Source organism: Humulus lupulus, chromosome X (genome assembly GCF_963169125.1).
Source record: "Humulus lupulus chromosome X, drHumLupu1.1, whole genome shotgun sequence".
Taxonomy (NCBI): domain Eukaryota; kingdom Viridiplantae; phylum Streptophyta; class Magnoliopsida; order Rosales; family Cannabaceae; genus Humulus; species Humulus lupulus.
The window spans coordinates 80,511,186-80,583,274 of NC_084802.1; the positions used below are offsets into that span (position 1 = coordinate 80,511,186).

Here is a 72,089-nt window from a genome sequence, read left to right on the forward strand (position 1 = left end):
AAAATATATATCAAGTATTGCCCTCTGGGCACGCTAATCAAGGCCCCAAGCCTTATTAGCAAACTTAGGGCGTTACACAGACTTTCATGCAAGATCCGTGGGGAGGTGAGAGACCTATCGATGACGATTTGCTGGCCTAACTGCTCGAGGACGAAGAACAACTGTCACAGGTAATTCTGGAGACCCCCTTTTCTCATATCGCCCCAAACAATCCATCGACCCCACCTCAAAACATGGGTCGAGTAAAGTCCAAAGCCCGGAAAAAGAAACCATCCAATCCTACTTCAAATCAGCCTGCTCCTCGGGCTTAAATTCCTTCAACTAGTGGTCGAGAAGAAAATACGCCCGAGCTAGAAATCCAAACTCAAGCCCAACTCTAAAACACCATTCGACCAGTCGTTGAATGGTATCTTGCTCCTCCTAGCACAATCACTTCTAGGATGATAAATAACTTCCTTAGAAAGTATGGACTTTCTGGGGTTACTTTATTCCATCCCACCAGAGACCTACGGGCAAACCTGCCTGGAGGCGTCTTCAGTGCCTGGTCACGGTTTCACATCGAGGCAAGAGCGATCCTGCCTCTCCATCCTTTTTCCCAAGGAGTGGCCAACTATTTCAGGGTCGCTCCTTTCCAAATAACCCATAACGAATATAGACTGCTCTCTGCACTCTATATCCTATATAGTCATAAAAAACGGCATGTTCCTACGCCACATGAGGTCAACTATCTTTTTGACCTCAAATCCAACCCCAACCAAGAAAATACGGGGTTTTGTCATCTATGCCACCAGGAAACGACCCACAATTTCCTGAGTGAAACTATAACGACCCGAATTTTCAAGACTCGATAATGCGGAAATATAAATGTTTTCATTTAACAAAATGTCTCAAAAACCCGTATAAAAAAAAACTTTTTAAAAAGTCGTATGGCCATACTTAACATTTAGTTACAAACATGTTTTATAAAGATTAGAGTGAGCCTAGTTAAGGAAAATTACACAACATTTCCAAAAATAAAAAGGCTTCCCAAAAGGTCGGTCCACATGTACATTTGCAAGGAAGACTCCAGCGCTCACTGCTCTGCCTTGCCCTTGTTCTTACCTACAACATGAAACAACTAGGTAAGCGAAAACGCTTAGTAAGATCAACTTTCAAACAAAGCATATAGATAATTAGGGTTCCGGACCCATCCGGACCCTACACAATCAATTTCAAGAATGCTAAAGCGTCCTGGCAAACTTATGGTCATGCCTGATAGCCAAGGATAAATTAATTCATAACTAGATAAAAATCCTGCACTCAGAAAATCCCAGAACAAGCAGATATATTATATCGCAACTAATTCTTATCAACAATTATATCCCTGCACTCAGAAAATCAAGCAGATATATTATATCACCATATAATTCAAGACCAACGCTCGAAAATTTCCAACAATTCAGGCGTAACGCGCCCTCCAACATAATTTCTAATCTGTCAAAGAGAACCGAGTCTCCACACTAAGATCTAGCCAATAAATATCCTCAACAATGGTAACTATCGTGTTACCTAGGGCATCGCGACTTATCCAAGAGTGTAATCCAATTTACACGATTTTACGGAGACTTCTATGTTAATCAGTGGTGCTGGTGAGCAGCTGCCTCTAGGGTGTTCAACCTCACTCAATCTTGGCAACCCCTAGTATCTCTAGGCACTCTCATGGAATGGCCAATATTCACGGCTGCTATCCGGGAATAACTTATCAGAGCACTTGCTCGGATTCTAACCGTCCAATGATTAAGTAAGCATGAGGGCCCCTAGGTCCCATTTATCTTGGCGCCCCTAGGTTTAACCAGCTTATCCTCATCTCATGGCCACTCGTCGCGGTAATGAACCGGACATAAATAAAATCAAGCAGTGTGACGGGGATCAACCGTCTAGGATATGACGGACTTCTACCGTTCATATTTTCTAAATCAGCACTCACTAGACTAACGTCTCTAAGCAACTTTCTATGACAGCCTATATATATGCATGTATCCCTATACTAACATACAAGACAATAATCATTTCATGTTGCAGCCATACAATATAAGTTGACTTACTTGGAGTCCTTAGCGCTCAGCAAGTTTTCACCCTCCAACGTTCAGTCCAGTTACGCTTAGCCAATACTGTAGTTATCCATACAGTATACTCGGATTAATTATGGCATTCATAATTCATTATTATTATTTTGGGCAGTTTGATCATTTTAATAAAAGTCATTTGTAAGGATTTACAATCCTTATTTGGTTTTAAAGCTATTAAGGAAAGTTATACAAAATATTCGAGACTAAACCCTAAGTCTCGGGGAGACCTATCCTAAGGTCTCGATACCTAGGCTCGGGTATCACAATGGTATTTCCCCACAACCCGCCAAAAATCTTACTCTTTCAAGGTATCGCTATTAACCCGCACTTTCGACTAGTCGGTTAAAATATGTAAGATTTTAGCCGGTATTATATCCAGAAAATACAAATAAATTCCTTAATTATTTTTAAAGAAAATAAACTCTTTAAATTTTCCTTTTATTTTGCTTAAGGTTTTAATATCTAAAAACCGTTTTAAGAAAATTGCCTAATTTGTCTTAATTAGGAAAACCGTTATAAATTTCTCATCTTGACTAATTAATTTTCCAAAAGTAATTAATCAATTTTTACTTACTAGAAAAATAATTCATTTAATTATTTTCTCAAAATATAGGGTTTAAACCCTCTTTTAATTTATTAACTATTAATAAATTAAATCTCTTATTTTTAAAAAGAATAAAAACTCTTTAATAAAAATAATTCATTTAAACTCAAAGGGTTAATTTTAGTGAAAATATAATTTCAAGACTTACCATTTTATATCTTGAAATAAACAAAATTTTACTTTTTACCTTATGTTCCAAAATCTCATTTTTACACTAAGTGTGAAAAACATATTTTTCACATTTTTAACTACTTACTTCGTTAGTTCATAACTTGAAATTTACTTACCCAATTGTTACCAAAATTTCCCAATTCCATTTTTGTTATGCCATTTAGGTCTTTGTAAAATCTTAGGTCAAAATGAGCATTTTTGATTGGTGAAATCATTTTCCAACAATGAGGTAAAAAATGACCTTATTTTCAAGTCCTTATTTTTTCCAAACTTTGACAGTTATTAACTTTCAAACCGTTCAATATTTTATTACCAAATTTTACAGTGGAATAATAGGTTATGCCAGAAATATGTCCACAAAATTTTAGAAAAAACTGGGTTCATTTTCCCTATACAGTGGCTGTCCAATCTTGGTTCCGAAAATAAGAATACGAAAAAACAGTTTTTTACCTAAACTTTGAAATAGCATAACTTACTCATTTCTAAACATTTTTTAGTGTTTCAAAAGCTCAATTTTATGTACTCAATCTCAACAACATCACAGTACAATTTAATTTTACAAAAACAATATACAGTGGCTGCTTGACCCCTTGGAAGTCACAGCTCAAAACATGTTTTGTTTTAGGGTATCCTACAAAACCCTTGGGGGTTTTGGTTCCCATTTTCAAAAATCAATACACATGCATCATAAAAATTATTAAACAACTACCATAACCTTATTACATCACCAACAAGAAACTTTAAGGATTAAATATACAAAATAATGCTTAAAACTAAAAACCCTACAACAAAATCATCAAAAGTAAACTTTTTACCTCTTTGGTGTTCTTGCTTAAGGTTTGGACCTTCCTATTAGCTTTGGCTCCTCCAAAACCTTTCAAAAACCCTAACCAACTTCCCCCAACAACATAGTTAATTAGCTATTTGAAACTCTAAGCTTAAAACTTTACAAAAGCCTAGATTAGTGAAGCTTTACCTTAGGGAAAATACTTCCTAGACCAAGACTTAGCCTCCAAGTTTTCCTTGGTGTTCTTGAGGTTGAATATTGAGAGAACACTTTGAGAGGTCTTCAAAAAAGATGATAGTGAATGAGAGAGGGAGAGTGGTCGGTTTCTTAGGGGGGTTAGAAGAGTTTATGGTATCTAATTTATCTCAAAAACACTCAAGTGTTTTCCTCCCACTTGCCCACTTGACTTGACTTAGTTAAAATGAGATTTTATCTTTATTAAGTTGGGTTCACACCACCTAAAACACCACATGGCCGGCCAACCCTTGCTATATATAATCATTTCATTTTTTTTTTTTTTTAATAAAGGTTTCATAAGAAGAAAAGTCCAAATTGGCTTTTGACACCTTTTTACTCTTATTAAGTTTTAATCACCAAACTTAACATTAATTAATTAAATTAAATGTCTCTCACATTTAATTTAATTAATCACATAATAAAATTTAACCTAAGGTCCATTCATGGAATAAAATTCCCCATTTCGGTAGAATTAGGCATTTAACACAAAATGCCCTAAAATTTCCATTTTCTTTTAGGTTTATTATTTTTTACCAAACTTTAACTTTTATGAATGTATTTTATGCCCAAAATATAATTGCCATGATTTTTCGTTTTATTTTCCGAGATTTTTACCCGATTAGGGTTTTTGTGTCGGTCCAGGACCGAAAGTCTTATCTTGACTTTTAAAATCACAAAATTCATATTTTGGCTAGCAATAACTCATGGAATACTTACAAACAAAATATAATATTATTTAAAATAATATTCTTAACCCGGGGGAAAAATCTCGACCCGAGTCGTTTAAAGGTACCCAAAAACGTAGGACGTTACAGAAACCACCTTCAAATCCACTGTGGGGAAGTACCATCTGGAGTACTTTTTGACTACCGACTTGGTCGCCAACAACTTAGCCTTCACCCAAGGAGGTAACACCTTCGCACTCATGGTCGTTTATTTTCCTTTATTTTATCTACGTTTTCCTTAGAAATTTAGCTTTCTTCAGGTCCATGGCGGCGACCAGCTCCTACTCCAGAGATAGAGCTTCGAGCAGTCCTACTGGCCAGCATGTCTGACGTAGAGAAGAGTGTCAAACAGCTAGTCACTGAGGCAAACCTGAGACTGGTCGGGCTTCTGGCACCTCGCCATGACGTGAGGGAGTCCACGGCGGGGAGTGCCACTACCGAGGAGATTCCCGAGCAGCACCCAGATGTGTCGCAATCTCAAAGGAGGAGAACAACTGGCGTGACAATCAGGGAACCCTCTAGCAGCCTGCGAGTGGCCGCTGCCCCTTCGGGAAAGTGAAAAAGAAAGCCTTTGAACCCCTCAAGCCTCTCGACGAGTCTTCGGATGAGAACGGTACTGATCTCTCGCTGTTTGATAGTTTCCCACTTCCCTGTCACTTATTTGACGGGGACGACAACTTTAAGTACACTCCCAATTTAGATTCAGACTTCTTCATGCCAGAGAGTGAGTGTAACACTAGCAATGTATATAATGTAGCGACCAGTAATGATAGCTCAGGTATTTTACTTGCGATTTTCTTTGTTTCTTTTTTTTTTGACATAGCACACTCAGTTATTTGTACTATCTCACTGTTCGTGTACTTTCTCTCTTGCAGACATGGCATCCGAAGACATGGTCGATGTGTATAGTGCACCCGAAGCTCCTGCAAGCAAGAAGAAGGCGAGCAAGCGGCATCACGGGGAATGCAGCAAAGCGCCTCCGGCCAAGAAAACCCGCACTATGGACCCTCCGGCAGAAGGACCTTCAACAAATGCAACACCGTCTCCTTCTCCCCTCGAGCAGCAGACTCCGCCTGCACCAGTCGGGTCGACCCCTTCCCCACCAGCTCCAGCTAACCAGACTCAGCCAGTTGCCCCTACTCCAACAGGGTGCGACATATCGAGTCGCACCCAAAGATCGGCCAAGGATAGGATGGCAACGATCTTGAGGCACGAGCGTTGCCGAGAAGCCATGGCTGGGACAGAGTCGATGTACGTCGACCAGATCTTAACCAGCGCACTAAACGAGCTCGCAAGTGTAAGTTGTCTTTTCCTGTTGAGACTCAATCCTTTTATCTATTAGTCATTTTAACTTTTGTTCTGATCGCAGGCGATGCTAACTGTTACTACCGGCCGGCTCCGCTCGAGAGTTATCACCGAGCAATCCAAGGCATCCGAGTAACGGCATGCTGAGGAGCTCAAGGCCGCTGAAGCAAAACATGTCGAGCAGCTTGAGGCGGCTCAGAAGACAAACATGGCATTGCTCGAGGAGAAAAATAAGCTGGCTAAGGAGCTGAGGGGGAAGCAGACTGCCCTGGACAAATCCGTCGAATCAAGGGACTAGTATAAGGAGTCTAACCTTATCAATTACCGCGAGGCCAAAAAGCTTGAGGCGGACTTGATCACGAGCAGGCAAGAGGCCGACAAGTTGGAGGCTCGGATCGACAAGCTTGAGATAGCAAACGCCAGCAATGTGGAGAGGTACAAGGGTGCCACAGCTAAGTGTTTCTATGACTTCAGGAAACGCAATCAAGGAGCCGACTTCAGCTATCTTCCCGAGCGCATGAGGCACACTGAGATAGCCCGATGCGTTGCTCGTTTGGAAGAAGAAGAAAAAGCGAAGATCCCCGCCTCGCCCGAAATCTCCTTGGCTACCGGCGTTGAAGGTGTGAACGATGAAGCCGCTACTGCAGTCAACCAAGAAAATCCACAAGACCCTCCTACCTTATAATTATATTGTTTTTTTTTCAATATACGACCTACGGGTCGAAATGTAAAGACAAGTTTCTTTTTTTATTTTTATTGCTGCATTGGCAACTTTTACTTTTAATCAGACATTTACATTCGAGCAGTGACTGCTCGCGGTGTAAAGGGAATCACTTTTGATATTATAATATTTGCATTTTATTATAATACCTGTTCGCATGACCGAACTTAGCATAGTACTTTGGTTTGATTTAACCAAATATTAAATTTTGAAAAACACTCTAAGTACCTGTAACGCCCTACTTCCTTAGAGTCGTTACTAAGTGAGTTTTAAGACAAAACAGTGTGCAATGAACTCGCTAACCGAGGTTTTGAAACAAAAGTGTGACTAATTAAAAGTTAAGGCTGTAATCTTAGAAAAATGCATTGTTTCAATAAAATTTCTAGTATTAAACATTTGGGATCCCAAAATGAGGTTTGAAAACTATTTACATCTTAAAATAAGTTTACAATTGATCAGTTATAAAAATCATAGATTATTACAGCCATTTTCAAATAAACCCCCAACCAAAGCAGTCAGGCAGGCCAAACATGTACGCGTCGCATCACGCTCTCCGTACTCATGGTTGGTTGACTCAGTCTTTGCCCTTACCTGCAACACGGAGCACCCGTGAGCCGAAGCCCAGCAAGAAAACTCATGCAGAACATAACATATGCAAATATACAGTTAATCATATCAGATAGTCCATAGATAAACAAGTCAACCATTAGACTAAGCAAACACGGCCATGCCGCCCCAGAAGCCTTACCGAAGCCTGGGGTATCGGTTCACACCGTAAGGATAAAACATGTATCCATCGGGCCCTGCCCTGACTATAGCATCCCATGTGCTAAGTGTTACTTCCGGCCCCGCTGTCGCACCCGGCCTACGCCGCTCTCGGCCCTTGCCGTTCATTTTATTATAATCACACATATAGTATAACACAACAACATTCAAACAAATATCAATTCATTTGAATCTGCACCCTAACATGTAATGCAATATAGGGTCGTGCCCTGCAATCATCTCATCATGCAACATGCAATATAGGGCCGTGCCCCGCAATCACACTATGGGCCCATGCCCTATCCTACGGGTGTTATAGTTTTCTTACCTTTCCAATCAATAGCTTAGATCACCTGACTCCTTGAGCACGATCCCACTCGAGCCTTAGCGCACACCTAGGCACAAACATAGGTCAAAGTCAACACCGAACCCCAAGTCCGAATACCTAGCCTCGGGACCAATCCCGAGCCCCCGGGAAGTCCTAAATCCCCAAAACAAAGTGGCGGAATCGAGCCTCGAACCCTAGGTCAAAATCCCTCACCAAAAACTCAAAAATTCCCTTCTGTGAATAGTGCAGCGCTACAGCGCTCTAAAGAGGGCGCTGTAGCACTACAAGCAGAACTCACCCCCCCAGAAACAGGGGCTAGCGCTACAGCGCCCACTGACTAGCGCTGTAGCGCTAGTTGCAGCCCAGAAAACCCAAAATCGCATTTCTGCGATTTCTTTCAACCAATCTCAACTCAAACTTCCCCAAATCTTTACCAAACCCAAAATCAAGCTTATGAACACTCTCCATTCATCCCAAGCAGCCCAAATCCTCAAATCCCAAGAACATTTATCCAAAATCTCAAAATATACCATGATCAACCCTAAACTCAAAAATTCAGTCAACAACAAGTTAAAGGCTTAGAATTCTTACCATTAATGCAAATTTCGACCTTGATTCAACCCTAGGCCTCCTTAGCTTGTTCATCATCAAAGCTTGCCTAGAAATTCCCTAAAATTCCCACCATCTCAGCTCAAAACACAACTCAAACCAGCCAAACCCTAAAAGCTGAAAACTCTAAAAACTTACCTCAAAATTTGATGTGTTCTTGCTAATCCTTGCCAAATCTTCAAGTGTAACCTTAAGATCCTTGATGCTCAGCCTATCTTAGCTCTCCACTAAGTTTTGCTCCAAGAAATTTGAAGAGAAATGGTGCTAGAACCCCCAAACCGATCCTTTGGAAACCATCTGTTTTTTCTCTCTTTTCTTTTCTTCCTTTTCTTTCTTTTCCAAAGCCATTTACTCTCTCTACCATTCCCACTAAACATATAAAGCCTCATAAATCAATCTCTAAAAGCCAATTGACCAAAATGCCCTCCCTATTAACTCTAAGCCCTTTTGTCCAAGTAGGGCCATTTTAGTCATTTTACCCAATTCCCGCTAATCCTCGAGTGTCTCTAGTATTTTCCCGTTGCTTTCCAACACCTGATAAATCACCAAATTAATATTCCCCATCATCAAAATTAATCTCAATCTATTCTCTAAATTCCTGCTTATACCCCCAGGCTCACCCCGAGCCGGGTATAAATTCCCGTCATGACTTTCCGCTAGCCTGCTCACTGGGATCGCCTCGAGTCACAAATCACAGATACACCCACATACCACTGTGGTCCCAACAATCATCACATATCAATACAGTTATGCCCAACATGGCCAAAATTACAGTTATGCCCAACATGGCCAAAATTACAATTATGCCCTTCTAACACGATCCGGGCCTACATGCATACTAATATACATAGTCATGCATCTCAGGTAAACAAATAGTCATATAACATGCTTTAAATCATAATCATGCATTTAACTCATCAAAGTCACACATAAATCCCATCATGCCCTCCAGGCACGCTAATCAAGGCCCTTAAGCCTCATTAGCAGATTTGGGTCGTTACAGTACCGTAGCATGCTTTCACTTATTTTGCTCATGTGTTTACACACCTTTCAATATGCTTTACTTACTAGATACCTTATACGCCCCCCCCCCCCCCCCAGTGATTGAGGAGCTTTAGGTCCTTGGTCACTTGCCTTGACCAAAACTTGTTCGAACATTTCCGCTCGCAGCAGAGAATTTAAAATGATAATACAGCAAAACAAAACACGTAATGAGCAAATATTTGTAATAAATACAATAATTGACAAGAATGACTGGTTGCGCACAGTCCCTTTTATTTCTCGTAATAAATGGAAAAATTGTGTCTGTACGAGTGATCATTGAAATAATCTTACATTTATAAGCGATCAGTCACATAAAATGACCAACCCTTTTTCATAACTTGTAAAAAATAAAATTAATACAAGCCAATTCTTTAAAAAGAATTGTTTATTGATAGTAGTTGCGCAGGTGTTCTCCATTCCAATAGTGAGGAATGAGATTTCCATTCAAGCGGACAAGTTTATAGGTGCCTGGTTGAAGGACTTCTTCAATTTGGTACGGTCCTTCCCAATTAGGTCCGAGTACTCTAGCAGCCTGGTCGCGGGTGCTAAGGAAAATGCTTCGAAGTACCAGATCTCCGACATTGAATTTCCTTTCTCGTACTTTAGAATTAAAATACAGAGCGACCTTTTGCTGGTAAGCTGCTACTCGGAGTTGGGCCTGCTCTCGCTTTTCATCGACCAAATCAAGAGATTCCATCAATAGCTGGCTATTGGTGCCTTGATCATACGTTATTCTTCGATGCAACGACGGATCTAACTCAACAGGCAACATAGCCTCATATCCATAAGCTAAGGAAAATGGAGTATGGCATGTTGCTATTCAATGGGAAGTTCTGTACGACCAAAAGACTACAGGAAATTGCTCTGGCCATGCCCCATTTGCCTCCTCAAGTCTGTTCTTTCGAGTATCCTTTAGCGTTTTATTGACTGCTTTGACTTGTCCGTTTGCTTGAGGATGAGTGACTGAAGAAAATCTCTTGATAATTCCATGTCGCTCGCAAAAATCTGTGAACAGATCACTATCAAACTGGGTGTCGTTGTCTGAGACAATCTTCCTTGGCAATTCATAGCGACATATGATGTTTTTAACCACAAAATCCAGCACTTTCTTGGTCGTTATGGTTGCAAGTGGCTCAGCTTCGGCCCATTTTGTGAAGTAATCAACGACCACCACAGCATACTTGAGGCCGCCCTTTCCTGTGGGCAGAGATCCGACTAAATCTATACCCCAGACTGCAAACGGCCACGGACTTTGCATCTGTTTTAGCTCATTAGGAGCTGCTCGTGGAATTTTTGAGAACCTCTGGCATTTGTCACATCTATGCACGAATTCCATTGAGTCTTCATTCATTGATGGCCAGAAGTATCCTTGCCTTAGGATCTTTTTTTATAAGCTCTGCCCCCCAGCATGGTCCCCACAAAAGCCTTCGTGGACCTCTGTCAACAATTCTTTGGCCTTCTCTTTCGAAATACATCTGAGGAGTGACATTGAATATCCCCTTCGGTACAAGATTCCATCGACCAGGATATACCTAGCAACCTGCCGCTAAAGGGTCCTAGCTTTGTTTCTGGCCGTTGGTAACACGCCTTGCCTCAAGTACTCTATGTAAGGTGCCATCCACGTATCTGCCGCCTGGATCACCAAAGATGTTTCTTCTACTTGGATGCTTTGTGCAGATAGTCGCTCAACTGGCACTTTGTTTAGAGTTCCAGCATCCTTCGCACTTGCTAATTTGACCAAGGCATCAACGTTTGAATTCTGGTCGCGAGGTACTTGCTGGAGGGTGTACTTGTCAAATTGCACCAATAAATCCTTTGCTTTATTTAAGTAAGCAACCATTTTTAAGCCTTAGGCCTGATATTCTCCAATCACTTGATTGACCACTAGTTGGGAGTCACTGTAGATATCTAGCAATTTTATGTGCATGTCTTTGGCTAGCCGTAATCCAGCAAGTTATGCTTCATACTCGGCTTCGTTGTTAGAAGCAGTGAAGTCAAACCTGATTACGCAGTGAAATCAATACCCCTTAGGCGTTATCAAAATCATTCCTGCTCCTGCGTGATGTTCATTAGAAGAGTCGTCTGTGTACAACTTCCATGGGGGAGTTTGATTTTGAGGCTCAAGCTCTTTAGGCGCTTCTGGCTGCTCGCTATCTAGAAGCCCAGTGAATTCTGCGATGAAGTCCGCCAAGGCTTGCCCTTTTATCGCTGCTCATGGCAAGTAAGAGATATCAAACTACCCAAGTTCGACAGCCCATTTCAATAATCGGCCCGCGGCCTATAGTTTCTGTAGAACATGTCATAGAGGTTGGTCGGTCAAAACTGTGATTGGGTGAGCTTGGAAGGAGGGTCGCAGCTTCCTGGAGGTTAAGATTAAGCAATAGGCTAATTTTTCAATAGGTGGATACCGCAGCTCCACTCCAATTATCCTCTTGCTTACATAATAGACAGCCTTCTACACGCCTTCTTCTTCTCTCACTAGGACAGCGCTAGCAGCGTCTTCTGTTACCGCCAAGTAGATGAATAGAGTCTCTTTATCAACCGGCTTTGATAGAATCGGAGGTTGCGACATGTGAGTCTTTAAGGCTTGAAAATTTTGTTTGCACTCCTCTGTCCATTCGAATTTCTTGTTGCTCCTGAGTAGATTAAAAATGGGACGCATTTGTCTGTCAATTTGGAAATAAATCTACTGAGAGCAGCAATTCTTCCGGTTAAGCTTTGAACATCCTTAATCTTTGCTGGCGATTTCATATCAACTAGGGCTTTGATCTTCTCGGGATTGGCCTCAATTCCTCGCGAGTTTACTATAAATCCCAAGAACTTCCTTGATCCTACTATGAAGGAGCACTTGAGGGGATTTAGCTTCATCTGATATTTGTTCAAGACGTTGAAGCATTCTTGCAAGTCCCCTATATGCCATTTTGCCTTCTTTGACTTAACCAGCATGTCATCGATATATACCTTCATGTTTGTGCCGATCAGCTCCTTAAACATGTGGTTGACCAGTCACTGGTAAGTCGCACCAGCATTTTTCAAACCGAAGGGCATTACTTTGTAACAGTAAAGCCCTGTATCAGTCTAAAAGCTAGTGTGATCCTCATCAGGAGGATGTATACTGATCTGATTATATCCGGAGTATGCATCCATGAATGAGAGAATCTCGTACCCTGCAGTGGCATCGACCAGTTGGTCAATTCTACGGAGTTGGAAACAATCTTTAGGGCAGGCTTTATTAAGGTCTGTGAAATCCACGCATGTTCGCAACTTGCCATTCGGCTTGGGAACAAGCACGGGATTAGAGACCCATGATGGAGAAAATGCTACCCTGATGAATCCATTCTCCTTCAGGTTCTTGCACTACAAGAAAAAATGCTTTTAATAACACTGAAAATGTGTTATCAAAATATGTCATAACACTTTTTGATGTGTTAAGACCGACTATGTTATCGGAGGTCAGGGTACTTTACATAACACTTTATCATTGTTATACAGATGTGTTATTATACTGTCAACGATAAGACAATTTTTGTGTTATTTTAATAAATAGATAAGTGTTTAATTATGTTATTTATAGTCGATTATATAACACATTTCAATACTTATAAATTTGTATTATACTACACTTTAGTATAACACATTATTTGTGTTATACTACACTTTAGTATAACACATGTGTTATATTAGCTTAGAGAAACATAATCTTTTTTTACTTACACAAAACTAGGAAAACAAATATGAAAGTTGAAGCCAAATAAGGTAACATAAATAGATTTTTATTAATTACTCAAATGTAATTACAATATTTAGTCTACTAGTCTAGGCTTAAGAAATCATATTACAACATGGTGGGTTGAATTAAACACTGAGCGCAAAACAGAGACAATATCAGTCTTCTTTGTGAAATTCTTTTTTATGCCAAGCAATCCTTTGAGCTGCTGAAGGGCAATTGTAATGGCAGCTCCTCCCATGAACCCAACAATGGCAGCATGGGATAGAAACTCAATCAAGAACCCCAATCTGAAAAAGGATCCAGCCATTTTAGAGAAATATATAAAACATATAGAGTGCAGTTTTTTTTTAATTGTCTTAAACCATAAGCATTATTGTATAAAACTTATTCTTAACTTCATAAAGCTTCAAACTAAAATGAGCAACTCAACTATGAATCCAATCTCATAATCAAGTAAGAAATTATTTTTTCAACATATTAGATTAAGTTTGGACATATGCATCAAGAAATTGATCATATAGATATGAAGACAGAATAAGATAACATGAAAATAAAACTGGCAAGGAACATCCAGTAACAAATTAATATTGAGTCCTGCATAATAATACACTGAACACCCAATAAGACAGCAATATTAAGGTTCATGAAATTGGTTATTGGACTAGAGAAATTATCAAATAAAAGATACTATGGGAACTGCAATCAAAAAGGAAACAAACAAATGTCCTCAACAGGGTGAAGAAAAAACCATGATGAAAAAAAGCATTCATGTGATCTTTAAAAAAGAAACAATCACAATAATAACACAAAAGAAGCAAAGCACCGAATACTACCCAAATCCAGTCAAAATAACTCTACAATCACAAATATCACAAGATTGAAGAGAAAGCATCCTTCCTGCATATTTACCAAAATGGTATCAATGTAAGCAATGCACAACTAAATTAACAAAATAAGTACAAATTTCAGATGGCATAAAGTGAAGAATAAAATAAATATCAATAAACAAAGGACAGTTGAAAAAGAAAGAAAAAAAAGCATAACGATAGAGGTCATTACACAATTATACAATTTTTTTATTTTATTTTTCAAGTCAGCATACAAATTGATACAGAGAAGAATACAAAATCTTCTCATAAGAAACGTGTTGGTGGAAAGAGCCATATATAAGTTTATACCCAAAAGTATAAAAAAAATGCAATATGGGTTAGCTTACCATTTCAATCTCTTTGCCAAGATGTTAACGCCCATGACCATTATAGCAGCACTATTAGGATTAGGAGATAATTTCCTGACCAAAGTGCAGATGGTCTCAACAACCCTGGGCAAATGATAAGAGACAAGAGCATTAACGTGGAAAGAAACAAACATAACACAGTACACAGGAAAAGAACATTATTAACCACACTCGACTCTCCAATTGCCCACTCACAGCAGTTTCTTGAGCATGAAATGAGCTGCTAATGCCCATTAAAGCAAAACACACAACCTAGCAGGTATTGCTGCAGAAGCTTTTAGTTAATTAGTATTGTCAAAACATTAGAAATCTAGATTAGTTTCAGTTAGATATCCCAGTTGCACAAGATTCTAAGTGTTCATAATAACAAGGTTACTATAAAAAATTAAATAGCATGTCATCTTCCTATAATATAGCATGAATAATTTAGCAGTAATCAATATCTCTGTAGTCTCTAGAAAGCTAGATTTTCAGTTAATATGATATATAGAAGACTTACAGTTAGACCAGGTTTAGTTTCTTTGGTGACTACACTGAGTCTCATATCCAAATTCTTTTCAAGACAAGATATTTCCAAATTCTACACAAGTTTTATGGAAAAGTATTAAAATAAGAACCTTAAGTGACAATTACTTCACTTTGTTGTAGTGGTTATCTACACTTCATTGTTAAATTATGTAGTTTCTTAAAAAAAAATGCATATCTAGTATCACACACAGAAACCAACATTTAATTCAAAACTTAACCTTAAATGTTACAGTATGTTACTAGAGTGCAACAGAGAGCTGTGATGAACCTGTACTGAAGCAATAATCCCTAGTTCACCAAACCAGTCTGCAGTCCCAGGTGTAAGATGATGGGCATGCTTAATCCGAAAATTAGCTCTAGTCATGCAAAAATAAGCATGGAAAGAAATATCAATATTAAAACTTTGCAATAAGAAACAGATTTTCTGTAGTACTGTATAGCGTAGTGTTCTTTAAGCTTCTAGGACTTGTTAAACAGTCATCTGTGGCACATAATAGGTGGCAAACTATAAATCTTGCACATAATAGATTTAATTGCTATTGCAAATGTAGAAAACATAGAAACAAATGACCAAAACTTCAGAAAAGAGAACTGCATGTACCATTAAACACCATTCTACATATAAAGAGCAGGTTAATTGCTAAGGCAATTGCTGATACGTAATTGCTGAACCAGCTGTAACATACACAACACAAAGTTCGTACACACAAAGAAGAGCAACAGCTAAAAGTAAAGAACAGCAACAGCTCTTGTAGATCAGTTTAAAGCAACTTGTTGATCACAAGTCACCCTGAGATTCAATTCTATTATCTATAAATTCAACATTTCAAATTGGAAAAAATAATAAAATGGTGTCTATAATTGTGCCAAAGAAGCAGAAAAATCATGTATTAACTTTAGTTTATCAAATGAGGTTCAGATCATCTTGTGTCTGATTTCAGCCTCTAATAAAGTTCTTCCATTATATTATAAATCAAAGTTCATTGAAGCATAACACAACCAGAAAATCTTACGACAATAAATTACAAATTATGAAATCTTTCAGCCTTTTGTTGTTGTTCCCATATGACAGTAAATTATGAAGCAATATAAAGGCCTTAATTACAAATTAGACTACTATTCCATTAGTAATGGGAATTCTCTTTGTATTTCAAACCCTTTTACCTTCAACTAAACAATAACATGCCCCAAAATATAACATAAAACATGTCACTTTTGCCAAAAGAAAAAAAAAAGTTCAGCTTTTAAAGATGAGAATCCTAAAATCTAGTGAACTAACCTTACCCAATCAGAGTACTTTGCAGATGCAGCTTCCCTCCCAGGACCCACCACAGCCAAATGAGCACCATTTTCTTGGATCCCAAACATAGGAGGCACCATTAGTGAACAAGAATTTTGAGCTCATCATAGCGAAGACTTCTTTTTTTCATACAAAAATTGAAAATGATAACTCAAAACGGGTCTATTTTATAAGAGGAGTATATTTTAATATTCAAAAAAAAAAAATTGGCAGTAAGAATAGCCAATTAAAAATATATAGCTTCCCTAGAGTATTTTAGTGGCAAACTTAAATGTAGTCAAAGCTCAAAGGCCTCCAAACATAAGGAATATCACCACAAATAGAATATAGATTAATATGAGGAAAGCATCAAAGGATTTAAACAAAAATTAGGTCACGGCTTGATTATCACAATTTCCAAGTCCGAGAGCTAAAACTAAGAAACAAGCAAAACAAAAGCCCAGAGCTGGAGGTCAGCAAAAGCCACATTCAAGATGCTAAGATATATTAGAGCTTTGTTTTGTTTGAAGAAAAACAAGCACTTTCAACTTACAAGCATCTTAAATCTAGGCTTCCTTGGCAATATTTTTATCATATAAAGTATATTTCAGCCACTAGTTAAACTTTTGTTTCGAAAACAAAAATATTGAGGATAATAATACATTTTGGATATTTTGATTAACAAACAATCACTTTTTCACAGAATAGTTGCAGCTGTGAAATTTGAAATTTTTTTGCATGAACTCAACACAAAAAACTTACACACAAAAAAGTCAAAGATCTAATGTAACCTTTACTCATAAACTGAAATTAGTCACAAGAAAATCAAATACAGAACCAAAACAACCTCAGCACACTGAAAGTTTAAATCCAAAAATAGGATAAAAAAACTGAAACTAAAATAATCTCAAACCCACAAAACATAATCACAAACAAGATCAAATGTCAAATCCAAAAATATACTCAGGAAACTATATAGTCAGATATTTGAAAACAACAAATATACCAAGATATTTATATTAAAAGGGCATGGCCTAACCAAGTCAAGTAATAATAATATCAAGGGGCTATTTTGAGAATGTAATACTTGCAGCCAAGGGGCTATTTACATGAAGTGTAAGGTATCTACTTCTCTCTGTTCAGCATGTGAGATGGCAACAATAAGATTCAAGTGGCCAGAAACATTTATTTCAACTTTAACTAACCAATTAGATGGTATACATCATGTTTCAGGCATCTCCAGTTCATTTTGAAGACTTCAGTAAAATTATAGCAAAAGCAAGGACACCGGCAACCTTAATTTTATAAACAAACTCTAAAGAAAGGTCTTAAAGTTCAAGTATGATAATATCATATACATGCCACACCTCCATCAAAAGGAAGCAATCCAATGGACTTTGGCAATAATTCTTGCAATCCAGTGATCATTGGTTCAAGCGTTGTTAGCTGAAGCAAGCAGGAAGAGATCATTATGCTAAATAAAATTTATTTTGTTTTGAAATACTGGATGTGAATAAGGACTTGTAATGGATAGGAGGAACACCTTATTTGATATATGATCGAGAAGTGCCCTAATAAGAAGCATAGAACTTTCAGCAACACAGAAGCATAGAACTTAGACAATACACTACTTGCTTTACATACATTAACTTTCAAAAAGCAAGAGAAAGCATAAAAGCAGATGAAGCCTATTTAAGCTAACCTACTATAAAGCACATGCTTGGGTCCAAACAAATGCAGAACAACATTAGAAAAACCTTATAAGCAGAGGAAACTAATCACATCTTAGTACCAGAAACAAAATAAGAAAGAAAAAAATAGAAAATAATTTAAACAACATATCTAGACAAACTCTGGAAAATACAAATAGAAAACTAAAAGACATCATCAAAATATCTGTATCTTCAAAGACAATCATTTCCAGGTACTAAAAATTAAATCCATTATAGCCTTTGATTAGAACAAGCTATATAATTTGAACTCTAAAAAGACTTCGAATTTTTATATTATTCTAATAATAATGAAGCTTGTGAATTGGAGCTTGTACATTTTATATAAGACTTATTGAGACTTTGAAATTATATTAAACCAATATGAAGCCAAAAAAATCTTAACACTATAAGAGACAAAATATATACTACACCACTTGAAGTAGCTAAAATGAGGCATAATAATATAACCATGAAATAAAATTGGAGAGTGAAGGTTGAAGTAGGTCTCACCATTGCTGTCAAAAAGATTCGATCCCCCTATGTCTCCTTGGTTTTACTAAGACCATCCTTAAAGACTTCTATAATACCACTTCACGATTGAGACCTCCACACATCCTCAACCTTAAGCCAAACACAAAACCAGAGAAGAGAGAGAAAGAAAAAAACCAAAAGCAGAATGAGAAGAGATACATACTGTCGTGCCTACCTTCATTGAGCACTTTGGCTATGCTGAGATCTGCCACGGTAGAACCCCATCGATGCACCTGCAAATTAGCAAAAAGAGAGTGAGGCCATATATAAATACATATTAGAAAATAGAGAGTGAGGACTTTAACATGGACAACTTTAGTATGGAAAAATAGAACACTAAGGTTAATTGCAAAGACAACCTAAATGACTAAGGCCAAATGACTCAAATGCCAAAATTAGGCCAAAATAACTCACCTTCACAGCAACTAGAACAAACTCAGATAGTTCAACTGGTAGCTTAAGCCAAACTCCTTTGTCTCATTGAAGACTTTTATCAAACATATGGCAGCCACATCCTGCCCAGCCCTTGCGCCGTCGAGCCCAGCCCTCGAGCCACCAGTCGTTGTTGTCGAGCCCAGCCCCGAGCCACCAGTCGTTGCTGTCGAGCCCAGCCCCGAGCCCCCTGCCGCCGAACAGCCCGACCCCGAGCCCCTGCCGTCGTCATTCGGGCCTAGCAGAAAAAATGCGATAGAGAGAGGAAGAAAGGAAAGCATAAGGATCGGGTGGGAGAAAGGGTTTCTTTCTTCTTTATTTTATTTTATTTTACATGTGAAAAAAGTAGGGAGAGACTATATTATAGTCAGACCAAAATGCTTGCTATTTCAATATAGCGGGAGTTCCTAAAGGTGCCGCCTTTTTTTCATTTGGTTTTGGACTTCCTTACTATAATACTTTTTAAATAGTCTTATCTTCTTGTGTTGTAGAAAGAGGCATTTGGTGTAGTGTTGACTTCTTCCTATAGAGCCTTTGATCTATCTTTGTCGAGAAGCCTCCTTTTCTGTTGCACTGGTGGAAAACTTTTGTCTATGTTCAAGACATGGCTAATGACTGCAGGGTCTATTCCCACCGTGTCTTTGTGAGACCAAGCAAAGACTTCCTGGTTTTTCCTCAAAAATTCCACCAGTGCTTGCTTCGTTGTTGTCTCTAAGCTTTTACCGACTTTCACAACCCTGGTCGGATTTTCTTCATCGAGCTGGACCTCTTCAAGGTCCTCGATGGGTCCTGTCTCTTCATCAAAATCCCCAAAGTGAGGATCTAAATCTCTGTCCTCACTTTGGGCAACGCCCTATTTGGTGACATCATCACCTAATTGGGCTTGTACTTCAGTCGCCATTTGTAACTCTTTTCCGACAACTTCCCTCAACACACCTTTCTTCGCCTTAGATATCGAGGTGTTGTAGCACTCCCTCGCTTCCTGTTGATTTCCCAACATGCATCCTATCCCTACATCGGTTGGGAATTTCATGGCCAGGTGCCATATCGAGGTAGCGGCTCACAGGTCGACCAAAATTGGCCTCCCAATTACAGCATTATATGTTGAAGGACAATCAACTACTATGAAAGCAGTGAGTAATGTCCTGTTTGCAGGTGCAGTACCTGCTGTAACTGTGAGCCTAATCGACCCAGTTAGGGAAAGCCCTTCGCCAGAAAAACAATAAATGGTTTAGTTGCATGGCTCTAGGTCCTTGACGGACAATTTCATTCTTTCCAGTGAAGACTTGTATAGGATGTTGACTGAGCTTCCTGTGTCAACCAACACCCTCTTAACCATCATGTTGGCAATTTGAACGTCAATGACCAGCGGATCGGAGTGTGGGAATCGTACGTGCTGGGCATCGTCCTCAGAGAAGGTTATTAATTCCTCCTCTGTTCGAGCCTTCTTTGGTGCTCGATCCTCCACACTCATCATCTCGATGTCCTAGTCGTGGTGTAGGGTTCGAGTGTATCGTTTCCTTGCCTTCCCACTGTCCCCTGCAAGGTGTGGGCCACCACAGATGGTGAGTAATGTGCCTGCCACAGGAGCTGGCTGTAAAGGTGGCCAGCGTTGGCTTATAGGCGCCTGCTCGTTGCCACCTTGAGCCTCTCACTGAGACCCTCCTGCGGCTCGCACATATCTCCTTAGATGTCCCTGCCTGATCAGGAACTCAATCTCATCCTTCAACTGGTTGCACTCATTAGTGTCATGTCCGTAGTCATTGTGAAAATGACAGAATTTTGTTGTATCTCTCTTGGAGATACCCTTCCTTATAGGTGTGGGTCGCTTATAAGGAACATTGAAGTTTTTCGCCTGGTAGACCTCTGCTCGACTTTTGACAAGGGTCATATAGTTGGTGAATCTCGGCTCATATTTATTGCCCTTGAGGCGTTTATTCTCAGATGCTGATGGCTCATTGCTCGCCCATTTTCCACCGTTTCTGCCATTTCCGTTCTCGTTCTCGTTGCCCTTGCTGTTGCCATTGGGTTTATCCGACCCTTTGGCAGCCTTGGCGGGTTCTTCCATTGGTCCCTTGTCCTTCGTGGGAGATTTCCCCTCGTTGGAAATCTCGTCCTCGAGCTTGATATATCGATCAGCTCAATCCAAAAACTCCTGGGTACTCTTTACCCCATTTTTCCTCAAGCTGCTCCAGAGAGGGGAATGGTGCCTAACCCCGGTAGTTAGGGCCATCATCTTGCCTTCGTCGCGCACTGTTTTGGCTCCAGCCACTGCTCGCATAAAGCGCTGGACATACTCCTTCAAGGGCTCTCCCTCCTTCTGGCGTATGTCGACCAGCTGGTTGGCCTCAGTGGGGTGTACGCGACCCGCATAGAGTTGTTTGTAAAATTCTTTCATGAAAATCTCCCAGGATACTATGCTAGTAGGAGGGAACTTAAAGAACCACTCCTGGGCAGTGTCAGATAGTGTTGCGGGGAAGATCCTGTAGCGGGCATCAAAGTTTGGCAGTACTGGCATTTTGAATTTACTGGGGGTTTCTGCCACAGCAATCCTTTGCACAAACGGAGTGCCTCTCCTCCGATCGTACTCTATGTGGGATGTTCGACTCCCAACTAACTGTTGTACAGCTTGGTTCAGGGCATCAATTTGTGCCTGAACCGCGTCTCGGATCGCTGGGGTGACCGACGCTGGGGGAGCGTACTCATTGTGCCTCTCGCGACGGTCGTTGAGCACGTCCCTCAAATCTTCATCCCTGCGCCTCTGCTCGCTAACTCCTAGCCGATCAAAGACGCTATTTTTTCGGGGTTGTCCCCCAGCGTTGTGGCTTGTTGGCCTATTTTCGCTAGGTGGGGGGTTTCTGTCTCCACCTCTTTCTTCATTCCTCCGACCAGAATTTTCCCTACCAGAATCGGCCTCATTATAGTCATGGCCGTCTCTAAATTGTGCCCGACTATGGCGCGATCGGTTGTTCATGCTATTTCCTTCTCGGGCCAGCATATCCCGAGCGTCAGGGGGAGGCCTGTGCTGGTCGTTGGGTCCCTATACATTATTATGCCATGGGGGGCCCCTGACCGCAGAGCCTGATTCGTTGTTCCTTCTGTTGGCTGAAGGATGCTGCCCCCTGCTCGGTGGATTTGGCTCTTCATCCCCTGGGCGTCTAGGGCTGCGGGGCGGCTGCCTGGCCCTATTCTACCTCTGGCACTGAGGATTTCCTCGACCAGCTTGAGATGGAGGCTGCTGCTCAAGATCCCGAATTGGGACATCATCCTGAGCCACAGGTGGCTACTCCGGCCTTTGAGGGCTTGCTGGCTGGAGCGGAGGACTTGGATTGGGAGCCCGTTGAGGTGGCGCACTCGGTGGCTGATCCAGTTGAGAGGCCGGCTTAGCCTGTCCTCGAGCCAATTGAATGGCTGCTTCAAGAGCGGCCATGGCAGCCCTCTGCCGACGGGCCATGTCCGCCTGCCGCTCATTCAGCTCCTGGCCCTGACGCTCAATCTCCCTCTGCTACAACGCCATGGTCTCCGCTGCATTCTCCTGAATGGCCCTCAGATTGGCCAACTCATCCTGCAACACCCCCAGTGTTGCCCTCAGCGTTTCCGTATCCAAATCCTCCTCTTCAAACTCTAAATGTGGTTCATTCTTCGCCACATTTGGAGGAGGAGGTTGAGATGATGCAGCACCGGCGGCCTGTGCAGCTCTCTTGGATGTCTTTGCCATTTGATTTTCTTAAAGCTTCTTTATCGAACTCTCAATGAAAGCACCAGAATGTTGACCCTTGATTTGGCCAACCACACGGAGTCCGAATTACGACAAGAAATGAGATGATAGTCAAGAATGGAATCAAATGGTAAAGAAATGACACAAATAATTTATAGTGGTTCGGCCCCAATGAATGGTAAAGACCTACATCCACTTAGTGTTCTTATTGATATTGAACCTCAAAACCGTGATCAAAGAACTAAGGTTCTTGAGTTTCACAAGATTTGAGAGGATTACAATCTCCGTAGATAATCACACTTGTGCTCTTTTTATGAGTATTTGGAAAAAGGGTTCAAAAGTCCCTTCCTTAAGCCCTCTCATTCATATTTATAGGCTCAAGGGGGTTACATGGGCCAATGGTCCTTAATTATCCCTAATCTCAGCGTATCAAGGCAATAAAGAGGAAATAATAAATGTAGTTATTACAAGATTACATTCTTTAAAGGAAAGAAACCGAAGCATGCGACCAAACTGGTCGCATCTATCTGCGAGATCTGATGAAGCAACAGGGAGTTGGTCGATAGGCGAACAGCACCTCTTCATTTTGACGTTGTCACGTGCCAACCACGTGTAATAAGTTCTTAACACGTCATCAAGAGCCATTTTTGGGTAAACATATAAGCAATCACCTTTCCTGTCTGCATAAGTACACAACCCAGACCCTGCCTCGGATCGTCACAGTAGACCACAGACTTACCTTGATTTGTAGGAAGGCTCAAAACTGGTGCGGTGATCAAACTCTCCTTGAGCATCTGGAAACTATCTTCACACATGTCTGACCAAACAAATTTTTGTTTCTTGCGTGTCAACTCTGTCAATGATGATGCAACCTTGGAGAACCCTTCCACAAAGCGCCTGTAATAACATGCGAAACCCACGAAACTCTTGATCTCTGAAGTGTTCTTCAGTCTTGGCCAATCTCTGACTGCTTCAACCTTCGTTGGATCCACCTTAATACCATCTTTACTGACTATGTAACCCAAGAAAGTCACATGTGGTAACCAAAACTCGCACTTCTTGAACTTCGCATACAGTCTGTGCTCTCTCAACCTTTGTAATACCAACCTGAGATGATGCTCGTGCTCTGTCTCCGTCCGAGAGTATATCAATATATTGTCGATGAAGACGATCACAAATTAATCCAGGTAATCCTTGAACACTTTGTTCATCAGATCCATAAATGCTGCCAGGGCATTAGTCAATCCAAGTGACATCACCAAAAACTCATAATGCCCGTACCTGGTGCGAAAAGCTATCTTCGGTATATCTTCCTCCTTGATCCTTAGCTGATGATAACCAGATCGAAGATCTATCTTAGAGAATACCGTTCTACCCTGCAACTGGTGAAACAAATCATCAATCCTTGGCGAAGGATATTTGTTATTGATAGTCAACTTATTCAATTCCCTGTAATCGATGCACATCCTCAGAGAACTATCCTTCTTCTTTACAAAAAGAACTGGGGCACCCCATGGCGAGAAACTGGACCTGATAAAACCCAAGTCCAGTAACTCCTATAATTGAACCTTCAGTTCCTTCAGCTCTGCGGGAGCCATCCTGTACGATTCCCTAGACATTGGCTTTGTCCCTGGCGCCAACTCAATCTCCCTGTGTGGAGGTAACCCTGGCAAATCCTCTGGAAACACATCCAGAAACTCACAGACTAACCGAGTCTATTCTGGTCCCACTGGCACGACTTGAGTGGTATCCACCACACTAGCTAAGAACCCTATGCATCCTCCTTGCAACAAATCTCTAGCTCTAAGTACTGATATCATAGGTATACGGGGTCCATGCACAGTGCCAACAAAAACAAAGTGGTCCTCACCCTCTGGCTCAAAAGTTACCATCTTTGTCTTACAGTCTATTGATGCCCTATACTTCTCTAGCCAATCCATACCAAGAATTATGTCAAAATTAGTCATCTCTAACTCCACCAAGTCAACTCACAACTCCCTGCCATCCACTGTAACTGGTAGTGACCTAATCCATCTCCTGGATACCACTAACTCTCTAGTAGGCAACACCGTACCAAACCCCACAGAAAATAAATCACAAGGTCTACACAACCCATCTACAATCCTACTAGCAACAAAGGAGTGTGTAGCACCCGAATCAATAAGAATAGTGTAAAAGGTTCCAGCACTAGAAAGCTGACCTGTAACCATCAAGGGACTAGCCTCGGCCTCTGTCTGGGTCAAAGTGAACACCCGAGCTGGCGTTAGGCTGTCCACTTTCTTCGACTCTTCCTTTCTGGCTCTCGAGCAGTCTTTCTTCAAGTGCCCCATACTACCACAAAAAAATAGGCCTTCGCCTGGCATTCCCCAACATGGCGCCTCCTGCTCCTAGGACACTCTAGGAATGCCCTCCATGTCTCACCGCCACCCTAGCAGCCCATCTGCATACCCCGTGACCTCCTATCTGGCCCTAGAACTGAAACTGTGTCTGGGGTCTTCCTTTTTTGATCATTAGGGCCTCCGCCCCTACCAAAACCTAGAAATGGAGGTCCTAGCCACCTAGAATCCCTTCTGGCTGCATTATCACGCTAGATCTTGTTCTCAATAGTCTCAGCTATAAGTGCCTTCTCCACAGCCTGTGCATAAGTAGCCACTCTTGGCACAATAGTAATACGAACTTCTCGGGATATCATAGGTTGTAATCCCTACAGAAATATCTCTCTTCTGGTCCCATTAGTGGGCACCAGATCCCCGGAAAACTTTGCCAATCCATCAAACTTCAAGGCATAATCGGTCACTGACATGTTACCCTGAAGTAAACTACTGAACTCCTCAGCCTTCGCAACCTTAACTATGTCATTGTAGTATTTCTCGATGAATAAAGTTTTGAATTCTTCCCACTCCATGGTGGCAACTACTCTGGTCTGGGATACCACCTCCCACCATATTCGGGCATCCTCCCGAAGCATATAAGTGGCGCAAACCACTCTCTCACTATTACCTACACTCGTAAAGTCCAGGATAGTGGTTATCATGGTCATCCACTGCTCAGCCTTTAGTGGATCAGAACCACCCTAAAAAAATGGAGGGTATTGCTTCCTGAATCTCTCATATAGGAGTTCCCACATATCTCCCCGTGTCTGAGGTTGTACAACTACCGATACGTCAGGTTGTACCACCGCTAGTACAGCGGCCTGTTGGTTCCCTACTGGAACCTGTTGCTGTCTCAAGAGGTGTATCGCTTCTTCCTGCCTCTCTAACCTAGCTTGCATGTCAGCAAGTACTTGTTGCCAGTTCTCTGGGGCTAGCGGTGGGCCTGGCCCTGAATATTCCCTTCACTGGCCTGTAACTCTTGGCCAACCAGTCTCTCTAACCTTCGAGGGTTCATTCTGACATTCTGTCCACCCTACAGAGATCAAATCGGCCATTAGGTAAGTCATAACTATACCACTTGCCGCCTAACGGTCTAAGATCATAAGATAATGTACATATGCAATGTTAATAAGCATGCCATCACACAATAAATATACTCATTCATAGTGATAATAAGCACCTCCTGATATCCATCAGCAAATAACAATACACATAAGCATATCCAAGTACTTTTCATAAGTCCAACATAGCTAATAAGAATGTTCTTTAATTCCTGCCAGTAATAACAATGCTAATAAAGATTTTCCTCTGGCCTATATACAAATAATAGCGCTAATAAGCGGGTCCCTTGCATCGACAAGCAATAATGATGCTAATAAGCACGTTATTTAACATTCATGCAACAATCAAGGACCAGGCCCTATCAGATAATCTCATGCTTCCTAAACAGGCATACAGATAAGGCATTCACATCATGTTTAAGCATTTAAACATATAAACATGTAACACTTACTGAACCCTAAGTCGAGCTTGTCTTTAGTGGTGAGTGTACATGCCTGGCCAGTCTTCAAGAACCCTTAAACCTTGGCATCTCTGATACCAGTTGTAACGCCCTCCTAATCCAGAACTATTACACTATGTACTTAAAATTATGTCAGACCTTCTAATTAAGTCATTTGGCTTAAAACATGTAACAAAGGTTAGTGACAAAGGTTAGGGTTAAAAATTTTGGTCAAAGAACCATTGAATTTTATTCCAAATGTTTTGAACAACATGGGATCCCAAAATATTACAACTCAACTGAAGAACGACCCTCGAGCACGATCCCGGTTCTAAGCCCTTAGCGATACCCTCTACTGAAGAATGAATCCACCAAGTTGCTACTAAGTTCTTTCCCAAATCCTTAGCTTCAATTCAAGTGGTCTTAGCCCAAAATCCCCTTAGTTCCCAATGGTTAGCTTGAGAGAGTTTTTTGGGGAGAAAATAGAGTGAAAAAAAAAAGGAGAGGGTCAGTTTTAGGCAGAGCTTCTAAGTGTTTCTTTTTGTTTTGTCTTATCTAACTTAAGTTACTTAAGTTAATCCCAAAAACATCCCCGAGGGAAAAATGGTAATTTCCCCAATATTCCCTCCTAAACACTCTAACTCCAAATATATCTCTAATTATTTATTTTCATAACCTGATAGCTAATTGAATATCTAATACCCAAAATACCCCTTGACTCGCCCCGAGTCGGGTATTGGGTCCCGTTGTGACTTTCCCGCTGTCTTGCTCCCTAGGATCGCCTCATGCCGAATAACCCAAATAATCCCACATAATAATGTGGTCACTCACATAAAACACATATAAGCACACAAATACACAATTATGCCCGCAACGGGCCAAATTACCAAAGTCTCCCTTCTAATAAGAAGCGAGCCCACATGCATATTTAATAACCCTAAATATGCGTATCTAATCATATTATCACAAAATCAAAATAATTACAATTACTATAACAATTACACACGTAATTCCATATATTGCCATCCCGACCCCCTAATCAAGGCCCTAAGCCTTATTAGGTAATTTTGGGACGTTATAGGTCATATCCTGGAATTTTCTCGCCTAATAGCGTTATACCTGTTAGGAAGCAGACCTCGGTTTACTCGCCTAATATCATTATACCTGTTAGAATCAGGTCTCGGACTTGGTTATATCCATGAGTTTTCCTAGTCGAACTCTAGTTTTTTTTCTTTGAATTTTCTTAGTTCATATTCGGAGTTTCTTTGAAAATTCAAGCTTTAAAAAGTTGTAGAATAATCAATTTTCTAAATTCTAAGTTGAAAAATTTTATCAAATTTTTTCGAATATCTCAAGGACTGTGGAGGGTTATATGCCCCCAAGCGATTAGAATTTATAAGTATTCTGGGTCGCTTTTACAAAATAAACTAGAGATGAATTATAAAAAAAATGGTAACTCTGGTACCTGGTTTAAATTACGTGGTAACCTTATATTATTCAAATTTTTGAAAAATAACAATGACTTTTATAAGTAATCCTTACAAGAAAGAAGTACTGCTAAAAAAACGTAACAAAGTCGTCCTATTATTAGTAGTATTTTTTGAGATATGGAGCATTCCAGGTTTGTGGGACCAGCTCTCCATTTAACCGAGATAGTTTGAAAGTTCCTTCATGCAAGATTTCCACGATCTGGTAAGGTCCTTCCCAGTTCGTTCCCAATACACCATCCTTAGGATCTTTGTTTGCCAAAAATACCCTTCGGAGTACTAAATCACCTAGTTTGAGATTTCGTCCTTTGACTTTCGAGTTAAAATAGCGAGTTATCCTCTGTTAATAATGGGCAAGCTGTAACTGTGACTCCTTCCATTTTTCCTCGATCAGATCCAGAGATGCGTGAAGAAAATCATGGTTTCGATCCTAATCGAAGGTTTTCTATCTATGTGACGTTACTAGTGCCTCAATTGGGAGCATAGCCTCACTTCCAAAGGTTAAAGAGAAGAGTGTGTGCCCTATGGAGGTGCAATGTGAGGTCGTGTAGGCCCAAAGTACTTGTGGGAACTACTCGAGCCATAATCCCTTAGCTTCGTCTACTCGTTTCTTTAAGCTTGCCTTTAGGGTTTTGTTTACAGCCTTGACTTGCCCATTAGCTAGCGGATACGCCAATGAAGAAAAACTCTTGGTTATGTCGTACCTCTCACAAACATTTGTGAAAAGATCACTATCAAGTTAGATTCTGTTGTCACACACGATCTTCTTTGGGGGTCCAAAACCGCATATGATGTTCTTCACAATGAAATCCACGACTCTCTTCGAGGTTATGGTCACCAGAGGCTTGGCCTCAACCCACTTTGTAAAGTAGCCGATGGTGACAACTGCATAGAGAACTCCTCCTTTTCCAGTTGGCAATGAACCAATCAAGTCGATCCCCCATACTGAAAAATGGCCAAGGTGATGAAATCACTGTTAGCTCCATGGGTGCTGCTCAAGCAATTGTGGCAAAGCGTTGGCATTTATGATACTTTTGGACGTACGAGACCAAGTCTTTTTTTAGCATAGGACAAAAATAGCCATGCCTTAATGTAACGTCCCAAATTTCCTAATAAGGCTTAGGGCCTTGATCAGGGAGCCAGGATGGAAAATTATGGAATAGTGTGATATTATATGCAATTATTTGATTACATGCATGATTATGTGAGTTATATTATTATATGATGATAATTGCATGCATGTGGGCCCACTTCTTATTAGAAGGGCATTTTCGTAATTTTGGTCATTGAGAGCGTAATTGTATATTTATGTGCATGTATGTGATATATGGATGAGACCACATTATTATGTGGATATGGTAGAACTATTCGGCATGAGACGATCTTAGGATGTAAGTTAGCGGTATGGTCATAACGGGATTAATTACTGGGCTCGGGGTGAGCCTAGGGGTAAATTTATGTTTAGTACAATACCGGGAATGAGCGGGTAATGGGATATGATTTACTAATTATTTGAGGATATTGGGAATAATGGTAATTGGAGGACATTAATTATGATTGATGGGATTGGTGGGAAATGACAATTTTTCCCTTGTTGACTTTGAGGAATTAAAATGGCCCTAGGGGCATTTTGGTCATTTTCACCATTGGATATGCTTGAGGTTAGAAGGTTGTAGAGGGTTTAAGGCTGAAAAACAGAGGGTTCTCTTTCTCTTCTCTCTCTCGATTTCTTCTCTTCTCTCTCTCGGTTGGGATTTTGAAGCAAGCAAGGGGATTTGAGGCTTAAGGATTAAAGCTTAAGAGTTTAGGGTTATGTTCAGCAACTGAAGGGGTTCAATTCTGGGATTGAGGTAAGGATTTTTAGGTTAATTTCCGAGTTTTTACTCTATTTTTTAGATAGTTTGTAAGCTTGAGATTATGATCTTAGAGGTGGATATTGGTTGGTTTTTTAAGTGGTATTAAGCTTGGGTTTTCTTGTTTGAATGGTGACAATGTTGTGGTGATGATTGGTTGTGATTTTGAGATTGTTTGGTTGAGTTTTGGTTGAGGTTTAGATTGAGAAATATGCAGGGGAGTTGGGTTCACGAGGTCAAGTCGCGACCGAGTTCATGCAAGTCACGACTTGAAGGTGTTACAGAGCCTCCCCTGGGCTCTGTCAAGCAGGTGTGCCACGACCCACAAGGTCAAGTCGCGGCCCGCCCCTGGCACCCAAGTAGGGGACCTCTCTGACTTGGGGGCGCGCCGCGGCCCTTGGGGGCAGGTCATGGCCTACCTGTCCTTTTTGTGCCAGGCTGGGTTTTAATTGGTTTTAAGCGCGGGTTTCCAATTCTCAAGGCTCGGGATCGAATCTACTAACCATTTTGGTAGGATTCAAAGTCTTGGGAGTGGGGTTTTAGACCATGAACCTTTTATTATTCATTTTATTGATGGGATTTCATATTTGGTTATGATTAGGTGATCGCTAAGGGACCTAAGGACAAAAGCATTCTCAAGGGTCGTTCTTCATTTATTTTACGCTCAAGCCAAAGGCAAGAAAACTGCACCCAGTATGTGATGCATGTGATGCATGCGATACATATGATTATGGCATGGCATGAATGTGAAATATGGAATTTGCCAAAGCTTGAGTCTCTGTAATTGTGCATGATTATAATTATTCTTGTGATTATTGATTAAGCATGTTGAATGCCTTATATCTACATATTTGACATATGATATATGTTTGTTTGCATTACCTCATTGAGGAAGCACTGACTTATATGTCAGGGAATGACATTGGTGTTAGTATTGATTGTGAAGCTATGACTTATCATTCAAGATCGGCAATAGTACTGAGCATTGGTCGTATGGTATTGGCTTATGAGTCAAGAACGATATTAGCGTGTTTAACGCAAGCCGAAATGATTAGATTTAGTCAACATGAGCATTAAATGCTTGACCTACCCCAAGGCTAGTTACGTAGAGTCAGGGCTAAAAGGCTCAGGTGACTGAAATGTCACATGGCTTAGGGAGTGGATCCCCAAAGATAGACTTATTAGTCATCAATTTAGAGAGTGACTTATTAGTCATCTATCCAGAGATAGACTTATTAGTCATCTATTCAGAGAGTGACTTATTAGTCATCTATTCAGAGAGTGACTTATTAGTCATCTATTCAGAGAGTGACTTATTAGTCATCTATTCAGAGAGTGACTTATTAGTCATCTACCTCAGAAAGCAGAACTCCACAATCATTTATCTATACCTGCCTGCATGCATGAATACGGTTATTACTGCTAGGCATGCTTGTTATGATTTGGTGACACATTATTAACTGCTTATAAGCATGTGTTAAGTTTTCTTGCTGAGTTTCGGCTCACGGGTGCTATGTGGTGTAGGTAAAGGTAAAAGAAAGTTGGACCATCCTTGAGTTGGAGAGCTTAGGTGACGATGTGTACATATGCGCGGCTGCTCGACCACCACGGCCAAGGATTTAAAGAGGAACTAGGCTTAAACCCTATTTTGTCGCTTAGGTTGGCTAGTTGTAAATATTTTATTGTAATTAACCTTTAAAATATATTTTGGGATCCCAATGTATACAGTAAACATTTTAGTGAAACGTTGTATCTTTGACCAAAATTTTTAACCCTAAACCATTAATCACATTTAGTTACACGATTATGGCCAAATGACTCGTTTAGCGAGTTTAGCACTGTTTAAAATGCACAGTGTAACGGTCCCTAGATAGTAGGGCATTACACTCAATATCTTTAGAGCCAGGTTTTTCCCCCCACCGTGGTCTCCACAGAATTCTTCATGTATCTCACGTAGGATAGTTTGTGCTTTCTCGGGCAGAACACATCGCAGGAGGGGCATCGAATTCCCTCATTGATAGAGAATCCTCTCAACCATAACATACTGTGGAACTTGATATAACAATTTTCTTGCGTCCTTTCAATCATTCAGTAGCTTACTGGTTGTAAGGTATTCCACTATGGGGATTATCTATGTCGGTTTTGTGTCAATCATTCCGGCCTCAACTGGCTCTTCCGTTATGCTTGGTTGTTCTAAGAAATCCTTTGGAACCACATTTAACATCTCCGCCTCTTGGTGGTGGCAAGTTGAGCTAAAGCATCAGCATTCGAATTATGCTCTCGGGGTACCTACTCAATGGAGCAGAAATCAAACTCAGACAACTCATCTTTAATCTTAGCTAGATAAGCCACCATTTTGATGCCTCGAGCTTGATACTCACCCAATATTTGATTAACCACAATCTGTGAATCACTGTAACATTGAATCGCCTTTGCTTTTAGTTCTTTTGCCACATGTATCCCCGCCAATAGAGTCTCGTACTCTGCTTCATTGTTTGATGCTTAAAAATCGAACCTCGGGGCATTATGGAATAGATGTCTCTCGGGTGAGATCAGAATTACCTCAGCTATGGATCTGTTCTCATTAGATGATCCATCAGCGAAGAGTTTCCACAATTCTTGCACTGGTTCTCTCATTGGCTCGTCCTGGAAACATGTGCATTCTGCCACAAAATCAGTGAGCGCTTGACTCTGGATTCCTGTTCGTGGCTTATATACTATATCGAACTGATTGAGTTCGATGGCCCATTTAAGCAAACGTCCCGATGCTTCAGGATTTTGCAAGGTCTGCCTTAAAGGATGATCGGTTAAGACGTGGATGGTGTATGACTGGAAATACGACCTAAGTTTTCTCGAGGCCAAGATAACGCATAACACGAGTTTTTCTATTAAAGGATATCTGGATTCAGCTCCCAGAAGCCTTTTACTCACGTAATGCACTGTTTCTAGGCTCGATTTTCTTCTCGAACTAATGCGGCGATGACCGCATTTTCTGTCATAGCTAGGTATAAGAACAAACATTCTCCAGCTGCTGGTTTTGATAATATGGGGGGTTCAGCCAGGTGGGTTTTTGAATGCTGAAACGCTTGCTCGCATTCTTCGGTCCACTCAAACTTTTTGATTCCCCTGAGGAATTTGTAGAACAGGAGACACTTGTCAGTGGATTTTGAAACAAAGAGGTTTATGGTCGCTACCTTTCCAGTTAAGCTCTGTACTTCTTTATGCGACCTAGGTGAAGGCATTTCTAGTAACGACATGATCTTCTCTAGGTTCGCCTCAATACCCCTTGTATTGACTATGAAGCCCAAAATATTTCCTGAGGAGACCCCAAAGGTGCCCTTCTGGGGATTTAGCTTGATGTCAAACTTCCTTAGCACGCCAAAACATTCTTCCAAGTCAGATACATGGTTGCTGGTAATCTTTAATTTAATGAGCATATAATCAAGGTACACTTCAATGTTTTTCGCATTCTTGGTTAACGAACATTTTGTTGACTAGCCATTGGTACGTTGCACTAGCATTCTTCAACCCAAATGGCATAACCTTGTAAAGGTACACGTTATACTCAGTCATGAAGCTATTGTGCTCTTGGTCTGCAGGGTTCATCATGATCTGGTTATATCCAAAATATGCGTCCATGAAAGACATGATCTCATAACCACCTATTGCATCCACAAATTGATCAATTTGAGGTAGTGGAAAATAATCCTTAGGACAAGCCTTATTGAAGTCAGAGAAATTAATCCAAGTTCTCCACTCTCCATTGGACTCTGGGACCAAAACAGGGTTAGCAATTCAGGTCTGATATTTTTCTTCCCTTATGAACCCACACTTAAGTAATCGAGCTACTTCTTCTCCTAAACTTCTGATCGTTCCTTCCCCAAAAGCCTTCGTTTTTGTACCTTTTCAGGCACATTCATGTCTAGATTCAAAGTATGCATCATAACATTTGAATTTATTCCCACCATGTCTTCATGTGACTAAGTGAATACATCCATGTTATTTAGCAAAAGCTCGACCAGCTGGTTTTTCCTTTCAGCTCCTAGATTCTTTCCAACCTTTACAACCCTTGAAGGTACCTCTGGGTTGATACTAATTTCCTTAAGCTATTCTAATGCTTAGAGCTCGAACCCATCCTCGCCTATTCTTAGATCAATCTCATCCTATTGGGTGACCTCGTTATCTCCTTCCTGAGGTTCTTGTGCCCCATGGGCAATTTCCATTACCCAAGGCTCCTCATTCCCCTCAATGATGGCATCATTTACTGCCCGGGTTATGATTTTCCCTTCATAGCAATGTTGTAGTATTCTCTGGCAGCGAGCTGATCTCCTCTTACTTTACATATATCTGAGGTCGAGGGGAACTTCATTGCTAAATGTCAGATTGAGGTGATAGCTTCAAAATTCATCAACGCGAGTCATCCCAAAATTGCGTTGTAGGTAGTCGAGCAGTCAATTACAATGAACTCAAGAATTTTAGCAATAGCTCGCATATCATCTCCTAGTGTCACTACAAGCCCAATCATCCCAATGGTTGTTGTTCCTTCTCTCAAGTATCTGTATAGGGTCATCAAAGTGGTCTTAAGATCAGCTACAGATAGCCACATAATTTATAGAGTGTACCTGAATATCACGTTTACAAGCCATTATCAATTAGTATTCTCCGTACTCTTCGATTGGCGACCTGGACAGTTATCACCAGCAGATCATTATGTGGGAATTGGATGTGGCTAGTGTCATCTTCTGTGAAAATGATTGGTTGTTTCTCCAACTGTTGTTGTATTGACAACCTTTGCTCCAGAATGAACTTAGTACTTGTAACACCCAGCTAAGTACAGTCTGTTACCACGTGTGTTTAAGTTAGTGTTGGACTCGCTAAACAAGCCATTTGGACTAAATCATGTGATTAAGCCACTAGTGGTTTAGGTATTAAAAATCTTGGTTAAGGAATAAACATTTCCATTAAAAGAAAACTTTAGTCTTTACATGGGATCCCAAAATACAAGTTTAAAAATTGTTTACAACTCAGGGATTACAAAATAGGCCAGCTTAAGCGGCAAAATGGGTCCCAACTGTAGTTCCCCTATGATATCTTGGTCATGGTGGTCGAGCGAACTGCATATGTACACATCGCCTCTAACGTTCTTCAACTCATGGCTGGCCAAGCTTCTACTTGCCCTTACCTACACCACATAGCACCCGTGAGCCAAAAGTCTCATCAAGAAATAATAAACTTGGATAATAAAAAGAACATATCATCATGCTTAACAGTAATAACTAAGACCAAGCAAGCACATTGTACAGGTAAGTGACCACAGGGTCACACAAGTGCATGTTGCACGTCTATTTATTCAAGTGGCATTTGAGCCACTCAAGTGCATGATACACTCCCAAGGTGGCCTAGCCATAACGGCCTGCGCTCAACGCGCATAGTGTTGACCACGACTTGAGCTTAATTAGGCGGGATGTTCCCATTATCACGTACAATAGAGAGATCTCCCCTGGCCAGAATGTAACTCAAATCATCGTGGTGAGCTAGACGTCCTCTTTGTGAGTTCAGATGATCATGCAGGTTGGAATGTGGGTTGGAGCGGAGGCTTTGTTCTGAGCTTAAGTGATTCCTCATGTCACTCTAATGCTTCCCCCTGCACTGGCTCTCTGACCAGTATCTCCCATTCGCAAATCTTATAGCTCGTGGCTGGGATCGAGGACCAGGATTATTAGCACGAGACCTTGGGATATGAATGTCTTTTTAGGGGGGAGGATTCCTCCTACTATCCCTTTGGTCTGGAACATTCCTCTATGGGCGAGGTGGTGTTGGAAGTCAAATCGATGATGGAGGATGCTTTATTGGTTAAGCTATCCTTATTCCACCGAGATGGACTAGATTAGGTCGCCTTGGTATACTCCAATTTCCCGGGTTTGGGGTTCTAGCCGTGGGACGGATGGATTTGGTGGGATGTCATGTCTCCTCAAATCGATCTCAGCCCGCCCTGTTTGGCCAGGCTGGTTCCTGGGAGTGTGAGTTGAATGATCGTTCACTACTACAAAAAAAGTCATTTGCATCAGTTTCTAACTTCCACAATTGAGTTTTTGCATTAGTTTTAAATGTGACGTTGAATCATATGATGCAAACCAGGCTAGCATTTGCGTTAGTGGGAAACTGTCACAAATATAGCCATTTGTGGTAGTTCCCCACTGACACAAATGCCTAGCATTTTCGTCAGTGCCTAACTGTCACAAATGTCACATTTGTGACAGTTCTCCACTGACACAAATGCTAGCCTGGTTTACGTCAATGGGGAACTGCCACAAATGTTAAAAAAACGAGTTTTTTTGCATCAATTAGGAACTGTCACATAAAGTATTAACCAGGGAAGTTGCAAATGTTTATGCCAATTTCCCTGGCTTATTTTGATTAAAAAAAAAACATCATCAAAAATAGGAAAAACAGCAGCAGAAATAGAAAAACAGCAGCATAAACAGAAAAACAACAGTATAAATTTTTTAAACATTTATGTAAAGTTAACATTTGTGATCAAATCTACAAAAGTAATTCAGATTTCAAAGTTAATCTATGTATATAGGTATAACTCTTATGTTCTAAATTTCAAAGTATTAAACACTTAAACTAAAATTTCCTCACCAACTTGCTCATTTTCTAACTGAGATACGCCATAATTGATTCAGTCCACTCATCCTGTATCTCATTGATTTCATGAGCCGAATATAGTTCCGTCTTCGTAAACTAATTAGAAAATATTTAAAATAATAAGTTTGAAATCATCCAAATAAAATCATGAGTGATAGTTTAAATTAAAATTAAAAGGTAAAACAATACCTTATTTTTCAAGTAGATTTTTGGTCTAGACTGTGAAATCAACTCTCTAGCGAACTTCATAATGTAAAAGCCACACTCAGTTGGCCCAATTTTGTTTCGACAACAAAGTTATCCAAATGTAAGTATTATATTTATCAAGTTATTATAATAAAAATATGTTAAAAACTTTAATACTATAAGGAATATAATTTACTTACCTTGGGAACACAAACTTTTAGTTTAATTGACTCTTTTTGTCTTCAGTGTATATCATATTGATCCAATGCCCTGCACAAAATATTAATATTTACCTAGATATGAGTTTCAAATGAAATCATAAATTAATTAAGTAATATGTATAATTACATTATAATTATCTCCTTGATTTTCGGATGAAAATGTGAGTTTACAGGATCCAAAAAAGCTATTGAATGATTGTGTGGCTGAATTAATACTAACATCCAATGATAGCTACAACCAAAAAATATTGTGTAAGATATTTATCAATAAACAAAATATATGAATATAAAATTAAGTTGACTTACTTGTTGTTCCAAGGACAAATTAGAAACTGTGTCTCTAGCTCCATCTGTAAAAACCGGTCGAAGAGATTTTTAGCACGTGCGTCATTGGTTCCTGCATTAGTGGACACTAAAGTGAGATGCATGAAAGTGTACATGTGGTTCAACCCCTTCGTTTGCACTAAATCATTGAGCAAGCTACATATAATTAAAAAGGTCAGTAAACTATTAAATTTCAAGTTACACTAAATAAACTAAAAGATTATAAACACCATTGTTCCTCAAATATAATGCTAGTTCAGTCTGTCCTATCATCTCATAGTTGCAAAAGTGGAGGATATCATCTTTCCTTAACTGAGCGATAAATTGGAATCCAAATACCCTTTCTACAATTGGAATTTCTACCATGCGATCAGCTTTCCATTTATCAATAAACTTTACCAAACACTTCAACATTCTTGTCATAGGCACTTCTGTAGGCTCCTATGTCAATGCCTCTATTCTTTGCTTTGATTGTCTTGGTTTTTGAGTAGAGGGTGCAAGTGCCTCTTTCATTTGTCGATTAGTAAGGACCCAATGTTGTGGCCATCGAACATCGTACATGACTATTTGTCCAACCAATGTATAACCTTCCATTGTAAGCGGATGCGGTATACTAGCGTTCTCTTGAATGGCTACCTCAACTCTCACACGATAATTTCCAGGAGATAGTTGAACGCTATGTATTTCTATGTAATACGTACTTAAAAGTTTCACCTTTGCAGCAATATTTTGTGTTGAACCAAGTCACAACTTACAATTAATCTATTACATTATAATTAATTTGTTAGATTTTTTGATAAACTAGTTTATTTTTACTTTATCCAATATATGCAATAATGAATTAATAAGAAACTATTACCTCATCAAAAAAATTTGACTGTTGTGGTGGGGGAGCACATGGTGCCTGTGTCGGTGGTGAAGAAGCATATGGTACTTGTGTGGGTGGTCGGTGAGCATATGGTGTCCATGTCGGTGGTGGAGGAGCATATGGTGCCTATGTCGGTGGTGGAGGGGCATATTGTGTGTGTGGTGTGTTTGAGGCTCCTCCTACACCCGAAGCAAATGCATTTAATGATCCAAATGCACTGCTCTGTTGAGATGCAATATGCGCCATCAACTGATATAACTTTCCTCCTGTTGACGTGCCCTTTCTTCAGATTGATGCCATTTCTCTTCAAGGTCTTTATAACGAGCATCTTCCTCACCTTTTTGTTTGTGATTGAATCTTCTTGGCGGTGGGACATTAAAAAAATGTACGGGGAGCGACATGTGCACCGACCCCCCTAACATGTCCCTCATGCTCTAGAGTGCCTAATGCCATAGCTAGTATATCGTTTGAACCTTCCTCCACCAACTCACCATCTGCTACTTTTTGCATGTATTCCACCTATATACATAGTTAGTAAATCAATTAGAATTTAACACATACATTAATCATTAAAATTATTAAAATAAATCGAAGAACACTTACAATCCTCTTCACCTCCTCTCGATAGCTTCTCCTTTCTTGTTTATCCATGCCCGTGTCAACATCTCAGATCTGTCATATTCAGTCAACTCATGACCCAGTTCATTTTCCATTTGTTGCTCCACCAGTGCATAACCACCACACCCTGGGTGATGGGGATACTTGTTCTGAGCCCTATAACCTTGTTTTTGTTTCCTCGTCTCTTCCCAGTCTAGGATTAGTCTTTTCACAACAATTTTTTTCCAATCTTTAGGTTTGTAATACTCACAATAATTTGATGGTGTCTTGGCAAGAAGCTCAGGAGCTACATTCTTATATACATAAACAAGATCTTTTGTTAGTCTTGTTTTCCATTTTCTCCATGTTTTTCCTGCTTCTTTGACGATATTTGTTTTAGCAGAATTTGGAAGTTTCAACGTAGTTTGCACAAACGAACGCAAAAATATTAAAAAAATTTCAATAGATTAATTTGTTATGATAAATTTAATAGTTAATATTATAGCTTGCCTGGATTTGACCCCATATACTCTCCTTTTTATCCTTTGGCATTTGTTTCCAATTGTTGACATCTAAAGGAAGGGTTGTGCATGATAGAAGATCAATGGTGTTATTCATCTTAGTCCCCCCTTTTCCCATCACTCAACCAATACGATTGTACTCGACCTCATAATTGCGACCCTCACTTCTTGCTTTGAATACATCACTACAAATCAATTCGCCCATATACTTCTTATCTTGTGTATTTATTGATGCAGTAGGATTAACCCTCTCCAGACCATTACCATCATCACCAACAAACGGATCACCCTCATCATCATATTGTGGATCCATAATCAATGAATCTGCAATTAAGTGAACAAAAATTGTATATATTAGTGTACTTAAATCTTCACAATTCTCAACTATATAGTATCTAGTATAAACCTCACAAAATACATAAAAATAAAATCACAAAATTAATATATATATACACCTTTAATTATCTACCCACAACCCTTCACCATTCTTGCATATATAGTCATCATCATTATCAATGGTGACATCAATAGGCAGTGAAGCAATTGTAAATGTTTCTTATTCAAGTATAATATCTCCCAGACTCTTTGAGCATATAATTTTTCGGTGGACTTGTTAGGAAAACTGATCATCGAGCATCTACTAGATCACTCACATAAAATACTCTCTTGACTTAGGACGCCATTATAAAGCGGTCAGATTTATGTCCTATTCAGTTTAAGTCCACTAGTGTGAATCCTAAGTCATCTATTTTGAGCCCGTTGTCACTTTTCACCCAATCACACAAGAATAGAGGAATTCGAATAGTCACATAATCTAGTTCTTGAATTTCTTTGAACACCCCATAAAATGTCATATCACATTGTATGGGATATTTATCTTTGGAACTAGATATTTGAAAAGTCTGGGCGATAATAGTAACACCACTATTTTGTGTCTTTCTAATAATATCACGGTCCATGGTGTTGAATTGAGTACCATGAATCTAATAAAATTGATACTTAATTACACTCATTGAAGGACCTAGTGTTATCCATTTTAGTGTTTTAGACACTTTGTTTGTGGTGTTATTCAAAACCTATAATACAATAAAATAAAACGAAGTGTATCAAATTCTAACAATCTAAAATACAATAACACTCAAACAAGAACAACACAAGTATTTTACCTCATTCTTGAACCAAGTACTGAAATTTCAATAATGTTCATCTTGTACCCTTTTTTTAATCCAAAACTTATTAGGATAAGTGGTCTTGATCCAATTGAAATGTTCTCTTCAAGAAAAATCATTTATATAAAAAAAATGCATTCATTACCAATATAATGAAAGAGCAAAATAAGATTGACCATGCATATGTATAGGAACTTACTTGATGTATGATTGAACGTCATCAATATTTTGTAAGACTAGGCGATGTGCTTTCAACTCTATCAGATTTATTTACTTCAGAAACAACACCACCTCTACCACATTTACTTATTTCAAACTCAATTTTAGAGAAACGTAGTCCAATCCTTGCAGCACATATTAAGTATTCTGAGCAAAACTCCATTACTTCTTCAACAATGTAGGATTCAACTATGGAACCCTGAGGTCTACTTCTATTTCTAACATAACCTTTTAAAACCTTCATATACCGTTCAAATTCGTACATCCATCTCAAGTATACTGGTCAACACAATTTTACCTCTCTCACCAAATGAACTATTAAATGAACCATTATGTCAAAAAAAATGAAGGTGGGAAATACTGGTCCAACTCACACATAGTTATCACGAGATTTGTTTGAAGATTGTCCAACTTTGATACATCTACTACTTTACAACAAATATATTTAAAGAAGAAGCATAGTTTGGTAATTGCATATCAAACTTTTTTGGGTAACACAGAACGAATAGCTACCAGTAGAAGATGTTCAAGTAGTGTATGATGGTCATGAGACTTCATTTCAACTAAATTCAAAATGTTCATATCTACCAGAGAAGAAATATTTGAAGAATAACCTTCCAATACTTTCACACTTGAAAAAGAATGATATACAATTTGTTTTTCTTCTTTAGACAGAGTATAACACGCAGGTGGTAAATAGATTCGTCTCTCACCAACCTCTGGTTGTAACTTACTGCGTATACCCATTAATTTTAAATCCAACCGAGCTTTAATTCCATCCTTACTCCGACCAGGAATATTAAGTAATGTACTAATTAAGCTATCTGGCACGTTTTTCTCAATGTGCATCACATCCAAGTTATGCCGTAAAACCAAATGCTCCCAGTATTCAAGCTCAAAAAAATATATTTCTTCTTCCAATAACCTGTCGCACTATCTACAACCTCCTTTGTTTTTTCACGCCTAACATGTTTTCTCTTATTTGTATAATTTCTAGGCTTACCGAACTTGCATTGGACTTTGTTCAACTTTGTTAACAATTTTCCTCCAAGTAAAAGTGGTGGAGCCTTTCAAAATTCAGGTTTACCATTGAAGTCATTTGTCCAACTTCAAAATTTATGTTCTTTGGATAAGAACTTTCGGTGTCCCATATAACAAATCTTTCTAGAGTGTTTTAAATATTAAGAATGAGTCCCCTCTTCACAAATGGGACATGCCTTGTACCCTTTCACACTAAATCAAGAAAGATTACGTAAGGGTGGAAAATCATTAATGGTCCACAACAACACTTCTTTAAGATTAAATTTTATTTCCTGTAAGTATTGTAAGCATTAACCCCCTCATACCACAATGTGCTCAAATCATCAATTAAAAGAGCTAGGTATACATCAATATCATTTCCAGGTTGTTTAGGACCAGATATCAACAAAGTCAACATGGTAAACTTCTTCTTCATACACAACCATGGCGGTAGATTATAGATTACTAGCATTACAGGCCAACAACTATATTTACTACTAAGGGAAGTGTGTGGATTAATTTTATCAGCAGAAATACCCAAATGAATATTCATCAATTCATTGCCAAATTCAAGCCATTTAACATCTACTTTTTTCAAAGCTAGTGACTCAGCTAGATGTCTCAGCTTACCATCCTTTACTCTATCTTTGGCATGCCAAATTAAATTTTTAGCATGATTATCATTTCGGTACAACCGAACCAAACGATGTATTGGTGGTAGATACCATAAAACCTTTGCAGGGACACCTTTTCTAACCACATCTGATTTTTTTTTCTTTTTCCATCTAGACTCGCCACATGTCGGACATGCAATTGCATCAACAAATCTCTTTCAATATAAGATGCAATCGTTTGGAAAAACATGTATTTTTTTCATATTGCATGCCTAACAAACGCAATGTCTTCTTTGCTTCATAAAATAAAGACGACATTTCATTACTAGTGATAATTCTCCTAAAAATGCTAACAACTTTATCATTCCCTTATCACTCCACCCATGTTTGGCTTTTAAGTTATACAACCTAAGCAGTGCTGATAATTTAGTGAACCTTGTACGATTTGGGAAAATGAGTTTCTTAGCATCTTCTAAAATTGACTGAAATTTAATTGGATCCACATATGATTCATATTGCGCATCATCAATCATTTCTGCAATATCATCAACTTCATAATCCACATCAAAATACTTATTATTCTTAAATGGTCCCTCATCAGTGACTTTCATTCTTTCTCCATACAAAAACAACACTTTATAACTTTTGTCTATTCCATTCCTAAATAGGTGATGTTTTATTTTAACAATTGTCATCCTGACAATGTTACCACACTTAACACATGGACAAGGAATACTATTAGGAGATTGAGTATTCCTTGCACAAAATTGCAAGAAAAACTAAACTCCATTCATATATTTCACTTATAACCTATCCGCTAACATCCAATCTCTATCAATTGTCAAACTTCACACACACAAAAAACAAACAAACAAAGCAACAAACATTAACAATTAGGTTCATGAATTACCTAATTGAGAAGTAAATAAAGGAAACAATATGTCCAAAAAAATTGGGTCGCATTTCCCCTATTTCTATCACATTTCCCAAATTTAAACGTACATGTATACAACACATGATATACACAAAAGTATTCAACAAATCAACCAAACATGCAAAATTCTCATATTACTAAATCTAAAAAAAATTGGGCAACATTTCCCCTATTTCTATCACATTTCCCAAATTTAAATGAACATATATTCATCACATAAACACAACAAACCAATTAATCAATCAACATGCATAATTCCAGCCTTATATCACCGCAGCACACAGTCTCAAAACCTATCTCCATTATTTTATAATTCCTACATTCCACTAAGTTCAATATCTTAATTATATATTAAGATTAAAAATATAACCTCGAATATAAAATCCTCAAAAGCTTGATCTCACCAACAAAGTCGTCAACAAAAAACTTATTCAAATATACCAATACACAACAAAAAAGAAAAAGAAAAAGTTAACAAAATATAAAGAAAAATATACTAAAGTTATATTCTAAATTTAGTATATAACTTTCCTTTCCATAACTCATATGGAGAGATATTGTTTTTCTTCATAGGAATACGATTAAAAATATGACAAGTGGAAAGCAAGGCTTCACCCCACAAACTAAAATTCAATTTAGAATGTAATAGCATAGCACTAATCATCTTAATAAATGTTCTATTTTTCATTTCTACTATATCATTTTGTTTTTTAGTATAAGGGGATGTACAATCATGAATTATTCCATGCTCTTCACAAAACAAGTTAAATTCATTTGAAAAATATTCACCACCCTTATCACTTCTAAGCACTTTAATTTTCCTTTCAAGTTGATTTTCAACTTTCACTTTATAAACTTTAAACACATAAAATGCTTCTTCATCATTATGTTTAAGCAAATATACATATGTGAACCTAGAGCAATCATCAATGAAAGTAATAAAATATCTACTTCATTCTCTAGTCAACATTCCATTGTGTTCACATAAGTCACTATGCATAAAATTTAACAACTTACAGTTTCTTTTAACACTTGGAAAAAGTTTCTTTACCATTTTATATTTAACACATAATTCACATTTATCATGCTTAAAATTATCACAATCATTAAACCAAATTTGATAGCCCTTTTAATAGTGCAAAATCCTATATGTGCAAGTCTAACATGCCACAAATTTATAGAATTTGAGTCAATTATATAGCAACAAGAAGAAGAAACTTTATTGTTCACATTGTCAATTGAAGTAAAAAGTTTGAACATGCCATAAAAAGCATATCCCATTTCCACAAAGACAATATCCTTAGACAAAATAAGCTTAATGTAATCTAACACAACCTTGATTCTCAGTTTTCCAAGTAAATTTCCACTCACAAGGTTTCTACTCATTTCTGGTACATCCAAAACATTGGCGAGTAAAACCTTTTTTCCGGATGTGAAGAACCAATTAATGGTTCCCTTGCCTTCAACCTTGGACATTTTTCTCATTGCCCATTTGTATCTCATGTCCTTCCTTTGAAGATTCAAAGGTCTTGAAAAGACTTCTATCATAGGTAACATGAATGGCGACACAAGTATCATACCACCACTCACTCACATTTCCATGAATGACATTAACTTCACTTAGAGTTGCCACTAGCTCATCTTGGGTTGAAATGACTTTTGCCTCATTATTGTGGTTCCTCTTAAAGCTACAATCTCTAGCAAAGTGGTCAGTCTTGCCACACACAAAGCAAGGTCCCTTGGAACTTTTGAATTTTCCATCATTCTTCTTGGGCCCTAAGGGTTTTGTACCCTTGTCCTTGTTCTTACAGATTCCTTAGCCCTAGTTGGGAGGGTTAGCCACCACATTGACTTTTGAAGTCTCTCCATTAGACTCCTCCTTTTTCTTATCTCTAGAACAAGATTCCTCCTCAATTCTCAAGTGTTTGAGGATTTCCTACAATGAAATCTCCTCATTCCTATGGAGAATTTTCTTCCTATAGCCTCTCCAAGAAGGAGGTAACTTGGCTATAATGGCACCAACAAGGAATTGTTCTGGCAATAAAATATTGAGTTTAGACAACTTATTCACAATAATTTTCAACTCATGAATTTGTGGGAGAAGGGGTTTATTATCATGATACTTAAATTCCATATATTTAGTTATAAGGAATTTCTTTGTACCTTCTTCTTCTGCTTTGTACTTCTTTTCCAAGGCCTCCCAAATCTCCTTGGCAGTATTGGTGTTGGTGTAGAGATCATAGAGCCTATCTGAAAGATCATTGAGGATGTGACCCCTACATATCAATTCATCTTCTTCACGCTTGTTCCTTTCTATGACAACTACTTGAGTATCATCTTCTTTGGGCACACCCAAGGCTTTTAGGTCTTTATCCAAGATGTAGAAAACCTTCAAAGTAGTGAGAAGAATCTAATCTTGTCTTGCCAATGAACAAAGTTAATCCCATCAAACCTATGCAATCTTACAAAGTCTTGAGTCATGAATTTCAATGCCTAAAAAGAGTTAGATTCTTCCACGATATCCTATCTCAGATAATAGACTATTAGAATGTTGGGGGAAAGTGAGATAACACCACCTCAAAATTTAGAATCTACAAAAAAATGAATTGACTGAGACTAAATAAAGATTGAGAAATATTATGCAAACCCAAGTTGGTGAATGATATTCTTCAACTTTGATGAACCTTCAAAACTCTTGTAGAACCACCACTTTTAGCAAATCCTTAGAACAAAGCAAAACTACAAATCTAAGGCTTGTACATGTTTTTTAACGCTGTCTTAATACTCTATTTCCTAGCCACCATAGATGCTTAAGGCCTTTTCTACGAGGAAATGAGGATTGAGACTGAATAAGCCTTAATCTCACAAAGTCAAGAACTTTCTTTATGAGTTCTTGGAGAAAACTTGAGATTATTGGATCTAGAGAGAGAGATGTTAGAGAGAGATTGGAGAGAGTGATCAAGTCTTCCAAAACTCTATTTTGACCATTATATGTAGTAGGCAGCGCCATTAGGTCTACCCAATAGGAATAATGTAACGTCCTAAATTTGCTAATATGGCTTAGTGCCTTGATTATTGTGCCGGGAGGGCATGATTGGATTTATATATGAAATTAATTGAATATATGCGTGCTTAAGTGGCATATATGAATTATATTGTGATATGAATATGTGTGCATGTTTATGTGTATTAAATATGTATGTGGGCCCATTTTTATTAATAAGAGCATATTTGTAATTTTGACCCGTTGAGGGTATAAATGTAATTATATGTGTTATGTGATTGAGACCACATTATTATGTGGATATATTAGTGATATTCGGCATGAGGCGACCCTAGTGAGCAAGTTAGTGAAAAATTCACAACGAGGTCAAATACTCGGCTTGAGGTGAGCCTAGGGGTATTTTAGTAATTTAGTGCGTTGTCAGGATTTATCGGGTGATGGGTAGTTATTAGGTGATTATTTGGGTATGTTGGGACTAATTGGGAATTTATAGTGCTATTTGAGGAATAGCGGGAAATGTGGCAAATGACTGTTTTACCCTTGGGTCATTAAAGGGCAAGGTTTCAATCAAGGGGCATCTTAGTCTTTTTGTGTCAAAGGGATAGACTTAGCCTTGCACTGTCTTAGCCATCTGGAGACCTTAGGAACCTTAGAACAGTCAGAGCATCTAACATTTCTCTCTCTTGGGGCACTTGGGAGGCTTGTCAAATTTTTGAGGAATTGGCCAGGGAATCTAAGAAGCTGAAGCTAGGATTTGGATTAAGAGATAGTTTGGGGTCGAAATCACTGTTCAGGTAAGATCTATATCTTGATTATGCTGCCAATTATTTAATTTGTTCAACTTTTGACTGAGTTTTAACTCTAGCTTTGGTTTTTGAGTTTTTGTAAGATTTTGGTTTAGTGTTTGAGGGTAATTATGTTTCTAATGTTGTGTTTTTGAGAGTTTTGGACTCAATTGGGACTTAGGTTCGACTTTGGGTTAGGTTTGGAGAGGTTTTGGCTGGAGGAAAACGTAGGAAAAACCCAGAATTTCTCTTTGTAATTACTCTTTGAAGTTGTAAATGCCTTGTAAACACTTATTTTCGGATCCCATGTACAGACTCAAACTTTTAAATGAAAATCACTATTCCTATGATCAAAAAATTTAAACCCTAATTCGCCAATTACCCTTAGTTACACATTTATATCTAAATGACTTGATTAGCAAGTCTAGCACTATTTAAAATAAATAGTGTAATGGTCTTGGCTATCCAGGGAGTTACAACTTTGTATCAGAGTGGTCTAGGTTTAAGGGTTCCTGAAGACTGGCTGGGCATGTACACTCTCTGCTAAAGACAAGCTCGACTCAGAGTTTGGTATCTATATATGTGGTTATGTGTGTTTAACGGCTTAAATAAGATATAAATGCCTTATCTGACTATTTATTAGGGAGCATGAGATATACTGATAGCTCCTGGCCCTTGACTTCTATGTGTACATGAAAGGGCATGCTTATTAGCATTGCTATTGTATGTTAGTATTATTGGAAGGCCTGTTAGCATCGTGGTTGCATGTAATTGCTTAATTGTTGATGTTGGACTGTGGGGTGACTTCTAAAAAACCTGCTATCATTGCTTGATCAGCCAAGTAATTGATTACAAATATACTTGGAGAGTTCTGCGTCCAAGGTGATCAATTCGACTAGCCGGTACTAAGATCAAGGCTAGAGATGATAACCAGGGTCAGAACCCTTTCCCAGGCCCTGAGAACTGGTAGTAGATGCTTGGTGATATGCAAGCCAGACTTCAGAGTCAAGAGGAAGAGATTCGCTTACTGAGATAGTAGGTTCTGCCAGGGAACGCTGCACCAGACATGCCACATGTTGTGGCACCAGTTGTACATCAGCTTGAGATTGAAAATAGGTGGGAGTTGTTGTACGAGAGATTCAGGAAGCAACACCCTCCAACCTTTGAGTGTTGACCAGATCTGCTCAAGGCTGAGCAGTGGATGAGTCTAACTACCTCCATCTTAGATTTTATGAGGGTGGTAGGTAATGACGGAATGTCTTGTGCCACCTTTATGTTTCGAGACGATGCCCATATATGGTGGGATGTGGCATCCCAGACTCGAGATGTCTCTACCATGAGTTGGGATGAGTTCAGAGATTTGTTCAACCAGATTTATTATAGTAATGCGGTTAGAGAAACGAAGGTGAATGAGTTTACCAGTTTGGTCCAGGGCAGTATGACAGTCACTGAGTATGCTCTAAAATTTGACAGATTGGCTAAGTTTGCACCTCACCTAGTGTCTTCAGATGCAGCCAGGCAAGACAGATTTGTACAGGGGTTGTATGGAATGATAGCCTGGGATGTTCGGATTACATCTGTACCTGGGGAAACTACTTATGCCCAGGTGGTTAAGAAAGCCCTCACAACTGAGGAGGCAGAGAACAAGATATATATATAGAGAGAGAGAGAGAGAGAGTGTGTGTGTGTGTGTGTGTTTTGCACGACGTGATGTTCGAAGGGTAGTGCCTCCATTTGTAGGTTCTGGTAGGGGCGGAGGCCCTAATGACCAGAAGAGGAGGACCCCTGACACCTTGACCACTGCGAGACTTGATGGGAAGGGGGGGTGTTCAGGGCGGTCGCCAGAGTGGCAATGACACTTGGAGGAGTTACCCAGAATGTGCCAGGTGTAGGAAGCACCATCTAGGTGAATGTCGGGCGAATCCATGCTATTTGTTCAGGGTGGTTGGACATCTCAAGAAAGACTACTTGAGTTCGAAGAAAGAGGAAGCCAAGACAGCGGACAGCTTGACTCCAGCTCGAGTTTTCACCCTAACTCAAGCAGAGGCTGAGGCTAGTCCCTCAGTAGTGACATGTCAACTTTCTAGTGTTGGCACTCTAAATACTTTATTGATTGATTCTTGTGCTACACGTTCATTTGTTTCTAGCAAACTGATTGATAGATTGTGTAGGTCCTGTGATTATTGTACTGCGGGGTTTGGGACTTTACTGCCTACTGGGGAGCTAGTAGTCTCTATGAGATGGGTAAGTTCATTACCAGTGGTGGTGGACAACATAGAACTATCAGTGGACCTGATTGATTTGAGTATGGATGATTTCAACATGATTTTGGGAATGGATTGGTTAGCCAAGTATGGAGCGACTATTGACTGCAAGAAGAAGATGGTGGCTTTTGAGCCTGAGGGTGAGGATCCCTTTGTTTTTTTTGGCACTGTGCATGGACCTCGTATGCCCATGATATCAGCATTGAGGGCAAGAGACCTATTACAAGGAGGTTGTATAGGATTCCTAGGTAGTGTGGTAGATGCCACTAAGGACATGGCGGTGGGACCAGAGGAGACCAGATTGGTGTGTGAGTTCTTAGATGAGTTTCCTGAGGATTTACCGGGACTACCACCACACCGAGAGATTGAGTCCGTCATTGAGTTGGTACTAGGTACAAAGCCAGTGTCGAGGGCACCACACAGAATGGATCCGACAGAGCTGAAGGAGTTGAAGGTACAATTATAGGAATTATGGGATCGGGGATTTATCAGACCTAGCTTCTCATCGTGGGGTGCTCCTGTTTTGTTTGTGAAGAAGAAGGATGGGACCCTGAGGATGTGTATAGATTACAAGGAGTTGAACAAATTGATTATCAAGAACTAGTACCCACTACCGAGGATAGATGACCTGTTTAATCAGTTGTAGGGTAAACCAGTGTTTTGAAGATTGATCTTTGATCGGTTTATCACCAGCTGAGGATCAAGGATGAGGATATTCTGAAGATGTCATTTTGCACAAGGTATGGACATTACGAGTTTCTAGTCATGTCATTTGGGTGATCAATGCCCCAGTGGCATTTATGGATCTAATGAACTAGGTGCTCAAGGATTATATGGATCAGTTCATGATTGACTTCATCGATGACATCCTGGTTTACTTTCGTTCTGAAGCAGAGCATGAGCAGCATCTCCGGTTAGTATTACAGAGGTTGAGAGAGCACCAGTTGTATGACAAGTTTAAGAAGTGCAAGTTTTGGTTACCGCGTATGACATTCCTTTGTCACATTGTCTGTGGAGACAAGATTACGATAGATCTGACCAAGGTTGAGGAAGTTAGTGTTAGGAGTGTGTCCTAAAAGCATGTAAAGACATTTGTTTTTTCTGTGAATAAATAAATACAATGGTTTATTATTATTGTCATATTTAGATTGTTAAATTATTGTTTGAATAATTTTGTAAATGTCAGAAAAATTCCATATTCATTATTGAGGATGTGATCTTGTATTAGTACGAGAGAATTAAGATCACATGAATGAATAAAAATAGTCAACAATGACAAATTAAAGTTATGGAATTCTTTAATTGGAGTTGTAAGTACGGTTTACTGAGTATCATAATGATACAAATAATCTAGATTCGGATTATTGATGTGGTAAGACATCTCGGTAAAGGTGCTTTATAGAATATGATTATATATGACATGGACCGATATGAATTAAAGTCTTTATCCAAAAACCATTTTCAATAAAGACTTGTAATTCATATCATAACTGATGATCATTTATAGATCAACCTAAATCCTGAGTGTTCATGAACTCCTGTTCATGTTTATTAAATCTTTTGATTCATTCGTTAAGGTCTCTTCAAAGAATGAGGCTAATGGCTTTTGTTTTGGAGATTTAATATCATGGATGGCTGGGAACATGTATCAACAATATGGAATCTAATCTTTCCTAACGGATCGTATATTAGTTCCCTTAAGGGTTAATTCTGGAACTGAATGATTTTGAGCTCAACTCTATAATTAGATTATAGATTAATTATTCACTAGTGAATTAATGGTACTTAAGGAATAAGAAGTAAATTAGAAAGGTTAAATGGTAATTCTCCCATTCTAATTTATGAACTAATTAATTAGAGGGTTGAACTATTGTAAGATGGTTATATCAATGGACGACTTAAGAAAAATATTTTTGTAAAAGTATATCTATAACATAAAGAGTGCAATTCTGAATTTATAGTGGAGTAATATCAGAATTAATAAATTAACTATTATAATTAAAGAGTTTAATTATTTAGTTTCAATTTATTGGAGCTTAATGTTATAGGTTCATGGTCCCCGAAATGGCTCAAACAATCACTGTCAAAGGTAAACACAAAAATGGGAAAAAATGACTTATGTGATAAGTAAAATATTTTTCTATGTATCAAATATAATTATTGTTTAATTATGTGTAATTAATTAATTAAGAATTAATTAATTATTTGATTTAACAAAAATATAATTAATTTTGAATTAATTTATTTTTGGGATTTTTGGTATTTAAATAATAATAAAAATTGGGAAAAATCACATGCCTGCACAGGCATGTGGTACACGTGTGGCACAGTGCATAGGCACTGTGCTACACGCATAAGAGATGGACATAGTCTCTTGATTCCACAATTTTAGTTATTTAAATATTAAATAAATAATGAGATATTTTAATATGATTAAAATATTATTATTTAAACAAAAATCTGATAACTGATCAATTATTTTGAATTTGTTTAAAATAACAAATATTTTAATATATTGGATATCAGTTTTTCACAGAACGTAACATTTTAGGGATAGAAAAATATCTAGGATTCTCTCAGAGAAAAGAGAACAGTGACAAAAACTAAAGTCATTGTTCTTCACAAAAACCTAGGTCCAAACTTTGTCAGATCTCATGTGTTGAGAACATCTGATAAATAGTTATTGCCTATTATTTGTATAGCGAGCCCACACTCGTTCTTTGTGTGCCTGAGAAAATTTTGGAAGATCTTGGTGTGAGATCTCGAGGATTTAGCCATACGAAAAGATAGCAGCAATGAAGGACCTGAGGTCATTTTTCTATTCTTGTCCTTGATTCAATATATATATGAGTGTGAAGAAGTAGATCTAGAAATCTTATGGGATTAATCTGAAAATTTGATTGTTGTTCCGTTGCGCATAATCTCTGATTTGATCAATAAAAACCAACAGTTAGGGATTGGCCAAGGCCAAGGAATGTCTTGGAGGTCAGGAGTTTCCTTGGGTTGGTAGGGTATTATCGACGATTTGTGGAAAGATTCTCAAAGATCAATACACCATTGACAGAATTGACACGGAAGAACTTGAAGTTTGTGTGGTCAGACAGATGTGAGAATAGCTTCAAGGAGTTGAAGCGACAATTGATTACTGCTCTGGTGCTGAATCTTCTTTCAGATGGGGATAAGTTTGTGGTGTACTATGATGCATCGAGATTGGGGTTAGGATGTGTGCTGATGCAGACTTGGAAGGTCATTGCCTACGTATTGCGACAGCTGAAGGAATATGAGCAGCGGTACCGTACTCACGATTTGGAATTAGCAGTGGTGGTATTTGCACTGAAAGTGTGGCAACACTATTTATATGGAGAAAAGTACGAGATATACACCGATCATAAGAGCTTGAAGTATTTCTTCACCCAAAAGGACTTAAACATAAGACAGAGAAGTTGGCTAGAGTTGGTAAAGGATTATGACTATGAGATTCTTTATCATCTGGGGAAATCCAATGTAGTGGCATATACTTTGAGTCGAAGGGGCCCAAGACAGTTGTTTAGTTCGAAGAAGATGTCGAAGGAATTAGCAGAAGACATGACTAAAGCAAGGATAGAGTTTTTGGTGGGCCAGTTGGCCAATATTACCTCGCAGTCCACACTCTTGGAGAGAATAGAGGAGGGCTAGATGAGTGATTCTCGGTTGATGAAACTTAGAGAAGATGTCCTAGCTGGAGTAGCTAAGGATTATTCAATTACAGAAACGGGTTTTTTAAGATACAAGGGTCGAATTTGTGAACGTGGGTATCAGACGAGAGATCCTTGATGAATCTCATACCACACCATATTCACTACATCCAGGCACCATGAAGATGTATTAGGATCTAAGGTCATTGTATTGGTGACCTAGGATGAAGAAGGATGGCGAAGTGTCTAACCTGTCAACAGGTGAAGGCTGAACACCAGCGGCCAGCGGGGTCGTTACAGCCTCTAGGTATTCCCGAGTGGAAATGGGAAGATATTACTATGGACTTTGTAGGAGGCTTGCCCAAGATAGTGGGGCAACATGACTCGGTATGGGTGATAGTAGACAAATATGCTCATTTTCTGCCAGTGAGGACAAACTATACTATGGACAAATATGCAGAGCTGTATGTGAGAAATATTGTACGTCTCCATGGGGTTCCAAAATCTATAGTGTCGAACCAGGATCCCATTTTTAACTCCAAGTTTTGGGAAGCTTGCAAAAGGCTATAGGGACTCGGTTGAAGTTCAGTACAACCTATCATCCTTAGACAGACGGGCAGTCTGAGAAGATGATTTAGATTTTGGAGGACATGCTTAGAGCATGGGTACTAGATTTCGAGGGATCTAGGAGTAAGTACCTTCCATTGATTAAGTTTTCATACAATAACAATTATCAATCAACGATTGGAGTAGCTCCATATGAGATGTTGTATGGAAGGAAGTGTAGGTCATACATTCATTGGGATGAAATGGGAGAAAGAATTATTTGGGTCCTGAGATGGTTCAAAGGACTAATGAGGCTATTGAGAAGATCTCAGCTCGAATGCTTGCATCACAGAGTAGACAGAAAAGCTACGTTGACCCTAAGTGTAGGGATGTGAAGTTCTAGGTAGGGGACCACGTATTTCTGCGAGTTTCACCACTACGAGGAGTAAAAAGGTTTGGAAAGAAGGGCAAGCTGAGCCCTACGTTTGTAGGACCTTTCGAGATCCTAGAAAGGATTGGGCAGGTAGCCTATAGGTTGGCTCTACCCCCGTCATTAGCAGGAGTTCATGATGTGTTTCACATCTCAATGCTTTGGAAGTATGTGTCAGATATGACCCATGTATTTGGATATGAGGATCTATAGCTACAGACAAACCTGTCTTATGAGGAGCGACCAGTTCAGATCCTGGATAGAAATGACAAGGTTCTGAGGAACAAAACAATTCCACTAGTTAAAGTTTTATGGAGGAATAGCAAGGTCGAGGAAGTGACCTGGGAGCTAGAGTCAGTTATGCAGGATCAATACCCCGAGTTGTTCAGGTAAATTTCTAGGACAAAATTTTCAGTAGGAAGGGATAGTTGTAACGTCCCAAATTTGCTAATAAGGCTTAGTGCCTTGATTATTGTGCTGGGAGGGCATGATTGTATTTATATATGAAATTAATTGAATATATGTGTGCTTAAGTGCCATATATGAATTATATTGTGATATGAATATGTATGCATGTTTATGTGTATTAAATATGCATGCGGGCCCGTTTTTATTAATAAGGGCATATTTGTAATTTTGACCCATTGATGGTATAAATGTAATTATATGCTTTATGTGATTGAGACCACATTATTATGTGGAAATATTAGCAATATCCGGCTCGAGGCGACCTTAGTGAGCGAGTTAGCAGAAAAGTCACAACAGGGTCAAATACCCGGCTTGAGGTGAGCCTAGGGGTATTTTAGTAATTTAGTGTGTAGTCGGGATTTATCGGGTGATGGGTAGTTATTAGGTAATTATTTGGGTATATCGAGATTAATTGGGATTTTATAGTGCTATTTAAGGAATAGCGGGGAATGTGGCAAATGACCGTTTTTCCCTTGGGGGCATTAATGGGTAAGGTTTTGATCAAGGGACATTTTAGTCTTTTTGTGTCAAAGGGATAGACTTAGCCTTGGACTGCCTAAGCCATCTAGAGACCTTAGGAACCTTAGAACAGGCAGAGCAACTCACATCTCTCTCTCTCTCTCTCTCTCTCTCTCTCTCTCTCTCTCTCTCTCTCTCTCTCTCTCTCTCTCTCTCTCTCTCTCTCTCTCTCTCTCTCTCTCTCTCTCTTGGGGCACATGGGAGGCTTGTGAAATTTTTGAGGAATTGGTCAAGGAATCTAAGAAGCTAAAGCTAGGATTGGGATTAAGAGATAGTTTGGGGTCAAAATCACTGTTGAGGTAAGATCTGTAACCTGATTCTGCTATGAATTCTTTATATAGTTCCAGTTTCGACTGGGTTTTAACTCTAGCTTTGGTTTTTGAGTTTTGGTAAGATTGTGGTTTAGTGTTTGGGGTAATTGTGTTGTTGATGTTGTGTTATTGAGACTCTTGGTCTCAATTGGGACTTAGGTTCGACTTTGGGATGGGTTTCGAGAGGTTTTGTCTCGAGGAAAATGCAGGAAAAACCCATAATTTATGGGTTCGCGGGGTTGCGCTGCGGCATCTGGGACTTAATGACTATGACTATGACTGTACTCGTTATTATCTGGTTAGGCATGCTTGTATATGTTGCATCTGATTGTGTTATGAAATCTATATGTTTTATTATATCTAATCTGAAAGCTCGACCTAAGGGCGTCGAGGATGGCAATAAGCATGCAAAACGCAAGTGTAACGCCCTGGATAGCCAAGACCGTTACACTATGTGTTTATAAAGGTGCAAGACTTGCTAATCAAGTCATTTAGTTAGAAACGTGTTACTGAAACTATAATTGAACTAGGGTTAAAAGATTTCGGTCACAAAAGTTACATTTCATATAATCAAACATTTTGAACATGGGATCCCAAAAGTAATAACGTTTAAAAGACAGTTTACAAAATTTCAGGATAAAAGTACAGCTACTAGTCACTCTAAGGACAAAATAGACATTTAGGATTTTCTCGTCCTGTACCACTCCTTGATCGTGGCAGCCGATCAGCTGACTATGTACATTCAGCCCCAAAGCTCTCCAACTCAAGACTGGTCCACTTTGCCCTTGCCTTTACCTAGACCACGTAACACCCGTGAGCCAAGGCCCAGCAAGAAACCAGATAACAGAGTATAGTTATTAAACAATCAATTTACAAATCAACAATCAGACAACTCATAAAGCTTAGCCATATACTCAACAATCCATAATAGTTACATAATTAGGCATTCAGCATACCAAGTTAATTAAACATCATTAATAGCCAATTCATATATATTAATCAGGGTCAACGCCCTTAGATCACACCCTCTGTTTATCCCACTGACTCCGGCCCGCTTAAACCGAGCTCAGTGAATATTAAGTTGTCCTCAGCTACCAGTAGCTAAGTCGTGCCCTGTGCGCAAATATTGATTCCATCACTCTTAGGTCGCTTATCGTATGTCCATGGCATAATACCATCTATGACATCATACATATATAGGGAGCTCTTAGTCCCGTCATTAACACATAATCGGGTGCAGTTTCTTACGTTTTGGTTCCGATAGCTTGATTAATGAAACAGACCCTCAAGCACGATCCCGTCTGAGGCTTGGTGTACACCTAGTCACAGCCATAAGTTAGAACCATCACTAAACTTCAATTCCAAAACCTAGCCTCGGGACCAATCCTGAGCCCTCGGGAAGCCCTAATTCCACCGAATGGGGTGGTGGAATCAAACCCCGAGCCCCCGGGCAAAAACCCGAAGAAATAACCCAAAAACCCTATTATAGAAACAGGGTAGCGCTATAGCGCCATGAAGAGGGCGCTATAGCGCTACAAACAGAGCCAAAAAGCTCTGAAACACTTAGGCCTAGTGCTGTAGCGCCCAATGACTAGCGCTACAGCGCTAGTCACAGCTAGGGGTGAACATTTGACCCAAAAAACCTGCAAAATCCGCAAACTCGCCCGACCCGCCACCTGAAAACCCGTTTTTTGGGAAAACCCGTCGGATTCAGGTTAAATCCGACCCGAACCCGACAAAAGTCGAGTCGGGTTCGAGTTTGAAATTTGTTAAAACTCAGGTTCGTGTTCAAACCCGAAATCTGAAAAAATGGTATTTTTGAAAAAAAAAATGGTCTTTTTGACAAAAAAATGGTCTTTTTGAAAAAAATGCTATTTTTGAAAAAAATAAGTGTAAAAGATGGTATTTTTGTCAAATTTGGCTTTTCGGCCCAAAACCCAATTGGCCCAGTCCAACCCAAAATCCGAAAAAAAAATGGTATTCTTGAAAAAAAGTGTAAAAAAATGGTATTTTTGCAAAATTTGGCTTTTCAGCCCAAAACACAAATGGCACAGCCCAACCCGAATCAAACCCGAAACCGAACCCGAATAAAACCCGAAACCCAAAAAAGCCCAAAAATTTCGAATCAGTTTCGGTACCATTTTTCTCAACCCGAAACCCGTAAAACCCGAACCCGATGAATCCAAAACCCAAAAATCCGACTTGTGTGCACCCCTAATCACAGCACAGCCAAACCCTGACTTTCTTCCTTCAATTTTCCCCAAGCCAAACCTTTCCAAAACTCATCCAAACCTCAATCATACCCCCAAACAAACCTACCATCACCTATAACTCACCCCATGAGTCCCAACCATATGAAATTCAACCACATGCATCCCAAAATAAAGAAACTACCATGATTGAGCTTAATGCTCAAAACTCAGCAGAACAACAGAAATTTCAAAACTTCAAGGCCAGAACTTCATACCTTTGATGGAGAATTTCGACCTAGGTTATCTTCCACACCTCCTTAGCTTTCACTCCTCAAAACCTCAACCTTAATTCCCTAGAATTCCCATCAAAACTCAGCTCAGAAATCCATTTCAACACCAAAAACCAGAAACTGAAAAACAACCTTGAAACTTACCTTAATTGGATGACTAATTTCTGCCGAATCCTCAAGCTTAATCAAGGTCCCAAGTGTGAAGCCTTAGCCTAAAGTTCCTCTGAATTTTCAGCCTCAAACTCCAGAAGAAAGGATGAGAAAATGGTAAATCGAGAGAGAGAAAAGGATAAGCTTTTAGGTGTTTTGTTTTTCCTTCTATTCCTTTCTTTCAGTTTCCCTTTGTTTCTAAACTTTCCACTAATTCATAAATCAGATTGAATACTTATCTCTGATTTTAAGCCAAATGACCAATTTGCCCTCCCATAAATCCTAAGCCTTTAAATCATTCTAAGGGCATTTTGGTCATTTGTTCCCAATTCCAGCTAATTCCTCGAGTATCTCCAATATTTACCATTTAAACCCCAACACCTATCTAATCACCAATTATATTCCTCAATATTGAATAGCCTTCACTATATTTCCTAAATTCCCAGAAATACCACCAGACTCACTCCGAGCCAGGTATAATTCCCCGCTATGACTTTTCCGCTAAACCGCTTACTAGGATCGCCTCGAGTCACAAGTTGCAAATATATCCACATAATAATGTGGTATCAATAATTTATCACAAATATTAACATTTATGCCCTCAACGGGCCAAAATTACGAATATGCCCTTATAACCTAATCAGGGCCTACATGCATACTAGTACACATAGTCATGCATCACATATATCCAAATAATCATATAAGCATGCTTATCACATAACCATAAATTTAATCATTTAAATCACACATAATCCTATTATGCCCTCCTAGCACACTAACCAAGGCCCTTAAGCCTTATTAGTAATTTTGGCTTAAGGGCCTTGGTTAGTGTGCCGGGAGGGCATAACAGGATTATGTGTGATTTAAATGATTATGTGATAAGCATGCTTATATGATTATTTGGATATACGTGACGCATGACTATGTGTACTAGTATGCATGTAGGCCCTAATTAGGTTATAAGGGCATATTCGTAATTTTTGGTCGTTACAGCAGGCCCTTTGGCTAGGGCAACCTGGAGTGCATTACGCACGTGGCTAGCGCGAACGCCACCTAAATAATTAGAAGTGTTGTCTGCACTTATCTAACTCGTTGATTGTTTAAGTCGAGCTATGTGTTTGTTTGAACAGGGTTGTTACTACTAAGCTTATTGTATATACTCGGTTGATTTAAGTTTTCTTGTTGAGCCTTGGCTCACGGGGTTCTATGTGGTACAGGTAAGGGAAAGGGAAAGCTAGACCAGCCATGAGCTGGAGAGCTTTAGGGGCGGTGTAACGCCCTACTTCCTTAGAGTTGTTACTAAGTGAGTTTAAAACGTGCAACTAACCCGCTAATCGAGATTTTAAAACAAAAGTGTAATTAAACCATAATCAGAGTCACAAACATTGAAAATAAACCATTTACTGAAAATTATAAAGTGTTTAACATTTGGGATCCCAAAATACCGTTTAGAAATATTTACAACATATAAAGATAAACAGTGTCGGCTAAACGACAAAATCTAGGTTTAGTACAATCATCTCCCAAAATATCCCTGGCCGTGGCAGCTAGGCAGGCCAAACATGTACACGCCGCTTCACGCTCTCCATACTCATGGTTGATCGACTTTCCCCTTGCCCTTACCTGCACCATAGAGTACCCGTGAGCCGAAGCCCAGCAAGAAAACCCTCACAAGCAGAGAACATATGCATATTACACACTTAACATATAAACAAGCCATCACCAGGTTAAACACATATGGCCATGCCGTCCCAGGCGCTTTACCAGGCCCTGGGTTCGCGATCCATACCGTAAGGATATCCCAGGTATCCTTTAGGGTCTCGCCCTGGAAACTCGCACTCCGCGTGCTAAACGCTGCTCCCGGCCTCTTGCCGTTCTCGGCCTTGCTGCTCTCGGCCTTCGCCATTCTCGACCATCGCCGTTCCCGGCTCTTGCCGTTCACTCACATATATGCACACATAGCATAATTAAACATATACTTAAACATGAATAAACACAATCAAAGGGCTACGCCCTGCAACTCAATCATATAAGGTCGTGCCTTGCTACACAAGCTCTACGGGTACAGCGATTTTCTTACCTATGTCCCGAGCCTTCCAAGCACCGATGTCCCGAGCACAGTCCCCTAGTCCGAGCCTCGCTAAAATCCTAGTCACAACGCATTAACAATATTCATCCATCAAGTTCTAATCCATTAAATAAATTCGAGCCATAATTCTAATCTCTGGGACATTGAATTTTATCAATCTGGGTGATAAAATCCATCCCGAACCTTAACTACTAAATTCCCGAGCCTAAAACCTCTTAAAACCCCAAAAAAGCACTAAGCGTCGTGGCCCTAGGAACTCATGTCGCGGCCCCCAGATCAACCTGAGGCCCTGCCTCATTTCAGCCTACACGCATCGCGGCCCTTCCTGAAGGGCGCCGCGGCGCGCCTCCATTTCCAGGCGCCCCAAAGTTCCATGGGGCCGCGGCTCAACAAGAACAGCGCCGCGGCCCGACCCCTCGAGCCCAGAGAAAACTTACCATTTTCTCTACCAAACCAAGCCAAATACCCCTGAAATCCATCTAACAACCTAATTTAATTATCCCAGAAGTTCCATTATGATTCCAGCAGCAAAACCTAACAAATTCCAGCTTTAAAACTCATCAAACCCAAAAATCAATCTCAAACTTTAGAACCTTAAGAAAACCATAAAATCAGCCAAATAATCACAGAACTCAATGGTTAGAATCACAATTAAAGGTTTACCTTAGTCCCTGTTTGAATCCTCAAAGTGATGTTGAGCAATTCTCCAAGTTTAAAGCTCAAATCCTAGCTTGATTTGCAAAGTCTCCCCTTGGTAAGGTTGAGAGAAAACAAGAGAGAAGGAAGAGAGGTTTGTGTCGGTTCTCACAGTTCTGAAAGCTTCTTTTGTTTTGTTTTATTTAACTTAGTCTCTAAGGATACCTCAAGGCTCGGGGTACCAAAAACATCCCCGAGGCAAAATGGTAAATTTCCCCCATATTCCGTCCTAAACATTCTAACCTCAAATATATCTCCAAATATTTATTTCCATAACCCGATAACCCCATAAAACGTCTAGTACCCGAAATACCCATCTACTCGCCCCGAGTCGGATTTTCAACCCTGTTGTGACTTTCTAGCTAACTGCTCCCTAGGACTGTCTTGGATCGTGCAACACAGATATTTCACAATTATTACAATTATCACATTTATGCCCTCAACGGGATAAAATTACAAACATGCCCCTAATAACCAAACGTGGCTCACATGCATATTTAATCCACCTAAACATGCATCACTAATCACATATTCACACAAATTCAAATATTATAACAATAAATCACTTATTTCCCTCCAGACACACTAATCAAGGCCCTAAGCCTTATTAGCAAATTTGGGTCGTTACAACTATCCCCTCCTTACAGAAATTTCATCCTCAAAATTATCTGAACAACTCAGGATACCGCTCCCGCATCTCAGATTCAAGTTCCCACGTCGCCTCCTCAACCTGTCTGTTCCTCCCCATCACTTTCATCAAGGTGATGGTCTCGCTCCGCAAGACCTTGTCCTTCTGGTCAAGAATCTGAACTGGCTTCTCCTCATAATACAAATTCTGATCCAGCTCCAAATTCTCATAACTCAAAACGTGCGTCGAATCTGATACATACTCCCGGAGCATGGATACATGAAAAACATTATGAACCCCTGATAAGGCTAGAGGCATCGCCAACCTGTAAGCTACCTCCCTAACCCGTTCCAGAATCTCGAAGGGGCCAACAAACCTAGGGCTCATCTTGCCCCGAACACCAAACCGTTTCACTCCCCTCAAAGGTGAAACCCTAAGAAACACATGGTCACCAACCTGAAACTCTACGCTTCTACATCTCAAGCCCGAATAACTCTTCTGGCGACTCTCGGAGGCGAGCATTCAAGCTTTAATCTTCTAAATCGCTTCATTGATCTTCTGAACCATCTCAGGACCTAAGTACCTCCTCTCACCTGTCTTATCCCAATGGATAGGTGATCTACACTTCCTCCCATATAGCATCTCATACGGAGCCACTCCGATAGTCGCCTGATAACTGTTGTTGTACGAGAACTCAATCAAAGGGAGATACTTACTCCAAGATCCCCCAAAATCTAGCACACAGGTTCGCAACATATCCTCCAATATTTGAATGGTCCCCTCAGATTGTCCATCTGTCTGAGGGTGATAAGCGGTACTAAACCGTAACTGTGTGCCCATAGCTTTCTGTAGACTCTCCCAAAACTTGGAGGTGAAGGTGGGGTCCGTGTCAGATACTATTGACCTCGGAGCCCCATGAAGTCGAACAATTTCCCTCACATATAACTCGGCATACTGTTCCATAATATAAGTCATCCTGATAGGTAAGAAGTGGGCGGACTTGGTATACCTATCCACAATTACCCACACCGAGTCATGCTGTCCCACCGTCTTCGGCAAACCAACCACGAAGTCCATGGTGATATCCTCCCACTTCCATTATGGAATCTCTAGAGCTGCAGCAACCCTGCTGGCCTCTGATGTTTAGCATTGACCTGCTAACAGGTTAAGCACTTGGCCACATAATCCACCACATCCATCTTCATGCCTGACTACCAATACAAAGCTCTCAGATCCTGGTACATCTTCGTTGTACCCAGATGTAAGGAATAGGGAGTCGTATGCAGTTCATCTAGCATCTCTCACCGAATATCTGAATCCATAGGAACGCAAATCCGACCCTTATATTTCAGTAACCCCATCTCTGAGATAGAGAAGTCCTTAGCTGCTCCGACTAAGACGTTCTCCTTGTAACCCTTCAACTAACAGTCATTCCCCTGTGCCTCCTTGATCCTCTCAAGGAGCATAGACTGAAGAGTGATGTTGGTTAACCAGCCAACCACCAACTCTATACCCGCTCTAGTCATCTCCTCAGCTAGCTTATCGGATAACTATCTCGAACTGAACAATTGTCCTGGGCCTTTCCGACTTAATGCATCAGCCACTACATTAGCCTTCCCAGGATGGTATAGGATATCACAATCATAATCCTTAACCAACTCCAGCCACCGTCTCTGGTGCATATTCAAATCCTTTTGAGTGAAGAAGTACTTCAAACTCTTATGGTCAGTGTATATCTCGCACTTCTCACCATATAGATAATGTCTCCAAATCTTAAGTGCGAATACCACCACTGCCAATTCTAGATCATGCATGGGATATCTCTGCTCATACTCCTTTAACTGGCTCGATGCGTAGGCTATCACCTTCCTAGCTTGCATTAGCACACACCCTAAACCCTGTCTGGAAGCTTCACAATAAACCACGAACTTCTCATTGTCTGTCGGTAGACTCAATACTGGCGCGGTGATCAGTCGTCGCTTCAACTCTTTGAAACTGTTCTCACATCTGTCTATCCAAACATACTTTGTCTTCTTCTTTGTCAATTCTGTCAATGGTGTAGCTATCCTGGAGAACCCCTCAACAAACCGCCGATAATACCCTGCCAATCCCAGAAAACTCCTCACTTCAGGAACACTGCTCGGTCTAGGCCAATCTCTCACTGCCTCAATCTTACTTGGGTCATCCAGAATCCCCTCCTTAATAACAATATGGCCCAGAAATGTAACTTGCGGTAACCAAAATTCACACATGCTGAACTTAGCATATAATCTATGCTCCCTCAACCGTTGCAGTACCAAACGTAGATGCTGCTCATGCTCTGTCTCTGACTGGGAGTACACCAGAATGTCGTCAATGAACACAATCACGAACTTGTCTAAATAGTCCTTGAAAACCCTATTCATCATGTCCATAAAAGATGCTGGGGCATTGGTTAATCCAAAGGACATAACCAAGAATTCATAGTGTCCATACCTCATCCGGAAAGCAGTCTTTGGTATGTCCTCTTCTTTAATCCTTAACTGGTGGTAACCTGACCGAAGATCTATCTTAGAAAACACTGCCTTTCCCCGTAGCTAGTCAAACAAATCATCAATCCTAGGCAATGGATACTTATTCTTAATGGTCAACTTGTTCAGCTCCCTATAGTCAATACACATCCTAAGAGATCCATCCTTCTTCTTGACAAACAACACTAGAGCTCCCCATGGCGAGAAACTCGGTCTGATAAACCCCAAATCTAGTAACTCCTGCAACTGAATCTTCAACTCCTTCAACTCCGCCGGAGCCATTCGGTAAGGTGTCCTAGATACTGGCTCTGCCCCTGGTACCAACTCTATAACAAAATCAATCTCCCGCTGCGGCGGCAACCCTGGCAGATCTTCTGGAAATAAATATGGAAACTCACATACCAATCTGGTCTCCCCCGGTCAAACCAACACAACTCTAGAGGTATCCACAACATTCGCTAGGAATCCTATGCAACCTCCCTGCATCAGGTCTTTAGCCTTCAGTGCTGAAATCATAGGTACTCGCGGTCCACTAGTTGTTCCCACAAATACAAAGGGTACCTCCCCTTCTGGTTCAAAAGTCATCATCCTGCGCTTGCAGTCAATCGTCGCCCCATACTTCGATAGCCAATCCATCCCTAGGATCATATCGAAGTCATCCATCGCAAGCTCCATCAGATCAGCAAACAATTCCCTACCATCTACCTCTACTGGTAAGGCTCTAATCCACCTCCTAGAGACTACTAGTTCCCCAGTTGGCAACAAAGTCTGAAAACCCCTATCATACATAACACTAGGTTTACACAACTGATCTATCACTCTAGCAGACACAAACGAATAAGTGGCTCCCAAATCAAACAATGCAGTATAAGAAGAGCCAGCACTAGAAATCTGACCAGTCACGACTGAGGGGCTAGCCTCCGCCTCAGTCTGAGTCAAAGTAAATACCCTGGCAGGAGCGAGACTGTTGCCCTGCTTCGGCTCCTCTTTCTTGACTTGTGGGCAGTCCTTCTTCAGATGATTGGCACTCCCATAGACAAAGCATACCCTAATCCTACACTCACCCTGGTGTCGTTGTCTGCACCGTGGACATACTGGAAAACTCCTCCAGTTATCACCTCCGCCCTGATGGCCACTGAAAGCACCCAGTGCCCTCCTATCCGAGCTAGGAGGAACAAAAGAATCTGAGGCCTTCCTCTTCTGCTCACTGGAGCCACTACCCCGACTGGATCCAATAAAATAAGGCACTGTCCTACTGGCATCGCACCTAACAGCGCTCTCTCTCCAAATCTAGTCCTCGACCCCCTCAGCTGTAAGGGCCTTGTCTACAACCTGAGCGTAGGTAGTAGTCTCTGGATCCAGGGTGATCTTCACATCACGGGCGATCATAACATTCAATCCCCGTGCAAATCTGTCTCTTCTTGCCGCATCTGTCGGCACTAAATCTGGCGCAAACTTCGCCAATCGGTCAAATTTCAAAGCATACTCTGTCACGGTCAACCGGTACTGAGTCAGGTTGATAAACTCGTCAACCTTCGCAGCTCGGACTGCAACGCTGTAGTATTTCTCATTAAAGATGTTCCTAAACTCTTCCCAAGTCATAACTGTCACATTCCTCCTCTGAACTACTACATCCCACCAGATGCGGGCATCCTCTCAGAACATGTAGCTTGCATAAGCTACCCTCTCGTTCCCCTCAACCCTCATAAAATCTAGGATAGAGGAAATCATATTCATCCACTGCTCCGCCCGCAGTGGGTCTGGTCCACCCTCAAAGGTGAGAGGATGATGCTTTCTGAACCTCTCATATAAAGGTTCCCACCTGTTCTCCACAACAGGCTGAACCGGCACTGGCGCCAAAACCTGCTGAACTGGCAACCCAGTGACCTGTGAAGGGGCTTGCTGCCTCAACTGTCGAAGCTCTTCCTCTGTTCATTGCAATCTTGCTTCCATTTCGGCAAACATCTGTTGCCAATTCTGTGGGGCAGGTGGAGGGTCCTGGCCCTGGTTATCATCCCCGGCCCTACTGCCGCGAAGTCTCGATGATTGTCGAGGCATCTCAACAAATATGCCTGCAATCAACGACGCCGCCCCACCAGGCATGATAACAACATCCCAAAACCACCTTCCAAACACATCAGTCAACCACAAACAACAATCCACATAATATACAGATAGCATATAACACTCAACGAGCCATGCCCTGGCATCATGCATATATTAACTCATTCATCATACTCTATATGAAATAAGCAGGCAAATAGAGCATTTAAGCACATATTCAAACATATAAGTCAATTATCACCAACCAACCCTGAGTCGAGCTTGTCACTGACTACGAGCGTACATGTTCAGTCATTCTCCAGAAACCATAAACCTTGGCTCGCTCTGATACCAAGTTGTAACACCCTACTGCCTTAGATCTGTTACTCAGTGAGTTTAAAACGTGCAATTAACCCACTAATCGAGATTTTAAAACAAAAGTGTAATTAAACTATAATCAGAGTCACAAACATTGAAAATAAACCATTTACTGAAAATTATAAAGTGTTTAACATTTGGGATCCCGAAATACCGTTTAGAAATATTTACAACATATAAATATAAACAGTGTCGGCTAAACGACAAAATCTAGGTTTAGTACAATCATCTCCCAAAATATCCCTGACCGTGGCAGCCAGGCAGGCCAAACATGTACACGCCGCTTCACGCTCTCCGTACTCATGGTTGGTCGACTTTCCCCTTGCCCTTACCTGTACCATAGAGCACCCATGAGCTGAAACCTAGCAAGAAAACCATCACAAGCAGATAGCATATGCATATTACACACTTAACATATAAACAAGTCATCACCAGGTTAAACACATACGGGCATGCCGTCCCAGGCGCTTTACCAGGCCCTGGGTTCACAGTCCACACCGTAAGGATATCCCAGGTATCATTTAGGGTCTCGCCCTGGAAACTCGCACTCCGCGTGCTAAACGCTGCTCCTGGCCCCTTGCCGTTCTCGGCCTTACTGCTCTGGGCCTTCGTCGTTCTCAGCCCTCGTCGTTCTCGACTCTTGCCGTTCACTCACATATATGCACACATAGCATAATTAAACATATACTTAAACATGAATAAACATAATCAAAGGGCTACACCCTGCAACTCAATCATATAAGGTCGTGCCCTGCTACACAAGCTCTACGGGTACAGCAGTTTTCTTACCTGTGTCCCGAGCCTTCCAAGCACCGATGTCCCGAGCACAGTCCCCTAGTCTGAGCCTCGCTGAAATCCTAGTCACAACGCATTAACAATATTCATCCATCAAGTTCTATCCATTAAATAACTTCGAGCCATAATTCTAATCTCTGGGACATTGAATTTTATCAATCCAGGTGATAAAATCCATCCCAAACCTTAACTACTGAATTCCCGAGCCTAAAACCTCTTAAAAACCCAAAAATGCACTAAGCGTCGCGGCCCCCAGATCAACCCGAGGCCCTGCCTCATTTTAGCTTACACGCATCGCGGCCCTTCCTGAAGGGCGCCGCGGCACGCCTCCATTTCCAGGCGCCCCAAAGTTCTAAGGGGTCGCGGCTTAGCAAGAACAGCGCCGCAGCCCGACCCCTCGAGCCCAGAGAAAACTTACCATTTTCTCTACCAAACCAAGCCAAATACCCCTGAAATCCATCTAACAACCTAATTTAATTATCCCAGAAGTTCCACTATGATTCCAGCAGCAAAACCTAACAAATTCCAGCTTTAAAACTCATCAAACCCAAAATTCAATCTCAAACTTTAGAACCTTAAGAAAACCAGAAACTCAGCCAAATAATCACATAATTCCATGGTTAGAATCACAATTAAAGGTTTACCTTAGTCCCTGTTTGAATCCTCAAAGTGATGCTAAGCAATTCTCCAAGTTTAAAGCTCAAATCCTAGCTTGATTTGCAAAGTCTCCCCTTGGTAAGGTTGAGAGAAAACAAGAGAGAAGGAAGAGAGGTTTGCGTCGGTTCTCACAGTTCTGAAAGCTTCTTATGTTTTGTTTCATTTAACTTAGTCTCTAAGGTTACCTCAAGGCTCAGGGTACCAAAAACGTCCCTGAGGCAAAATGGTAAATTTCCCCCATATTCCGTCCTAAACATTCTAACCTCAAATATATCTCCAAATATTTATTTCCATAACCCGATAACCCCATAAAACGTCTAGTACCCGAAATACCCATCGACTCGCCCCGAGTCAGATTTTCAACCCTGTTGTGACTTTCTAGCTAACCGCTCCCTAGGACTGTCTCGGATCGTACAACACAGATATTTCACAATTATTACATTTATCACATTTATGCCCTCAACGGGATAAAATTACAAACATGCCCCTAATAACCAAACGGGGCCCACATGCATATTTAATCCACCTAAACATGCATCACTAATCACATATTCACACAAATTCACATATTATAACAATAAACCACTTATTGCCCTCCAGGCACACTAATCAAGGCCCTAAGCCTTATTAGCAAATTTTGGTCATTACAGGCGGCGTGTACATCTGTAGCTGCTCGACCGTCACGGCCGAGGATTCAACAAGAACTAGAGCCAAACCTTAATTTTGTCGCTTAGGTCGGCTTATGTTGTAATTACTCTTTGAATTTGTAAATTCCTTGTAAACACTTATTTTGGGATCCCATGTACAAACTCAAAATTTTAAAGGAAAATCACTATTCCTATGATCATAAATTTTAATACCTACTCTGGGAATTACCCTTAGTTACATGTTTATATCTAAATGACTTTATTACCAAGTCCAGCACTATTTAAAATACACAGCGTAATGGTCTTGGCTATCCAGGATGTTACAATTAAACTTGTAAAACACGTCATTTAGAGCAATTTACGTAATTTGTACAGACTCCGGTTGGCGATGTATCGCCTACATGCAGGACCTGGCAGGTCACCTGCTAGGATTTTTGAAACCCTAAGCATCAGGCGATTCTACGCCACTTGGGCGGCGACACATCGCCACCCTCTTTGATTTTGGACCCCTCCAAAGGTCCTAAAAATACTCCAAATTCTACCAAACTTTTTGGGGACCCTTAGATACCTCCATGCATCACTTTGAACCCAAAAATACATTTTTAAAGGGCCTACAATTGAAACTCAAATTTCATATCTTCTCTATGTGAAATTCTCCATGTGTTTATACCTAGTTTGTATTTTAACACTTATCTTTTGTATTTAACCAATCATAACAACTAAGATATTACTACATCAAAATATATAACCCAATTTACCATATTTACAATCTAACCATAACTAATGAATTCATCTGAGAAGGTAATGAGGGTAAATTGATTTTTAATGTCCCAAAATGAAACATGTACTCATGGCCCAAGAAAAAGGGAACTAGATGCTAATCTTCTTCAACTTTACATTCGATGACTATATCTCCACTACATCAACACCACACAAAAGATGACACTTGTAATGTCTGGAATTATAGAATTACCAAAATTAGTTACAAATAGAGTTGTTAACTTCTAATAAGTAAAATTTTAAAACAAATGCACTTAAATAACATCACACACTCACCAATTTGTTCCCTTCTTCGCACCAATCATTTTCTTAAATTTTGAAACACACTTTCCCTTATTTGCTTTCCCACTATCTTTTGATTTTGAATCATCACTCTTAACCTTATACTCCTTCTCATTTTCAAGCTGAAGGGCCTTCTTCAACACTAAACCTTGGAGGTCGTTAAAATTACTCATCACAATCTTCTTCAATATGCGGACTTGCTCAAACTGAGAATCGTACTAAGTACAAACATGAGAAGATACAAAGATAAAATCAAATTAATATACTAATTAATATAAATTGGGTACCCAATATAAAGGAAGAAAATTCAAATGTGTGACCCATCCTTACTCCAACACTAATACATCTCCCTTCCATTCTATTTATGACAAACAAACAACCATCTATCAAATTACTTTGTTGTGCAATATGATGGAAATTTATGGCTTTATACTTTCTAAATCAACAATGAATAATGGAATAATTCAATATTACAAACCCTGGATGCTAATAAGAAACTTTATTCAAAGTATGAATGTAAATCTTGATAATCAAATAACAATATTAAAAGTATTAATGCAAATTTGAAAGTTAATTAAGTGATTAAATGATTATAAAACAAACTTAGAAACATTTAATCATCAATCATCAATACTAACTATGTAAACATAATTAAAGATCACAAATAGAATAACACAACTACAAAGTTAGGGTTTAGAGGGATACAACCTTTGAATTTGAGAAAATTGAATCTTCAAAGTTGAGGAACATCTAAAGGCTTATACACGAGGAGTATCGCTGTCCAAAATCTCTATTCCAAGCTTTCCAATTGTTGCTTGAAGCTTCACCAAGATGGAATGAGAAGCGGGATTGAACAAGCCTTTTAAACACAAACAAGTCAAGCAATACATGATGAGTTTCTTGGAGAAAACTTATGATCTTTGAGAACTTGAGAGAGAGAGAGAGAGAGAGAGAGAGAGTTTAAAAGTGTGATCAAGGATTTACAACTCTAATAACCCTTATATATAGTATAGGCATCATCATCAAGTCTAACCAATAGGATTAGAGATTTAGAATACATCATTTAGAGCTTAATTATGTAACTGTACGGTCTCATACGGACCGCCCAGGCGATCTATAGCCTACAAGCAAGCGATGCATCGCCTGCTAGGGTTTTCAAACCCTTTTTGCATATAGACAATGCAATGCCTCCAAGGAGGCGATGCAACATCATTGTAACGTCTCAAATTACCTAATAAGGCTTAGGGCCTTGATTAGGGGGGCAAGATGGAAAATTATAGAAACTATGTGATTTAATTATGAAATATGTGTTTATGTGATATATATGTGTATCATTATATGATTATATGAGTTATATTATAATATGACTAGATACGCATGTTTAGGTGTATTAAATATGCATGTGAGCCCGTTTCTTATTAGAACGACAATTTTCGTAATTTTTCCCATTACTGGTATATTTGGAATATATGTGCATTTATGTGATATAGGTGTGAGACCACATTATTAAGTATATATATTTGGGTTACTCGATAAGAGGCATTCCTAGGGAGGAAGTTAGGGGGAAAGTCACAACAGGACCAATACCCGACTCAGGGTGAGTCACGGGGTATTTTGGGTATTTAGTACATTACCAGGACATCGGGTAATGGGTGTAAATATTTGAGGATATATTTGGAGTTAGCAAGATTAGGAGGAAATTTCAAGGATTTTGACCATTTAACCCTCGGGGACATTTTTGGTACACCCGAGCCTCGGGATTTACTTACAGTTACTTGAACTCGAAGTAACCACACAAACACAGAAACACTTAGAACGTTCATGCACTCTCTCAATGTTCTCTCTCTCATTTGTACACGCTTCATTCAAACTTTGAATTTCTTGCGATCTAAGGGCAAATTGAAGCAAGTTTAGGCTCAAGATCGCTTGAGGAGAACCTTAGCATCGATTGGTGAAACAGAGGTAACGATTTCTAGCCTCAAATCTTTGTGTTTCTCTGGTTTTTAGTTGAGTTTTGGAGTTTTAGAAACTCAGTTCTGCGTTGGAGATTTGGTGAGGTTTTGGCCAGGATGTAGCTTGGGTTTTGTGGGTAGTGAGGTGCTGAATGGTTTGGGAACTTAACTTTTAGGATTCAACTATGTTTGGATAGGTTTTTGGAGGGATTTGGATTGAAGAGTGTACATATGCGGCTTGCTCGTCGGCCACGGCCAAGGCTATTAGTTGGAACTAGGGTTGGACCTTGATTTTGCAGCCTAGGTCAGCTTTTGTATACATTTTTGGGTTTGTAACCATTTTAAACTATGTTGGGATCTCATGTATTGAAGTCAAACTCTTTTAATGAAATGGTTGACTTTTGATCAAAATTTATAATACCTAAACATGTGGTTAGTTTTAATAACACGATTTAAGCTCAAATGACTCGTTTAGCGAGTTAACCACTATTTAAATAACACAGTGTAACGGTCCTCGATTAGGAGGACGTTACAACTTGGTATCAGAGCGGTTTTGGTTTATTGGTTTCTGAAGATTGGCTGGGCATGTACACTCGCCGCTAAAGACAAGCTCGACTCAGGGTTCGGTAACTATTTATGTTAATTCGTGTTTACCTGCTTAATTGACATATGAATGTGTGATTTGCATGCTTGATGAGGAAGCATGAGTTATACTGATAGGGCCTGGCACTTGATTGTTATGTGTATGATAAGGAATGTGCTTATTAGCACTATTACCGTTATGAATATTGAGAAGAATGTGCTTATTAGCACTCTACTTGGGCATGGATATAAACTGACTTGCTTATTAGCATGATTCTTGTATATGAAAGTTATTGAACTGCTTATTAG

The 72,089-nt window shown here is 39.8% G+C and overlaps 2 long non-coding RNA genes across 2 annotated transcripts; both read right to left on the bottom strand.

Moving 5' to 3' along the window:
- Positions 1 to 13,161: 13,161 nt before the first annotated feature.
- On the bottom strand, positions 13,162 to 15,230 carry LOC133804373 (uncharacterized). The gene is made up of 3 exons (XR_009878443.1): positions 15,168 to 15,230; positions 14,351 to 14,455; positions 13,162 to 13,421 (listed from the first exon to the last, which is right to left on the bottom strand). It is a non-coding gene; the product is annotated as an uncharacterized LOC133804373 (long non-coding RNA).
- A 532-nt stretch (positions 15,231 to 15,762) lies between these two features.
- LOC133805150 (uncharacterized) lies at positions 15,763 to 36,694 on the bottom strand. Its single transcript, XR_009878865.1, has 4 exons — positions 36,625 to 36,694; positions 36,430 to 36,531; positions 18,401 to 18,654; positions 15,763 to 16,318 (listed from the first exon to the last, which is right to left on the bottom strand). It is a non-coding gene; the product is annotated as an uncharacterized LOC133805150 (long non-coding RNA).
- Positions 36,695 to 72,089: the final 35,395 nt, after the last annotated feature.